Here is a 71,822-nt window from a genome sequence, read left to right as displayed (position 1 = left end):
AGGTTCCGGGGTTTAGGTGTTTTAGTAAGGTCAGAGAAGGGGGCAAAAGAGGGGGAGGTCTGGCGCTGCTAGTCAAGGACAGTATTACGGTGGCAGAAAGGATGCAAGATGGGCGTATGGTAGTACGAGGTAGTATGGGCTGAGGTTAGAAACAGGAAAGGAGAGGTCACACTGCTGGGAGTTTTCTATAGGCCACCTAATAGTTCTAGAGATGTAGAGGAAAGGATGGCGAAGATGATTCTGGAAAAGAGCGAAAGTAACAGGGTAGTTGTTATGGGAGACTTTAACTTTCCTAATGTTGACTGGAAAAGATATAGTTCGAGTACATTGGATGGGTCGTTCTTTGTACAATGTGTGCAGGAGGGTTTTCTGACACAATATGTTGACAGGCCAACAAGAGGTGAGGCCACTTTGAATTTGGTTTTGGGTAATGAACCAGGCCAGGTGTTAGATTTGGAGGTAGGTGAACACTTTGGAGACAGTGACCACAATTCGGTGACCTTTACATTAGTGATGGAAAGGGATAAGTATACCCCGCGGGGCAAGAGTTATAGCTGGGGGAAGGGCAATTATGATGCCATTAGACATGACTTAGGATGTGTAGGTTGGAGAAGTAGGCTGCAAGGGTTGGGCACACTGGATATGTGGAGCTTGTTCAAGGAACAGCTATTGCATGTTCTTGATAAGTACGTACCAGTCAGGCAGGGAGGAAAGGGTAGAGCGAGGGAACCGTGGTTTACCAAAGAAGTGGAATCTCTTGTTAAGAGGAAAAAGGAGGCCTATGTGAAGATGAGGCGTGAAGTTTCAGTTTGGGCGCTTGCTAGTTACAGGGAAGCGAGGAAGGATCTAAAGAGAGAGCTGAGACGAGCAAGGAGGGGACATGAGAAGTCTTTGGCAGGTAGGATCAAGGAAAACCCAAAAGCTTTCTATAGGTATGTCAGGAATAAAAGAATGACTAGGGTAAGAGTAGGGCCAGTCAAGGACAGTGGTGGGAAGTTGTGTGTGGAGGCTGAGGAGATAAGCGAGATACTAAATGAATACTTTTCGTCAGTATTCACTCAAGAAAAAGATAATATTGTGGAGGAGAATACTGAGACCCAGGCTATTAGAATAGATGGCATTGAGGTGCGTAGGGAAGAAGTGTTGGCAATTCTGGACAAGGTGAAAATAGATAAGTCCCCGGGGCCGGATGGGATTTATCCTAGGATTCTCTGGGAAGCCAGGGAAGAGATTGCTGAGCCTTTGGCTTTGATTTTTAGGTCATCATTGGCTACAGGAATAGTGCCAGAGGACTGGAGGATAGCTAATGTGGTCCCTTTGTTCAAGAAGGGGAGTAGAGATAACCCCGGTAACTATAGGCCGGTGAGCCTAACGTCTGTGGTGGGTAAAGTCTTGGAGAGGATTATAAAAGATACGATTTATAATCATCTAGATAGGAATAATATGATTAGGGATAGTCAGCATGGTTTTGTGAAGGGTAGGTCATGCCTCACAAACCTTATGAGTTCTTTGAGAAGGTGACTGAACAGGTGGACGAGGGTAGAGCAGTTGATGTGGTGTATATGGATTTCAGTAAAGCGTTTGATAAGGTTCCCCACGGTCGGCTATTGCAGAAAATACGGAGGCTGGGGATTGAGGGTGATTTAGAGATGTGGATCAGAAATTGGCTAGTTGAAAGAAGACAGAGAGTGGTGGTTGATGGGAAATGTTCAGAATGGAGTTCAGTTACAAGTGGCGTACCACAAGGATCTGTTCTGGGGCCGTTGCTGTTTGTAATTTTTATAAATGATCTAGAGGAGGGCGCAGAAGGATGGGTGAGTAAATTTGCAGACGACACTAAAGTCGGTGGAGTTGTAGACAGTGCAGAAGGATGTTGCAGGTTACAAAGGGACATAGGTAAGCTGCAGAGCTGGGCTGAGAGGTGGCAAATGGAGTTCAATGTGGAGAAGTGTGAGGTGATTCACTTTGGAAAGAATAACAGGAATGAGGAATATTTGGCTAATGGTAAAATTCTTGGTAGTGTGGATGAGCAGAGGGATCTCGGTGTCCATGTACATAGATCCCTGAAAGTTGTCACCCAGGTTGATAGGGTTGTGAAGAAGGCCTATGGTGTGATGGCCTTTATTGGTAGAGGGATTGAGTTCCGGAGCCATGAGGTCATGTTGCAGTTGTACAAAACTCTAGTACGGCCGCATTTGGAGTATTACGTACAGTTCTGGTCGCCTCATTATAGGAAGGACGTGGAAGCTTTGTAACGGGTGCAGAGGAGATTTACCAGGATGTTGCCTGGTATGGAGGGAAAATCTTATGAGGAAAGGCTGATGGACTTGAGGTTGTTTTCGTTAGAGAGAAGAAGGTTAAGAGGTGACTTAATAGAGGCATACAAAATGATCAGAGGGTTAGATAGGGTGGACAGCGAGAGCCTTCTCCCGCGGATGGGGGTGGCTAGCACGAGGGGACATAGCCTTAAATTGAGGGGTAATAGATATAGGACAGAGGTCAGAGGTGGGTTTTTTACGCAAAGAGTGGTGAGGCCGTGGAATGCCCTACCTGCAACAGTAGTGAACTTGCCAACATTGAGGGCATTTAAAAGTTTATTGGATAAGCATATGGATGATAAGGGCATAGTGTAGGTTAGATGGCCTTTAGTTTTTTCCATGTCGGTGCAACATCGAGGGCCGAAGGGCCTGTACTGCGCTGTATCGTTCTATGTTCTATGTTCTAAACTCCATCTGCCATCTCTCCGCCCAAGTCTCCAAATGATCTAAATCCTGCTGTATCCTCTGACAGTTCTCATTGCTATCCGCAATTCCACCAACCTTTGTGTCGTCTGTAAACTTACTAATGAGACTATTACGCTTTTTAATCGTGTTTCTGATGCTGTGATCAGGTTCTCCGAATAACATCGCCATGTCTGAGAAGTATTGTGTGTATTGTTCATTGGACAAATTATCGCTTTTTGTTTCGGAGTTGTGACCGTTCTCTTCATGCTCAATGAACAAATCTTCTTGTGTGGAGGCTGGGACCCTTCGTGGTGCGTGGACCACTCTCTGTTTCTTGGCGTCAGGCCGCAGCATAATCCAGCACTCACGAGTCGGGATGTCATATATGCTGGGCTGAAGATTCCCCAATCCGAAGAACTCATCGTCGGGGTCTTCACGGTACAACACCTCTAGTTGCGGTTCAGATTTGGTACTGGGGTAGCCATCTCCCAAGATGAAATCTTCTTCTGAGTCATAGTCTACAAGGACCATATCATCTTCTACGGTGGTGCTAACTGCTTGTTCAAGGGTGTTGTGAAAGTTATTTTCAACAGCTGGTGTAAGTTCGGGCATTGTTCTGTCTTTTGAGGCAAGAAAATTGGATTTTGCAGCTTTAAATTTCTTTTTGTTCATTTTCATGCATTTCCCTTTTAAGTGGGCATGGTCCTGGTCCTATGATGTCATGATGCTCGTGACATCATACGTAGGACTCGATAGCCCATGCGCACACCGAGTTTCCTGTACTGTGCCCTCTTTTCGCAACTGAGCATGTGCGGCTCCTTTCTCAAGATGGCTGCCGCTCAGAACCTCCATCTTGCTCCGATTCAACCCTGCCTCCGCCTCGTGGTGCGTGTTCACGTCATTTTTACCGATTTTGTTTTCTAAATGATGATTCTGTGTTTGTAGAGACTCAAAGTACTGATTTTGTTTTTGTTCATAAGCAAGGCATTTTTGTATAGCGATTTCTAGAGTTAGATACTTATTTTGTGAAAGTTCTTCCATCAAATCTTTATCAGATAGTCCATAAATTAATTGATGCATTATCACAGTGTCTCTGAAATCAGCATATTCACAGCCTTGTGGTATTAACTTGAGGTTTGTAATAAAATCAGACATGGGCCTCCGTTTCTCTGACAAGAGTTAATGCTTTCCAGCATCTCACCGGACCGACTGTTACAGCGTTCAGCAAATTTTTTGAGTATAATGTCTACTTTGGTGTTGTCCTCACCTTCTACGTAATTAAAGCAATTATTGATTTCTCTAGCTTCATGCCCTCCTGTTGAGAGTAGTAGGGCTATTTTTGTTGCGTCAGAGGCAGTGCTACGCCCACTCCAACAGCTGAATCTAATTCGCGAAGCAGCTAGTTTAAATACCCACAAACTCGACTCTGTAGCTCCGCCCACTCCAAATAGCTGAATTCCCGATTAGGAAGTTAGAGGTCAGTAAAGAAGCAGCAACTAAAGCCAGTAAGGTACGAGACAATAAACTCAATGTGACTAAGGGGAAGAGTAGACAGGGAAGAGATGATTAACGAAAAGGGACACGTGGTCTGAGGTGCATTTGTTTTAATGCGAGAAGTGTAGCAGGTAAGGCAGATGAACTTAGGGCTTGGATTAGTATCTGGGAATATGATGCTATTGGTATTACTGAGACTTGGTTGAGGGAAGGGCAAGATTGGCAACTAAATATCCCAGGGAATAGATGCTTCAGGAGGGATAGAGAGGGAGGTAGAAGGGGTGGAGGAGTTGCATTACTTGTCAAAGATGATATCACAGCTGTGATTAAGGAGGGCACGATGGAGGATTCGAGCACTGAGGCAATATGGGTGGAGCTGAGAAATAGGAAGGGTGCAGTAACATTGTTGGGACTTTACTACAGGCCTCCCAAAAGCGAGCATGAAGTAGAGGTACAAATATGCAGACAGATTACAGAAAAATGTAGGAGCAAAAGGGTGGTTGTGATGGGAGATTTTAACTTCCCCAACATTGAATGGGATTCTTGTAGTGTTGGAGGCGTAGATGGAGCAGAGTTTGTAAGGAGCATCCAGGAGAGTTTTTTTAGAGCAGTATGTAAATAGTCCAACTCGGGAAGGGGCCATACTGGACCTGGTATTGGGGAATGATCCCGGCCAGGTGGTTGATGTTTCAGTCGGTGATTACTTTGGGAATAGCGATCACAATTCCGTAAGTTTTAGAATACTCATGGACAAGGACAGGAGGGGTCCGAAAGGAAGAGTGCTAAATTGGGGAAAAGCAGAGTATAACAAAATTCGGCAGGAGCTAGGAAATGTGGATTGGGAGCAGCTGTTTAAGGGTAAATCCACATTTGAAATGTGAAAGTCTTTTAAGGAAAGGTTGATTAGAGTGCAGGACAGACATGTTCCTGTGAAAATGAAAGATAGAAATGGCAAGATTAGGGAACCATGGATGACGGGTGAAATTGTGAGACTAGCTAAGATGAAAAAGGAAGCATACATAGGATCGAGGCAACTCAAAACTGATGAAGCTTTGGAGGAATATCGGGAAAGTAGGGCAAATCTCAAACGTGCAATAAAGAGGGCTAAAAGGGGTCATGAAATATCTTTGGCTAACAGGGTTAAGGAAAATCCCAAAGCATTTTATTCGTATGTAAGGAGCAAGAGGGTAACTAGAGAAAGGATTGGCCCACTTAAAGACAAAGGAGGAAATTTATGCGTGGACTCAGAGGAAATGGGTCAGATTCTTAATGAGTACTTTGCATCGGTATTCACAAAGGAGAGGGTCAAGATGGATGTTGAGGCTAGGGATGGATGTTTAAATACTCTCGGTCAAGTTGTCATACGGAAGGGGGATGTTTTGGGTATTCTAAAAGACATTAAGGTGGACAAGTCCCCAGGACCCAATGGGATCTATCCCAGGTTGCTGAGGGAAGCGAGGGTCGAAATAGCTGGGGCCTTAACAGATATCTTTGCAGTATCCTTGAGCACCGGTGAGGTCCCGGAGGACTGGAGAATTGCTAATGTTGTCCCTTTGTTTAAGAATGGTAGCAGGGATAATCCAGGGAATTATAGACCTGTGAACTTGACGTCAGTGGTAGGCAAACTGTTGGAGAAGATACTGAGGGATAGGATCTATTCACATCTGGAAGAAAATAGACTTATCAGTGATAGACAGCATGGTTTTGTGCAGGGAAGGTCATGTCTTACAAACCTAATCGAATTCTTTGAGGATGTGACAAAGTTAATTGATGAGGGAAGGGCTGTAGATGTCGTATACATGGACTTTAGTAAGGCGTTTGATAAGGTTTCCCATGGCAGGTTGATGGCAAAAGTGAAGTCGTATGGGGTTCAGGGTGTACTAGCTAGATGGATAAAGAACTGGCTGGGCAACAGGAGACAGAGAGTAGTGATGGAAGGGAGTGTCTCAAAATGGAGAAGGGTGACTAGTGGTGTTCCACAGGGATCCGTGCTCGGACCACTGTTGTTTGTGATCTACATAAATGACCTGGAGGAAGGTATAGGTGGTCTGATTAGCAAGTTTGCAGATGATACTAAGATTGGTGGAGTTGCAGATATCGAGGAGGACTGTCAGAAAATACAACAAAATATAGATAGATTGGAGAGTTGGGCAGAGAAATGGCAGATGGAGTTCAATCCAGGCAAATGCGAGGTGATGCATTTTGGAAGATCAAATTCAAGAGCGGACTATACGGTCAATGGAAGGGTCTTGGGGAAAATTGATGTGCAGAGAGATCTGGGAGTTCAGGTCCATTGTACCCTGAAGGTGGCAATGCAGGTTGATAGAGTGGTCAAGAAGGCATACAGCATGCTTGCCTTCATCGGACGGGGTATTGAGTACAAGAGTCGGCAGGTCATGTTACAGTTGTATAGGACTTTGGTTCGGCCACATTTGGAATACTGCGTGCAGTTCTGGTCGCCACATTACCAGAAGGATGTGGATGCTTTTGAGATGGTGCAGAGGAGGTTCACCAGGATGTTGCCTGGTCTGGAGGGTGCTAGCTATGAAGAAAGGTTGAGTAGATTAGGATTATTTTCGTTGGAAAGACGGAGGTTGAGGGGGGACCTGATTGAGGTCTGCAAAATTATGAGAGGTATGGACAGGGTGGATAGCAACAAGCTTTTCCCAAGTGTGGGGGTGTCAGTTACAAGGGGTCACGATTTCAAAGTGAGAGGGGGAAAGTTTAAGGGAGATGTGCGTGGAAAGCTTTTTATGCAGAGGGTGGTGGGTGCGTGGGACGCTTTACCAGCGGAGGTGGTAGAGGCGGGCACGATAGCATCATTTAAGCAGCATCTAGACAGGTATATGAATGGGCGGGAATAGAGGGAAGTAGACCTTGGAAAATAGGAGACAGGTTTAGATAAAGGACCTGGATCGGCGCAGGCTGGGAGTGCCGAAGGGCCTGTTCCTGTGCTGTAATTTTCTTTGTTCTTTGATAAGACTCGAATCCGCGAAGCAGCTAGTTTAAATACTCACCGCTCAACTCTGTAGCTCCGCCCACTCCAACAGCTGAATTCCCGCCGAATTGACTGCACCCTTCTTATTCCTGATCTCTACCCATATAGCCTCGCTGCCCTCTGAGGTGTCCTCCCGTAGTACAGCTGTGATATTCTCCCTGACCAGTAGCGCAACTCCTCCACCCCTTTTGCAACCCCTCTAGCCCACCTGAAACATCTAAATCATGGAACGTTTAGCTGCCAATCCTGTCCTTCCCTCAACCAGGTCTCTGTAATGACAACAACATCATAGTTCCAAGTACTAATCCAAGCTCTAAGTTCATCTGCCTTACCTGTTTCCTTCTTGCATTAAAACATATGCCCTTCAGGCCACCAGATCCGCTGTTTTCAGCAACATCTCCCTGGCTGCTCTTCCTCAGAGCCATAGTGACCCTATTCCGTAGTTCTCCCTCAATCTTTCCTCCTTCTGACCTATTGCTCCAGTACCCACCCCCCTGCCACACTAGTTTAAACTCTCCCGTGTGACACTAGCAAACCTCACGGCCAGGATATTTATGCCTCTCCAGTTTAGATGCAACCCGTCCTTCTTATACAGGTCACACCTGCCCTGGAAGAGCTCCCAGTGGTCCAGATAACGGAAACCCTCCCTCCTACACCAGCTTTTTATCCACGTGTTTAGCTGCTCTATCTTCCTATTTCTAGCCTCACTGGCACGTGGCACAGGGAGTAATCCCGAGATTACAACCCTACAGGTCCTGTCTTTTAACTTTCTGCCTAGCTCCCTGAACTCCTGCCGCAGGACCTCATGCCCCTTCCTGCCTATGTCGTTAGTACCAATATGTACAACGACCTCTGCCTTTTTGCCCTCCCCCTTCAGGATGCCCGTTACCTGTTCGGAGACATCCTGGACCCTGGCACCAGGGAGGCAACATACCATCCTGGAGTCTCTTTCATGTCCACAGAAGCACCTATCTGTGCCCCTGACTATAGAGTCCCCTATGACTATTGCTCTTCTGCTCTTTGACCCTCCCTGCTGAACATCAGAGCCAGCTGTCGTGCCACTGCTCTGGCTGCTGCTGTTTTCCCCTGATAGGCTATCCCTCCCCCCCCCCCCCAACAGTATCCAAAGCGGTATACCTGTTCTAGAGGGGGACAGCCACAGGGGATTCTTGCACTGACTGCCTACCCCTTCTGGTGGTCACCCACCTCTCTGCCTGCACCTTTGGTGTGACCACGTCTCTATAACTCCTATCTATGACGCTTTCCGCCACCTGCATGCTCCTAAGTGCATCCAAATGCTGCTCCAACCAAACCATGCGGTCTGTGAGGAGCTGCCATTGGTTACACTTGCTGCAGATGTAGTTGAGTGGAACACTGGAAGCATCACAGATCTGCCACATCTCACAGTTGGAGCACTGCACCCCGCTAAGTGACATTTAAGCCCTAATTAATCAATTTAAAATAAACACTTGAATTATTGTTCGATTGAATTACAATTAACTATATGGCCCTGACACTAGATGATTTTTACTGTAAAATTAAATGCTAAATACGGATCACTGCCCTCAGGTTTAGTTATTCCACAATCTTGTTAATCAATTAGATTTGTTTTTGTTTTTGTAAAGAGAGACTAAGTTAGTTAGGATCATATTCATTGGAGTTGAGAAGAGTGAGAGGAGATTGTGATGGTAGGTAGACTATCATCTGCGTATAATATGAGTAGATCATCATCATCTGTACGGAAAGCGGAAGTTTTGGGTATTCTAAAAGACATTCCCAAAGCATTTTATTCGTATGTAAGGAGCAAGAGGGTAACTAGAGAAAGGATTGGCCCACTTAAAGACAAAAGAGGAAATTTATGCGTGGACTCAGAGGAAATGGGTCAGATTCTTAATGAGTACTTTGCATCGGTATTCACAAAGGAGAGGGACATGATGGATGTTGAGGTTAGGGATGGATGTTTAAATACTCTCGGTCAAGTTGTCATACGGAAGGGGGATGTTTTGGGTATTCTAAAAGACATTAAGGTGGACAAGTCCCCAGGACCGGATGGGATCTATCCCAGGTTGCTGAGGGAAGCGAGGGTCGAAATAGCTGGGGCCTTAACAGATATCTTTGCAGCATCCTTGAGCACGGGTGAGGTCCCGGAGGACTGGAGAATTGCTAATGTTGTCCCTTTGTTTAAGAATGGTAGCAGGGATAATCCAGGGAATTATAGACCTGTGAGCTTGACGTCAGTGGTAGGCAAACTGTTGGAGAAGATACTGAGGGATAGGATCTATTCACATCTGGAAGAAAATAGACTTATCAGTGATAGGCAGCATGGTTTTGTGCAAGGAAGGTCATGTCTTACAAACCGAATAGAATTCTTTGAGGAAGTGACAAAGTTAATTGATGAGGGAAGGGCTGTGGATGTCATATACATGGACTTTAGTAAGGCGTTTGATAAGGTTTCCCATGGCAGGTTGATGGCAAATGTGAAGTCGTATGGGGTTCAGGGTGTACTAGCTAGATGGATAAAGAACTGGCTGGGCAACAGGAGACAGAGAGTAGTGGTGGATGGGGGTGTCTCAAAATGGAGAAGGGTGACTAGTGGTGTTCCACAGGGATCCGTGCTGGGACCACTGTTGTTTGTGATCTACATAAATGACCTGGAGGGGGGTATAGGTGGTCTGATTAGCAAGTTTGCAGATGATACTAAGATTGGTGGAGTTGCAGATAGTGAGGAGGACTGTCAGAGAATACAACAAAATATAGATAGATTGGAGAGTTGGGCAGAGAAATGGCAGATGGAGTTCAATCCAGGCAAATGCGAGAAGATCAAATTCAAGAGCGGACTATACGGTCAATGGAAGGGTCTTGGGGAAAATTGATGTGCAGAGAGATCTGGGAGTTCAGGTCCATTGTACCCTGAAGGTGGCAATGCAGGTTGATAGAGTGGTCAAGAAGGCATACAGCATGCTTGCCTTCATCGGACGGGGTATTGAGTACAAGAGTCGGCAGGTCATGTTACAGTTGTATAGGACTTTGGTTCGGCCACATTTGGAATACTGCGTGCAGTTCTGGTCGCCACATTACCAGAAGGATGTGGATGCTTTGGAGAGGGTGCAGAGGAGGTTCACCAGGATGTTGCCTGGTATGGAGGGTGCTAGCTATGAAGAAAGGTTGAGTAGATTAGGATTGTTTTCGTTGGAAAGACGGAGGTTGAGGGGGGGACCTGATTGAGGTATACAAAATTATGAGAGGTATGGACAGGGTGGATAGCAACAAGCTTTTTCCAAGAATTGGGGTGTCAGTCACAAGGGGTCACGATTTCAAGGTGAGAGGGGGAAAGTTTAAGGGAGATGTGCGTGGAAACGTTTTTACGCAGAGGGTGGTGGTTGCCTGGAATGCTTTACCAGCGGAGGTGGTAGAGGCGGGCATGATAGCATCATTTAAGAGGCATCTAGACAGGTATATGAACGGGCGGCAACAGAGGGAAGTAGACCTTGGAAAATAGGAGATAGGTTTAGATAAAGGATCTGGATCGGCGCAGGCTGGGAGGGCCGAAGGGCCTGTTCCTGTGCTGTAATTTTCTTTGTTCTTTGTTCTCTTTGTATATGTTTTTCTGTTGTAGATATAGCATCCGACCAGCAGGTGGTGTGAGTATGCAGGCACGTAACCTGGACACACCGGGTATTCCAACAGAAGGCGTCAGTGAGGAGTTGATATCAGTCAAATATTAGAGTAACTCTGTAGTATCGTAGTGTAAGTTAGTGTTAGACCATTATTTCCAACTCTATTAAACTTAGACATTACAGAGTAGTGTTAGTAATAAATAGATTTGTTGTAAAACAAAGTCTAATGTTCTTTGTTAGCACTACCACATCAAGATCCAAGACCAGCATAATGAAATAATATTACATGGTACCTTGGAGTGGATGTCGAAAGAGAACAGTTAGGGAAAGTTAGATAAGTCGAGAAGACACAAGAGAACAAGTGGAGACTCGGAAAAAATTGGCTGTAAATCGAAATACTACCAGGATCGTCGAAGCGAGATGGAAGCATTGAAGACTCCCAGTCAACTGCTCACAACCAGTAACGTAGATGTGAACTGGCGTGCTTTCAAGCAACAGTTCACTTTTTACATGCAGGCTCTTGGTCTCCCAAGAAGCTTCAGACGAGAGAAAAATTATGCTGCTAGTGACAGTGGCCGGTCCCCAAACAATTGATGTGTACAATACCAGTTCGGGGCATATATATTTACCAACACCACGGCCATAGCACACTGGGCTAAATCGCTGGCTTTTAAAGCAGACCAAGGCAGGCCAGCAGCACGGTTCAATTCCCGTACCAGCCGCGCCGGAATGTGGCGACTTGGGGCTTTTCACAGTAACTTCATTGAAGCCTACTCATGACAATAAGCAATTTTCATTTTTTTCATTTCATTCCCTCCAGTTTCCCCCTAACCATAACATATCTAGCCCCCGAGTTCGCCTCTATATTCCCCACCTTGAATGCCATCCCCTTATTCACCAAAATTGCCACCCCCTTCATTTTAAAGTCTAATCTCAAATGGAACACTCGCCCAACCCATCCTTTCCTTCGCCTAATCTCGTCCCCCACCTTCAGATGTGTCTCCTGTAACATAGCCACGTCCGCATTCAATTGCCTCAAGTGTGCGAACACACAGGCCCTATTGACTGGCCCATTCACTCCCCAAACGTTCCACCTGACCCCACATCTCCTGGCCCGCCCTCAGACAACTACCATCATCAACCCTCCTCCTCCTCCACTTTGAAATCCCCTCCCCGTCAGCTCGTAGTGCAAACAGTTGGAAAAAAGGCTATAAGTAAAAACAAACAAACAATTCCTCCCAAGGTCCGAACACAGACACCCACCCCTCATCCCTTAACAAAGAACTGTAAACCAGCCTCAAGCCAAAAAACAGAAAAAAGAAAAATGATTTTAAAAAACCCCGAACGGCAAAAGGTTTTTCGCAATATAATACATTCACTCCACTTCTCTTCCATCAAAGTTCAAGGTCCTCGCCTCCTCTCAGACCATTCACTTCCGTGAACTTCTCTGCCTCCTCTGCCGAACCGAAAGTACAACTCCTGACCCCCATAGGTCACCCTTAGGTGAGCCGGGTATAGTAGGACAAACTTTACACCCTTCTTGTACAGGGATGACTTGACCTTATGAAAGCTCGCCCTCCTCTTCGCCAGGTCTGCCCCCAGGTCCTGATACACCCGAATCTCGATGCCTTTCCAGTTGCATCGCCTTGTCTGCCTGGCCACCTCATGATACGTTCCTTATCCAGGCATTGATGTTACCGTACCACCATCGCCCTCGGCGGCTCGCCCCCGGAGCTTGCGCATCAGTGCCCTGTGGGTTCGATCCACCTCCAACGACCAGTTAAACGTACCTTCGCCAAGTAGCTTCTCCAGCATCTTCCCAACATATGCACCCGCATCCATTCCTTCAATTCCCTCCGGCAAGCCCACAATCTGGAAGTTCTGCCTGTGGAAACGGTTCTCCAAGTCCTCCACTTTCTCCAGCAGTCGCATCTGCTAGTGTCGCATCAGTCCCATCTCCGCTGCCATCGAGGTGGACTATTCCTCATGCTCCCCCCGCCAGCTCCTCCAACCTCTGGATCACCTGTCCCTGGACTGACAGTCTCATCTCAGTCTCAGCGGTTCCTGGTTAGTATAGTATCCCTGCCTGTCACGCGGGAGACCGCGGTTCAATTCCCCAACGGGGAGATTTAATTTATAGGGGCTGGTTTAGCTCACTGAGCTAAATTGCTGGCTTTTAAAGCAGACCAAGCAGGCCAGCTGCACAGTTCGATTCCCGTATCAGCCTCCCCGGACAGGCGCCGGAATGTGGCGACTAGGGGCTTTTCACAGTAACTTCATTGAAGCCTACTTGTGACAATAAGCGATTTTCATTTCATTTCATCTCCACGTGGTCAACCACTGCCTTGATTGAGTCCACGGCCCGGGCCAGGTTCTCCAGACTTTCCTTTCACTGCTGGGTGAACTTCTCGTTCACCAACTGCCCCATTGACCATTGGGCCATCCGCCATCTCCATGTGTGTTGCCAGGTCCTCACCCGTCTCAGCCAACTGGTTTGTTTTTTCCCGGGCACTTCTGGTCCGCCGCTCCATAAACTGGGGGTTACTCTCTTCTGCTCTCACTCCTACACCTATTTCCTCCAAATTCCTGCTGCAAACTGGGGGAAAGGACATGAAAAGACCACCATGCGACGGAGCTGCCAAATATGCAACCACTCACTCCATGGTCGCCACCGGAAGCTGGCTCTCAGTTTCAATGAACAGAAATAGCTTATTGAGAAGGATCAGCAAATCATAAACCAACTGAACACAAAATGAATTCCCTCCAGCACAGTATTGAGTCTCTAGAGAGAGAGAGAAGCCACATGAAAGGGGATTGCCTTGAATTGGAGAACAAACTTATTCATTCAAAAAAAGCATTTGAAGCAAGTGAAGACAATAACAGAAATGCTGTGTTTAAACTGCAGAAGCTACACACTGAGATAGGTGAATTGCATCAGGAAATCATGCAACTGGACACCCAGAAGGAAGAGTTAAATAGGAGATATGGATACCTGCCTGCAAGAGAAAAAATGGTAATGGATAATCTGAGAGATACCAAAGAACAGCAGCTCAGTGCAAAGAACAGCAAACTCCAGCAACTAGAGGAAAAGCTGAAAGGACAGTCTGACCATGAAGCGGTGAAAAAAGAGCTGAGTATCCTGAAATTGATGGGAGGTGTAGCATCAGAAGGATCTGGATCACATGACACATCCAAAACCTAAGTGGGACTTCTGCTGGAGAAGAACAACTCATTGCAATCTGAAAATGCAACTCTGCGTATCACCAACAGTGACCTCAGTGATTCCGTTCCAACATCAGATCCAGGACAACAGTTCCAGCTCAAAGTCCAGCGTATGCAAGATATAGAAACCGAGACTCAGAAACTGCGGGACACACTGAGGAATACAACACGGAGTTTGCAGAAGACAAGGATCAGTAAGTAACAATAAAAGCACTTAAAGAAACAATCAATGAGTATGAGCAGACCTTGAACAGCAAAGCAGAAATCCTTGCTCTTGGGAAAGAGCAGACATTGCGGAATGACTTCACGGAAAAGGACAGGAAGTTGCAGAAGACTCAAACATTTTTGGCTTCCAAATTTGAGAAGGCCGATCACAAGGTCCAAGTGAATCAACTCAGACTGAGCTGTGTGATTTAATATCAAAGTATGATGCAGAATCAACTGCCAAAGTGGATGAAGTTGAGTTATCAGGACAGATCCGGAATGGGCTGTTCAGAGAGCAGAAGTGGTTCAAAGAGAGACAGAGACCTTACATGAGCAGCTTTTCTCAGCTAGCAAATCCCTGCAGCTGGCCACCCAGATCCAGAAAGCTCCTGGAGTTGAACAAGCTACGTGATGATATAACCACTGTAGTGATGTGTACTTGCAGTAGGGGGATGTATGCCTGTACCTGTAATACAGGTTCCTCCGGTAAGCGCCTGCCGGCTAGCTCCGCCCACAGGGAGCTTGTGTATAAATATGCGTGTGAGTCACTCAGACCTTTAGTCTACAGTTGCAGATGGAGGAATAGCATCGCACAGCAATAAAGCCTCTATTGTACTAGTCTCTCGTCTTTGAGTATAATTGTTCGCGCTACAATTTATTGCTGTGTGATTTTCCGTTCACCATGGACATCAGAATCAAGTCTGACCGTCTGCAGCTGGATCCGCAGTCACCTCAGGCCAGAAAAGACTTTGATCACAGTCTTCGAGGCCTACATCTCTTCAGCAGACCCTCCCCCGACGGAGGCTCAGAAAAAGCAACTCCTGTACTCCAGACTTAGCTCCAGTGTCTTTCCGCTAATTCGAGATGCGACTGACTACACCACAGCTATGGAACTGCTCAAGGAAAACTATGCACAGTCGGCGAACACCCTGTTTGCGAGGCATCAACTCTCTACTCACGTCCAGCAGCCGGGTGAGTCAATTGAGGACTTCTGGAGGGCCCTTATACCTCTGGTACGAGACTGCGACTGCCAGGCCCTCACAGCCACGGAACACCCTGACTTACTCATGTGCGATGCCTTTGTTACAGGCATTGCATCGGACCCCATCCGGCAACGACTGCTGGAAGGGGCCGCCCCCGACCTCGCGGTCGCAAAGACTCTGGCGCTTTCCATGACGGCTGCCTCCCATAGTGCGCGATCTTACTCCACTAGCCGCTCGGCCCACCCGTCCTACCCCTCGTGGACCCCGCAAACGGCCCCCAAGGCCCACCCGTCCTACCCCTTGTGGACCCCACAAACGGCCTCCCCAGCAGCTGCCCCCACGCACTACGCCTGCGCTGCTTGCCGCACCGCGCTCCCTAAGGGTCGCCACTGATACTTCTGCGGTCAGCAGAAGCACCCCCGCCAGCGCTGCCCGGCCCGCACCGCGATCTGCAAAGCTTGTGGCAAGAAAGGCCACTTTGCAGCGGTGTGTCAGTCCCAGACGGTTGCCGCTATCGCGCCCCCGGTCCCCTCGCCTCAGCCGCTCGCTCAACTCACCTCCGTTACGCTCAACCAGTCCCGTCCTCGCAACCTGGCACCCTCTTCGGTGCTGGTCAACGGCCACGTGACCTCCTGCCTCATCAACTCCGGGAGCACCGAGAGCTTTGTCCACCCAGACACGGTAAGGCGCTATTCCCTTGCGGTCCATCCCGCCAACCGGCAGATCTCTCTCGCCTCCGGGTCCCACTCTGTCCCAATCCGGGGTTTCTGCCTGGTTAAACTTACTGTACAGGGCGTGGAATTCGACCGTTTCCGTCTGTACATTCTCCCCAACCTCTGCGCGTCACTCTTACTAGGCCTGGATTTCCAGTGCAATCTCCAGAGCCTCACCCTCAAATTCGGCGGACCCCTACCTCCCCTCACCGTTTGCGGCCTCGCGACCCTCAAGGTCGAGCCTCCCTCACTCTTTGCCAATCTGACCGCAGATTGCAAGCCCATCACCACCAGGAGCAGACGGTACAGCACCCAGGACAAGGCCTTCATCAGGTCCGAAGTCCAGCGGCTGCTTCGGGGCCAGCAACAGCCCTTGGAGAGCCCAGGTGGTAGTGGTTAAGACCGGGGAGAAGCACAGGATGGTCGTGGACTACAGCCAGACCATCAACCGGTACACACAGCTCGACGCGTACCCCCTCCCCCGCATTTCTGATATGGTCAATCAGATTGCACAGTACCGGGTCTTCTCTACTTTTGACCTGAAATCTGCCTACCACCAGCTCCCCATCCGTAAATCGGACCGTCCCTACACTGCCTTCGAGGCAGACGGTCTTCTGTACCAATAGGGGCAGCACGGTACATAGAACATAGAACATAGAACAGTACAGCACAGAACAGGCCCTTCGGCCCTCGATGTTGTGCCGAGCCATGATCACCCTACTCAAACCCACGTATCCACCCTATACCCGAAACCCAACAACCCCCCCCACTTAACCTTACTTTTTAGGACACTACGGGCAATTTAGCATGGCCAATCCACCTAACCCGCACATCTTTGGACTGTGGGAGGAAACCGGAGCACCCGGAGGAAACCCACGCACACACGGGGAGAACGTGCAGACTCCACACAGACAGTGACCCAGCCGGGAATCGAACCTGGGACCCTGGAGCTGTGAAGCATTTATGCTAACCACCATGCTACCATGCTACCATGGTTTCCTCCCACAGTCCAAAGATGTGTGGGTTAGGTGGATTGGCCATGCTAAATTGCCCATAGTGTCCTAAAAAGTAAGGTTAAGTGGGGGGTTGTTGGGTTACGGGTATAGGGTGGATACGTGGGTTTGAGTGGGGTGATCATTGCTCGGCACAACATCGAGGGCCGAAGGGCCTGATCTGTGCTGTACTGTTCTATGTTCTATGTTCTAATTTCTTAGGGTTCTCTTCGGCATCACGAATGAAGTCTCGGTATTTCAACGTGAAATGGACCAAATGGTTGACCGGTACGGACTGCAGGCCAATGTCACCATCTGCGGCCATGACCAGCAGGACCATGATGCCAGCCTTTCTAAATTCCTCCACACCGCATCGCTCCTTAATCTCACGTACAACAAGGAGAAGTGCGTGTTCCGCACAGATCGCTTAGCCATCCTCGGCTACGTAGTCCAAAATGGACTACTGGGGCCCGACCCCGACCGCATGCGTCCCCTCATGGAGCTCCCCCTCCCCCACTGCCCCAAGGCTCTCAAACGCTGCCTTGGGTTCTTTTCTTATTACGCCCAGTGGGTCCCACAATACGCGGACAAGGCCCGCCCACTTATCCAGTCCACACATTTTCCCCTCTCGGCTGAGGCACAACAGGCCTTCGCCCGCATTTGATCTGACATAGCCATGGCCGGGATGCACGCAGTAGTCGAGACACTGCCTTTCCAAATAGAAAACGACGCTTCAGATGTCGCACTTGCCGCCACGCTGAATCAGGCAGGCAGACCCGTGGCATTCTTTTCTCGCACCCTCCACGCCTCCGAAATTCGGCATTCCTCTGTTGAAAAGGAGGCCCAGGCAATCGTTGAAGTGGTGCGGCACTGGAGGCATTACCTGGCCGGCAGGAGATTCACTCTCCTCACTGACCAACGGTCGGTAGCCTTCATGTTCAACAACATGCAGCGGAGCAAGATCAAGAATGACAAAACCTTGCGGTGGAGAATCGAGCTCTCCACCTTCAATTACAGGATTTTGTATCGTCCCGGCAAGCTCAACGAGCCCCCAGACGCCCTCTCCCGAGGTACATGTGCCAGTGCACAAGTGAACCAGCTCCGTGCCTTGCACGAGAGCCTTTGCCATCCGGGGGTCACTCGCTTGTACCATCTAATCAAAGCCCGCAATCTGCCCTACTCCGTCGAGGAAGTACGGACAGTCACCAGAGACTGCCAGGGCTGTGCGGAGTGCAAGCCGCACTTCTACCGGCCAGATCGCGCGCGCCTGGTGAAAGCATCCCGCCCCTTTGAACGCCTCAGCGTGGATTTCAAAGGGCCCCTCCCCTCCACCGACCGCAACACCTACATCCTTAGTGTGGTCGATGAATTTTCTAGGTTCCCCTTCGCCATCCCATGCCCGGATATGACGTCTGCCACCGTCATCAAGGTCCTGGATTCCATTTTCGCCCTGTTTGGTTTCCCCGACTACATCCACAGTGACAGGGGATCCTCATTCATGAGTGATGAGCTGCATCAGTTCCTGCTCAGCAGGGGTATCGCCTCCAGCAGGACGACCAGCTACAACCCCCGGGGAAACGGGCAGGTAGAGAGGGAGAATGGGACGGTATGGAAGGCCGTCCAGCTGGCCCTACGGTCCAGGAACCTCCCAGCCGCTTGCTGGCAGCAGGTCCTCCCTGACGCGCTCCATTCCATTCGGTCACTGCTGTGCACCACAACTAACAACACACCCCGTGAACGTGTTTTTGCCTTCCCTCGGAAGTCTACATCTGGGGTATTGCTCCCGACGTGGCTCACGACTCCGGACCCAGTCCACCTCCGTAGGCATGTCCGGCACCACAAGGCCGAACCACTGGTGGACAAAGTACGCCTTCTCCACGCCAACCCTCAATATGCCTATGTGGAGTTCCCCGACGGCCGCCAGGACACAGTCTCGCTCCGGGACCTGGCTCCCTCAGGTGCCGATCCCATGCCCACACCCCCTTTTCCCCCTGCGCCACCCTCCTTTTCCCCGGCGCCCCCCTATTCGTCCCCACCAGGTCCATCCATCGTCCCCCTGCCCACACTGGGGGACACGGAAGATTTCGGCTCGCTCTCGGAAGATTCCGGCTCGCTCTCGGAAGATTTCGGCTCGCTCTCGGAGTCATCCCGCCAGCCGCCAGCACCAACGCCGCCAGCACCTGCACCAACATTGCCACCACAGCTACGCCGTTCACAGCGGAACATTCAATCGCCGGTTCGGCTCAACCTGTGACCTGCTGACCGGATGGACCCTTGGTTTTCTTTGTTTGGACCCTCTTGTAAATAGCTCATCCTTTGTATTATAGTTACACGTCACCCCCGCCGGACTCATTTTTTTACAGGGGTGAATGTGGTGATATAACCACCGTAGTGACGTGTAAGTACAGTAGGGGGATGTATGCCTGTACCTGTAATACAGGTTCCTCCGGTAAGCCCCTGCCGGCTAGCTCCGCCCACAGGGAGCTTGTGTTTCAATATGCGTGTGAGTCACTCATACTCTAGTCTACAGTTGCAGATGGAGGAATAGCATCGCACAGCAATAAAGCCTCTATTGTACTAGTCTCTCGTCTTTCAGTATAATTGTTAGCGCTACAAGCTATCGAAGTGACAACATGATCAAGTCAGGAAGTCAAACTGGCAGCAAAAGACTGAGATAATACAATTAGTTGAGGACGTACAGAGGTTGCAGGAAAACATAACCAAACTCAGTGAAACCTCAGCAAGTCAGATCTCACAAACATGCTAGTTCACGCTCAAGAAAAATATAGATCAAGGTTCATATAGATACCAAACCTGTCTTCAGAGAGAAAACAGAAAAGAACGAGAGTTTTTCATACTTCAGCAACAGATCTTTCAAGAAGAAGAAGTCAATGGTTCTTCAAAAATAGAGCAAAGAAAACACGAAGACAGCACATATTTCAATACAACAAACACAGGAAAAAGACCAATCCAGGCAACAAAGGCCGTTCAGCAGCAGAATTAGTCGGAAGCCTGATCGATTGAACTGATGAACAGTCACATTTGCATACATGCAGTTTTACATGACTAAAGTAAATGTGGGCTGGTTTAGCTCACTGGGCTAAATCACTGGCTTTTAAAGCAGACCAAGCAGGCCAGCAGCACGGTTCAATTCCTGTACCAGCCTCCCCGAACAGGCGCCGGAATGTGGCGACTAGGGGCTTTTCACAGTAACTTCATTGAAGCCTACTCGTGACAATAAGCAATTTTCATTTCATTTTCATTTCATGTATCTGTTGTTATGGGCCAGGGTTTAGAGAACACCAAAGTATATCATGGAGTTCACTTGACCTCCAACTTTTAATAGATTTTGGTTATGGGGAGTACAAGGGTCCACTCGCCAGGTGTTATGCAACAGAGACCTTAAGTATTTTAAAAACAAACACAATGTTTATTCTATGAATTCAGTCAACACTTTATAAACACACAGTAAACAGATTATTAACTACCAACCCTGATAATCCCCACAGATACAATCCTCTATAGGTAACCCTTAATAACTTTCATAACAACATCCATAAGTCAATACACCTTTTTAACAAAGACAACAGGTTTGAAATTTCTACAGAAAGCAGGTATCACTTTTAAATTATCAAGTGATCTGAACACCTTTTTAACATACAGAGAGAGAGAGAGAGAGAGAGAGACTCCAACATCCTTGTTGTCTGAATACAGCTTTCAACTGAAAACAAAACGAAGACACACAGCAGCTTCCAGCTCAAAAGGAATGTAAAAGACAGAATCACATTCCAGTTCCACCCACACAATAAGATCACTGCAGCCATTTGGTAAAACACACTTTTCTTTAAGGGACTCTCACATGATAATGTGCTCAGTTTGAATGTACATAGAACATAGAACATAGAACATAGAACGATACAGCGCAGTACAGGCCCTTCGGCCCTCGATGTTGCACCGACATGGAGAAAAAAAAAAAAACTAAAGGCCATCTAACCTACACTATGCCCTTATCATCCATATGCTTATCCAATAAATTTTTAAATGCCCTCAATGTTGGCGAGTTCACTACTGTTGCAGGTAGGGCATTCCACGGCCTCACCACTCTTTGCGTAAAAAACCCACCTCTGACCTCTGTCCTATATCTATTACCCCTCAATTTAAGGCTATGTCCCCTTGTGCTAGCCACCTCCATCCGCGGGAGAAGGCTCTCGCTGTCCACCCTATCTAACCCTCTGATCATTTTGTATGCCTCTATTAAGTCACCTCTTAACCTTCTTCTCTCTAACGAAAACAACCTCAAGTCCATCAGCCTTTCCTCATAAGATTTTCCCTCCATACCAGGCAACATCCTGGTAAATCTCCTCTGCACCCGTTCCAAAGCTTCCACGTCCTTCCTATAATGAGGCGACCAGAACTGTACGCAATACTCCAAATGCGGCCGTACCAGAGTTTGGTACAGCTGCATCATGACCTCATGGCTCCGGAACTCAATCCCTCTACCAATAAAGGCCAACACACCATAGGCCTTCTTCACAACCCTATCAACCTGGGTGGCAACTTTCAGGGATCTATGTACATGGACACCGAGATCCCTCTGCTCATCCACACTACCAAGAATTTTACCATTAGTCAAATATTCCGCATTCCTGTTATTCTTTCCAAAGTGAATCACCTCACACTTCTCCACATTAAACTCCATTTGCCACCTCTCAGCCCAGCTCTGCAGCTTATCTATGTCCCTCTGTAACCTGCAACATCCTTCCGCACTGTCTACAACTCCACCGACTTTAGTGTCGTCTGCAAATTTACTCACCCATCCTTCTGCGCCCTCCTCTAGGTCATTTATAAAAATGACAAACAGCAACGGCCCCAGAACAGATCCTTGTGGTACGCCACTCGTAACTGAACTCCATTCTGAACATTTCCCATCAACTACCACTCTCTGTCTTCTTTCAACTAGCCAATTTCTGATCCACATCTCTAAATCACCCTCAATCCCCAGCCTCCGTATTTTCTGCAATAGCCGACCGTGGGGAACCTTATCAAACGCTTTACTGAAATCTATATACACCACATCAACTGCTCTACCCTCGTCTACCTGTTCAGTCACCTTCTCAAAGAACTCGATAAGGTTTGTGAGGCATGACCTACCCTTCACAAAACCATGCTGACTATCCCTAATCATATTATTCCTATCTAGATGATTATAAATCGTATCTTTTATAATCCTCTCCAAGACTTTACCCACCACAGACGTGAGGCTCACCGGCCTATAGTTACCGGGGTTATCTCTACTCCCCTTCTTGAACAAAGGGACCACATTTGCTATCCTCCAGTCCTCTGGCACTATTCCTGTAGCCAATGATGACCTAAAAATCAAAGCCAAAGGCTCAGCAATCTCTTCCCTGGCTTCCCAGAGAATCCTAGGATAAATCCCATCCGGCCCCGGGGACTTATCTATTTTCACCTTGTCCAGAATTGCCAACACTTCTTCCCTACGCACCTCAATGCCATCTATTCTAATAGCCTGGGTCTCAGCATTCTCCTCCTCAATATTATCTTTTTCTTGAGTGAATACTGACGAAAAGTATTCATTTAGTATCTCGCTTATCTCCTCAGCCTCCACACACAACTTCCCACCACTGTCCTTGACTGGCCCTACTCTTACCCTAGTCATTCTTTTATTCCTGACATACCTATAGAAAGCTTTTGGGTTTTCCTTGATCCTACCTGCCAAAGACTTCTCATGTCCCCTCCTTGCTCGTCTCAGCTCTCTCTTTAGATCCTTCCTCGCTTCCTTGTAACTATCAAGCGCCCCAACTGAAACTTCACGCCTCATCTTCACATAGGCCTCCTTCTTCCTCTTAACAAGAGATTCCACTTCTTTGGTAAACCACGGTTCCCTCGCTCGACCCCTTCCTCCCTGCCTGACTGGTACGTACTTATCAAGAACATGCAATAGCTGTTCCTTGAACAAGCTCCACATATCCAGTGTGCCCAACCCTTGCAGCCTACTTCTCCAACCAACACATCCTAAGTCATGTCTAATGGCATCATAATTCCCCTTCCCCCAGCTATAACTCTTGCTCTGCGGGGTATACTTATCCCTTTCCATCACTAACGTAAAGGTCACCGAATTGTGGTCACTGTCTCCAAAGTGTTCACCTACCTCCAGATCTAACACCTGGCCTGGTTCATTACCCAAAACCAAATCCAAAGTGGCCTCACCTCTTGTTGGCCTGTCAACATATTGTGTCAGAAAACCCTCCTGCACACATTGTACAAAGAACGACCCATCCAATGTACTCGAACTATATCTTTTCCAGTCAATATTAGGAAAGTTAAAGTCTCCCATAACAACTACCCTGTTACTTTCGCTCTTTTCCAGAATCATCTTCGCCATCCTTTCCTCTACATCTCTAGAACTATTAGGTGGCCTATAGAAAACTCCTAACAGGGTGACCTCTCCTTTCCTGTTTCTAACCTCAGCCCATACTACCTCGGAAGAAGAGTCCCCATCTTGCATCCTTTCTACCACCGTAATACTGTCCTTGACTAGCAGCGCCACACCTCCCCCTCTTTTGCCCCCTTCTCTGACCTTACTAAAGCACCTAAACCCCGGAACCTGCAACAACCATTCCTGTCCCTGCTCTATCCATGTCTCTGAAATGGCCACAACATCGAAGTCCCAGGTACCAACCCATGCTGCCAGTTCCCCTACCTTATTTCGTATACTCCTGGCATTGAAATAGACACACTTCAAACCACAGACCTGAACACTGCCGCCCTCCTGCGAAGTCAAAACTGTGCTCCTGACCTCTCTACTCTCAATCTCTCGCACCCCAAAACTACAATCCAGGTTCCCATGCCCCTGCTGAATTAGTTTAAACCCCCCCAAAGAGTACTAACAAATCTCCCCCCCAGGATATTGGTGCCCCTCAGGTTCAGATGTAGACCATCCTGTCTATAGAGGTCCCACCTTCCCCAGAAAGAGCCCCAGTTATCCAGAAATCTGAATCCCTCCCGCCTGCACCATCCCTGTAGCCACGTGTTTAATTGCTCTCTCTCCCTATTCCTCATCTCACTATCACGTGGCACGGGCAACAACCCAGAGATAACAACTCTGTTTGTTCTCGCTCTGAGCTTCCATCCTAGCTCCCTAAAGGCCTGCCTGACATCCTTGTCCCCTTTCCTACCTATGTCGTTAGTGCCAATGTGGACTACGACTTGGGGCTGCTCCCCCTCCCCCTTAAGGACCCGGAAAACACGATCCGAGACATCACGTACCCTTGCACCTGGGAGGCAACATACCAAACGTGAGTCTCTCTCGCTCCCACAAAATCTCCTATCTGTGCCCCTGACTATTGAGTCCCCAATTACTAATGTTCTACTCCTTTCCCCCCTTCCCTTCTGAGCAACAGGGACAGACTCCGTGCCAGAGGCCCGTACCCCATGGCTTACCCCTGGTAAGTCGTCCCCCCCACAAGTATCCAAAACGGTATACTTGTTACTCAGGGGAACGACCGCAGGGGGTCCCTGCACTGACTGCTTCTTCCCAGTCCCTCTTACAGTTACCCATCTATCTCCAGTCTTTGGTGTAACTATTTCCCTGAAGCTCCTATCTATGACCCCCTCTGCCTCCCGAATGATCCGAAGTTCATCCAGCTCAAGCTCCAGGTCCCTAACACGGTTTTTGAGGAGCTGGAGTTGGGTGCACTTCCCACAGATGAAATCAGCAGGGACACTGACGGCGTCCCTCACCTCAAACATTCTGCAGGAGGAGCATTGTACTGCCTTCCCTGACATCCCCTCTAGATTAAAAAAAAAACAAGAAAAAGAAAAAGAAAGGAAGAGCTTACCTGATATTACCTCAAACCCTGATCCCGCTGAAAGGTAAGCAAATTTAAAGGCACTCACTCACCTTCACGACAAGCCCCTGCTCCCGCTTCCCAACCACCGTGGGGTGGGGGGGTTGGTTAGAGGAGGAGGTAGGGTGGGAAACACTCACAAAGTGTTTCGGGTTTAACTGTCACTTGCCAACAGCCCCTCCACAAACCACCTTCAACTTAGGCTGACCGCACTGCACGTATGCAAATTTCCCCAGAACAGCTGATCAGTAGCTCTGCTCTGCTGCCCTCTGCTGGTTGCTTGCCTTTACTCAAACTCCTTGGGTCTTCTTCGCAGGTTCACCTTCAACTTAGGCTGACCGCACTGCACGTATGCAAATTTCCCCAGAACAGCTGATCAGTAGCTCTGCTCTGCTGCCCTCTGCTGGTTGCTTGCCTTTACTCAAACTCCTTGGGTCTTCTTCGCAGGTTCACCTTCAACTTAGGCTGACCGCACTGCACGTATGCAAATTTCCCCAGAACAGCTGATCAGTAGCTCTGCTCTGCTGCCCTCTGCTGGTTGCTTGCCTTTACTCAAACTCCTTGGGTCTTCTTCGCAGGTTCACCTTCAACTTAGGCTGACCGCACTGCACGTATGCAAATTTCCCCAGAACAGCTGATCAGTAGCTCTGCTCTGCTGCCCTCTGCTGGTTGCTTGCCTTTACTCAAACTCCTTGGGTCTTCTTCGCAGGTTCACCTTCAACTTAGGCTGACCGCACTGCACGTATGCAAATTTCCCCAGAACAGCTGATCAGTAGCTCTGCTCTGCTGCCCTCTGCTGGTTGCTTGCCTTTACTCAAACTCCTTGGGTCTTCTTCGCAGGTTCACCTTCAACTTAGGCTGACCGCACTGCACGTATGCAAATTTCCCCAGAACAGCTGATCAGTAGCTCTGCTCTGCTGCCCTCTGCTGGTTGCTTGCCTTTACTCAAACTCCTTGGGTCTTCTTCGCAGGTTCACCTTCAACTTAGGCTGACCGCACTGCACGTATGCAAATTTCCCCAGAACAGCTGATCAGTAGCTCTGCTCTGCTGCCCTCTGCTGGTTGCTTGCCTTTACTCAAACTCCTTGGGTCTTCTTCGCAGGTTCACCTTCAACTTAGGCTGACCGCACTGCACGTATGCAAATTTCCCCAGAACAGCTGATCAGTAGCTCTGCTCTGCTGCCCTCTGCTGGTTGCTTGCCTTTACTCAAACTCCTTGGGTCTTCTTCGCAGGTTCACCTTCAACTTAGGCTGACCGCACTGCACGTATGCAAATTTCCCCAGAACAGCTGATCAGTAGCTCTGCTCTGCTGCCCTCTGCTGGTTGCTTGCCTTTACTCAAACTCCTTGGGTCTTCTTCGCAGGTTCACCTTCAACTTAGGCTGACCGCACTGCACGTATGCAAATTTCCCCAGAACAGCTGATCAGTAGCTCTGCTCTGCTGCCCTCTGCTGGTTGCTTGCCTTTACTCAAACTCCTTGGGTCTTCTTCGCAGGTTCACCTTCAACTTAGGCTGACCGCACTGCACGTATGCAAATTTCCCCAGAACAGCTGATCAGTAGCTCTGCTCTGCTGCCCTCTGCTGGTTCACATGATTATGATTCACAATAATTTTGAAAGAAAGGAGGATGTGATGAAGGGTAGACTATCATCTGTATACAATATGAGTAGATCATCATCATCTGTATGTGTATTATAAGTTATATATTTTACAGTTGTAGTTCTAGCCTCCGGCCAGAGGTGGTGCGAGTATGCATGCATGTAACCCGAACGCACCATATGTTCCAGGACAAGTGTTAGTAAGGAGTTGAGAGCAGTCGCATATTAGGGTGGGGTGGGGTGGGGGGGGGGGGGGGGGGTGGGGTGGTGGGGTGTCGGTCAGTGATCTTCTCCTGGCACTTGAGGCCAGTCCTCCTGGTCACACGTGGTGCTCACAGCGCCATCATCATGACCAAGGTCAGCATTGGCTGTCCTGAGATTGACCCTTTGGGACCCTCAGGGGAACCGGACATCCCTCCTGGCCTCCACTGCGTCTAGGAGCCTGGCAAGATTTGCATTCCTGAATCTTGGGGCTGGTCTCCTGGGCGCCATTGTTGCAAGCGGGCTCGGGTTGGCTGAGGAAGAGCTGTCTTTCTCTCTCCCTCCCTCTCTGTCTCACTCTTACTCTAACTATCTTTCTCTCTCCCTCCCTCTCCCTCTGTCACCCTCTCTCTCTCCCTATCTTCCCCTCTCTCTCTCTCCCTCCCCATCTGTCTCTCTCATTCTGTCTCTCTCTCACTCTCATTCTCTCACACTCTCTCACCATCTCACTCTTTCTCTGTCTCTCTTTCTCTGTCTCTCACTCTCTCTCTGTCTATTCCTCTCTCTCTCTGTCTATCCCTCTCTCACTCACTGTGTCCCTGTCTCACTCTCTCTATCACTATCTCCCTCTCCCTCTGCCCCCCCTCTTTCTCCCTCCCGCACTCTCTCTGCCTCCCTCTCTCTCTGCCTTCACTTTTCTGTTTCCCCTCTCTGACTTTCCCTTCTGTTTCTCTCATCCTGCCTCGCTCCCTCTCTCTGCCTCACTTACTCTCCCTCCCTCACTCTCTAGCTCCCTCCCTCTCAATCTGATTCCCTCACTCTCTCTGCCTCCCTCACTCTGTCTCACTCACCCTCTCTCTCACTCCCTCCCTCTCTGCCTCCACTCACTCTCTCTGCCTCCCTCACTCTCTCTGCCTCCCTCACTCTCTCTGCCTCCCTCACTCTGTCTCACTCACCCTCTCTCTCACTCCCTCCCTCTCTGCCTCCACTCACTCTCTCTGCCTCCCTCACTCTCTCTGCTTCCCTCACTCTCTCAGCCTCCCTCACTCTCTCTGTCTCACTCACCCTCTCTCTCACTCCCTCCCTCTCTGCATCCACTCACTCTCTCTGCCTCCCTCACTCAGTCTCACTCACCCTCTCTCTCACTCGCCCCCTCTCTGCATCCACTCACTCTCTCTGCCTCCCTCACTCTGTCTCACTCACCCTCTCTCTCACTCCCTCCCTCTCTGCCTCCACTCACTCTCTCTGCCTCCCTCCCTCTCTGCCTCCCTCACTCTCTCTGCCTCCCTCACTCTGTCTCACTCACCCACTCTCTCACTCCCTCCCTCTCTGCCTCCCACTCACTTTCTCTGCCTCCCTCTCCCTCTGACTCACTCACTCAATCTCTCTCGCTGTAACCCACCCTCTCTGCCTCACTTTCTCTTTCTGGCTCTCTCTTTCTCTCCTTCTCTCTCTACCTCACTCACTCTATGTCTCACTCTGTCTGTCTCTATCTCTCTGCCTGTCCTCTCTCTCCCTATCTCTCTCGCTCTGCTGTCCACCCCCTCTCTGCCACACTCACTCTCTCCATCATATTGCAGGTGTTACACAAAGGAATTGTTTTCCCATTTCTGATTGGTCAGTAATAAGGACACCTTTCTAAAGCCAGGCCTGTCACTTTTGAGCAGCTGATCACGGAAGGGAGACAGACAGAGAGAGAGAACCGGACAGAGATAGAGATTGACAGGGAGCGTGAGAGAGGCAGACACAGGGATAGAGAGAGGGGGACTGAGAAAGAAAGAGAGAGAGAGAAAGCTTGTCTGAGAGAGACCGAGAGCTAGAGAAAGAGAGATAGAGAGAGACAGTGAGATAGACCGAGATAGAATAAAGGAGATAGACACAGAGAGAGAAAGAGAGAGACAGAGTGAGAGACTGAGATAGAGAGTAAAAGAGAGAGACAGAGTGAGAGATAGAGAGAGTGAGACAGAGACAAAGATAGAGAGAGTGAGAGAGAGAGACACACACAGAGAGAGAGACAGAGACAGAGATAGTGAGAGAGATAGAGTGAGAGACAGAGACAGGAAGTGTTGGGCCAGCTGCTGTATTCAGGTCAGTCCCTATATGATTCTTGCCTGAGTTTTGGGGAAATCTGTCCCTCTCTGGGACTGGGGGCTATACTTTGTTTTGTAACTGTTCTGTGAGGCATTTTGGGATATTTGGTTACATTAAAGGGGCTATCAAAATAAAGCTGGTTGTTGGTTCCAATCATTTGACCCCCTTCAACAGTCAAGATTGAAAAGTATCCAGAGAGTGTGAGGGGCAGTGTGTCTGATATGGCAATTCTACTGTGGGAGGGTGCATTACATACCGATCTTTGGTCAGTGATCAAGGGTTGCAGGGGAGCGAGGACTGTGGGATCTTGCTGGGTGTGTGTATCAGTGACTCAGAACTCCATGGGGAGTAATGCCAGAGATTTGGCTGCGAGTGGAGGTCTCAGGTGTCTGATGGTATTTCTATTTTTAACCCCTCAGACTGGGAAATGAGCTTTCTCCTCCTCCTCCTCCTCCTTGGATTGGCTGCCTCCACACCTGTACAGCAGCCCCTGCAGAACTGCCGGGGAAACCCCACCCATCGAGCTGCAAGTAAGTCACAGTCTACAGTCGGGTACTGAGTACCACACACACAGACAGCCAGACACACACCCAGACAGACACCCACACACACTCAAACAGACACCCAGACAGACAGACACCCACACACACTCAAACAGACACCCAGACAGACAGACACCCACACACACTCACACAGACACCCAGCCAGACAGAGAAACACACACACACAGACACCCAGACAGACACCCAGACACACACACAGACACACACACATACAGACACCCAGACAGACACACACATACATATCCAGACACACAGACACACACACACAGACACACACACACACAGACACCCAGACAGACACACACACACAGATACCCAGTCAGACACACACACACAGACACCCAGACACACACACACACACACACACACAGAGGCACCCGCAACTCACTGATGTGTTGGGTAAGCTGGGTCTATGTGGACTGCGTTTGATGCAGTGTAGCGAGAGACAGACTTCCAACACTTGCTGAGGTGCAACACGATTTTACTTAATATCTAAACTATATTACATGTTCAACTGTGGGTTGACACTATGCTGACTTGACTGGAGACCTGATACTAGCCTGACCAGACTTACTGACTACCACATGGTGTTTGCACTGGCTAATGCTCATGAGCTCTGACTGTCTCAGAGGCTGGATCCCAAGAGAGCGGGAAAACTGGTGCCCTCTGGCTTTATAGTGGTCGTGTCCTGTCTCGCGATTGGCTGCTGTGTTCTGTGTGCTTACTGGTCATCCTGTGTGTCAATCACACCTGTCTGTCTGTCTGCACTCCATTATATACATGGATGTATATTATGACATCTCCCCCCTTTCCCCCCTTTTTTTAGTGTTTGTGTTCAGATAATAAATAGTAAGGTGCATGCGTGTATATGTGCGTGACTATATCCAGAATGTGTTAAAATGATCTTATATACATAGGAAGGTGTCGCTAGTACAGATATAGGGCAGATGAAATGGTAGAAACAATATTTACAGAGGTCAAAACGATGAGGTAACAAAATTGTGCAAAAGTTCAGTCTATAAGTTTAGTCTTTGCGGAGGGCAACTAATTCTGGTTGACCGCCTCAATGGTGGATCAGGGGCGCCTGCACTTGGGTAGGCGAGACTGCCGCCAATGCGGTGGTTGCAGAGGTCGGCAGGATTGCTGGTAAATCATAGAACATAGAACATTACAGCGCAGTACAGGCCCTTCGGCCCTCAATGTTGCGCCGACCTGTGAAACCACTCTAAAGCCCATCTATACTATTCCCTTATCATCCATATGTCTATCCAATGACCATTTTAATGACCTTAATGTTGGCGAGTCAACTACTGTTGCAGGCAGGGCATTCCACGCCCTTACTACTCTCTGAGTAAAGAACCTACCTCTGACATCTGTCCTGTATCTATCTCCCCTCAATTCCTCAACTCCGAAACTCAATCCCTCTACCAATAAACGCTAACACACCGTACGCCTTCTGAACAACCCTCTCAACCTGGGTGGCAACTTTCAGGAATCTACGGACATGGAAACCGAGATCTCTCTGCTCATCCACACTACCAAGAATCTTACCATTAGCCCAGTACTCTGTCTTCCTGTTACTCCTTCCAAAATGAATCACATCACACTTTTCTGCATTAAACTCCATTTTCCGCCTCTCAGTCCAGCTCTGCAGCTTATCTTCGTCCCTCTGTAACTTGTAACATCCTTCCGCACTGTCCACAACTCCACCGACTTTAGTGTCATCTTCAATTTTACTCACCCATCCTTCTACGCCCTCCTCCAGGTCATTTATAAAAATGACAAACAGCAGTGGCCCCAAAACAGATCCTTGTGGTACACCACTAGTAACTGGACTCCAGGCTGAACATTTCCCATCAACCACCACCCTTTGTCTTCTTCCAGCTAGCCAATTTCTGATCCAAACTGCTAAATCACCCTGAATCCCATGCCTCCGTATTTTCTGCAATAGCCTACCGTGGGGAACCTTATCAAACGCTTTACTGAAATCCATATACACCACATCAACTGCTTTACCCTCGTCCACCTGTTTGATCACCTTCTCAAAGAACTCAATAAGGTTTGTGAGGCACGACCTACCCTTCACAAAACCGTGTTAACTATCTCTAATCAAATTATTCCTTTCCAGGTGATTATACATCCTATCTCTTATAAACCTTTCCAAGACTTTGCCCACAACAGAAGTAAGGCTCACTGGTCTATAGTTACCGGGGTTGTCTCTACTCCCTTTCTTGAACAGGGGAACAACATTTGCTATCCTCCAGTCTTCTGGCACTATTCCTGTAAACAATGATGAAATAAAGATCAAAGCCAAAGCTCAGCAATCTCCTCCCAAGCTTCCCAGAGAATCCTGGGATAAATCCCATCCGGCCCAGGGGACTTATCTATTTTCACACTTTCCTGAATTGTTAACACCTCCTCCTTATGAACCTCAAGCCCTTCTAGTCTAGTCGCCTGTATCTCAGTATTCTCCTCGACAATATTGCCTTTTTCCTGTGTGAATACTGACAAAAAGTATTCATTTAGCACCTCTCCTATATCCTCGGACTCGACGCACAACTTCCCACTACTGTCCTTGACTGGCCCTACTCTTACTCTAGTCATTCTTTTATTCCTGACATATCTACAGAAAGCTTTAGGGTTATCCTTGATCCTACCTGCCAAAGACATCTCATATCCCCTCCTGGCTCTTCTTAGCTCTCTCTTTAGGTCCTTCCAAGCTAACTTGTAACTCTTGAGCGCCCTAACTGAACCTTCACGGCTCATCTTTACATAAGCCTCCTTCTTCATCGTGATTCCTTCTTCATCTTGACAAGTGTTTAAACTACTTTAGTAAACCACGGTTCCCTCGCTCGACCACTTCCCTCCTGCCTGACAGGTACATACTTATCAAGGATACGCAGTAGGGGCTGGTTTAGCTCACTGGGCTAAATCGTTGGCTTTTAAAGCAGACCAAGCAGGCCAGCAGCATGGTTCGATTTCCGTATCAGCCTCCCCGGACAGGCACCGGAATGTGACGACTAGGGGCTTTTCACAGTAACTTCACTGAAGCCTACTCGTGACAATAAGCGATTTTCATTTCATTTTCATTTTTCAGTAGCTGTTCCTTGAACAAGCTCCACATTTCAATTGTGCCCATCACCTGCAGTTTCCCTCCCCATCTGATGCATCCTAAGTCTTGCCTCATCGCATCAGAATTGCCTTTACCCCAGATGTAACTCTTGCCCTACGGTATATACCTATCCCTTTCTATCACTAAAGTGAGTATAGGGTGGATACGTGGGTTTGAGTAGGGTGATCATGGCTCGGTGCAACATTGAGGGCCGAAGGGCCTGTTCTGTGCTGTACTGTTCTATGTTCTATGCTCTGTATGCCAGCAGCGCCAGGTTGGAGTCGGAGCCTGAGTCTAAAGCCTTGCATAGTAATCTCTTGACGATATGGACCCCTTTTACAGCCTTCCCGTTTGACTGCAGGTAGTGGGGGCTGGAGGTGACGTGACGAACATTGTATAGCCGGGCAAACTCAGACCACTCCTGGCTGTAAAAACAGGGACCGTTGTCACTCATCACCGTGAGCGGTATCCGATGTCTGGCAAACGTTTCTTTGCATGCTTTAATCACCGCCTTCGACGTGAGGTCGGACAGTTTCACCACTTCGGGGTACTTGGAGAAGTAGTCGACCAGGAGGACATGGAACAGATCAACACCGACTTTGGGGTGGTCACTATCTCATGTTGTTGCAGAGTTTCTTTGGGTTGAGCTGGCTGAAATTCTTGACATGTAGGGCAGTTGAGGACCATGTTGGCAACGTCCCGGCTGATGCCCGGCCAGTAGACTGCCTCCCGAGCTCTGCGGCGACATTTCTCAACCCCCAGGTAACCCTCATGGATTTGGCCAAGCACCATAGCTCGCATGCTCTGCGGAATCACGATTCTATTGAGCTTCATAAGGATGTCATCCACCACCGTCAGGTCGTCCTTGACGTTGTAAAACTGGGGACACTGTCCCTTCTGCCATCCATTCGTGAGGTGCTGCATCACCCGCTGGAGCAGAGGATCCCTGGCCGTCTCCTCACGAATTTGAATGACCCTCTCATCAGAGGCCAGAAGGTTGGAGGCACACAGTTGCACCTGCGCATCGATTTGGCATACAAAGTCAGTTTGCTCACACGGTGTGGTGAAAGACCTAGAAAGGGCATCTGCAACAATGAGTTCTTTGCCTGGCGTGTAGACAAGTTCAAAATCGTAGCGGCGTAGCTTGAGAAGGAATCGTTGTAACCGGGGTGTCATGTCATTTAAGTCCTTCTGGATGATGTGGACTAATGGCCTGTGGCCCGTCTCAACCGTGAATTTGGGGAGGCCATACACACAGTCATGAAACTTGTCGATTCCTGTTAGGAGGCCCAGGCATTCCTTCTCAATTTGAGTGTACCATTGCTCAGTGGGCGTCATGGCTCTGGAGGCATACGCAACTGGGGCCCAGGAGGAGGAGTCATCCCGTTGGAGGAGCTCCGCCCCAATACCGTCCTGGCCCGCATCTGTGGATATTTTGGACTCCTTGGTAGGATTGAAAAATGCCAGAACTGGGACTGTGGTGAGTTTTGCCCTCAGCTCACGCCATTATTTCTCATGAGCGGGCAGCCATTGGAATTCCGTCGACTTTCTGACGAGATGGCGGAGGGCTGTGGTGTGGGAAGCCATGTTTGGAATGAACTTCAAGGAAGTTGACCATCCCTAGAAAGCGGAGGACCACCTTCTTGTCCTCTGGGGTCTTCATGGCGTTGATAGCCGAAATCTTGTCAGCATCTGGCCGCACGCCTTGTTGTGAGATGTGGTCACCAAGGAATTTGATTTCTGATTGACCAAACGAGCACTTGGCCCTGTTGAATCGGAGGTCATTGTTATGGGAGAGGTGTTTTCAGAACCCCGAAATGTATCATGGAGTTCAACCAACCTCCCCCTTTAATGTATTGTTGCTTTGAAGCACACGGCTTGTTCCCCAGGTGTGGTATTACAAATATGGACACGTGGGTTTTTAAACACAAAACAATGTTTATTCCATGAACTCAACTTAACCTTTTAAATAAACATTGGATCACTTAACACCCCTTACTTCAAAGATAACCCCGAAAATAATACAACACTAAATAATGCTTCAGTTGTTCCTTTAAACATCCAAGAGACTTAACACCTTTAAACATAAACACATCAGGTTAAAGACATTACTATTATGAGTTTAAATCACCCAAATGATTCAGAGATAGTCTTTCCTGGCAGAGATCACAGCAGATCCAGCTCACTGCAAATACAGACAGACACAAGCTCTTTTCCTCAAAACTGAAAACCAGAAGTGAGCTCTGCTCAGCTCCCCCTACCCTCTGACATCACTTCAGTAATATGAGCTGCTCCATTTCTTAAAGACACATTGCTTAAACATCCATTTCTTAAAGGTACTCTCACATGACACCATGCTCGTAGATTCTGTGGAACACCCACTTGAGGCGATCGATGTGTTCTTGAGGAGTTGTGGACCAGATTATGACATCGTCAACATACACTCGCACCCCCTCGATACCCTCCATCATCTGTTCCATGATGCGGTGAAGTGCCTCTGAGGCAGAGGTGATGCCAAAAGGCACCCGGTTGTAGCAGTAGCGACTGAACGGGGTGCTGAATGTGCACAGCTTGCGACTGGACGCGTCCAGCTGCATTTGCCAGAACCCCTTGGAGACATCCAGCTTCGTAAAGAATTTGGCATGAGCCATCTCGCTGGTTAACTCTTCTCGTTTTGGTATCGGGTAATGTTTCCTCATGATGTTGTGATTTAGATCTTTGGGGTCGATGCAGATTCGAAGCTCCCTGACGGTTTCTTGACGAAGACCATGGAGCTGACCCAGTCCGTGGGTTCTGTGACCTTTGATATGATGCCCTGGTCCTGGACGTCCTGCAACTGCTGCTTGAGGCGATCCTTGAGGGGTGCCGGAACCCGACATGGTGCGTGAACCACAAGGGTGGCGTTTGGTTTAAGCAGGATTTGGCATCGATATGGGAGTGTGCCCATTCCGATGAACATGCTGTGGTATTGCGTGATGATGTCATCAATTACAGCTTGGAAGTTTTCATCAGGTGAGGACGTCGCTGTGAGGATGACATGGTGTGGACTCGCTGAACCAGGTTCAGGAGTTTGCAGGCCCGAGCCGGAAGGATGCTCTGTAATCTCAAATCGCAATGTTACTTTAAATGATTTATTGGAAACTCTTGAGTTGGCATGAGCCACTGGCAGCAATGGCATTGCCTTTGTAGTCAAGGAGCTGGCAGGCCGGTGGAAGAATGCTAGGTCTGATGCGGATGGCGTCGAAATCGGATTTCGAGATGAGGTTTGCCGATGCGCCGGTGTCCAGCTTGAACCGGATGCGAGCCTTTTTGACTGTGAGGACAACACACCACTCGTCGGGATCCACGCTGAGGATCGAGAGGTGCTTCACTATCTTGGAGAGAGGCAGCGCATGCTTCATAATGATGCCCACCCGGTATGGGGATTTGAGGCACTCAGCCTCAGGATCTGTTGGGCTGTCGGAGTCTGGCACGGCCTGCTGTATGGAACGGACGCTTATGTGCCGTGGCTGGGATCGCTGTGTGCTGGGCAGTGGAGCAGATCTGTAAAGGGCTGCGTAGTGGCCAAGCTTGCCACACTGTAGACACCGTCGTGATTTTGCCGGACATTGCCACTTTAAATGGGCGGAGCCACAATTCGGACACGTCATGATGTCAATGGCAGCGCATTCCATGCGCCAACGCGCATGCGCAGTGCGGTTGAACGATGTACGCACCTGCGCAGGCTGATCTAATGCCTTGATGTCCCCTCAGTCGTGGCGCGCATGCGCAGGGGTACGGAAAAAGCGCGTGAAATGGCCACTCTCATCGATCTGTAGGCCCTGCATTTGTGCGATGGCCTGCACCCGTTCTGCCTCGTGGGAGGTTAGCTTTGCCGTTTCTGCCACCCTGATGTGGGAGTACCGATTGTTAGCATGTTCGTGGAGAACGCACGTTTCGATGGCGATGGTGAGGGTGAGCTGCTTGACCTTCAGGAGCTGCTGGCGAAGGGAATCAGAGTGGACCCCGAAAACGATCTGATCCCGGATCATGGAATCAGTTGTGGAGTCATAGTTACATGACTGCGCGAGGATGTGGAGATGGGTCAAAAAGGACTGAAAAGGTTCATCCTTACCCTGAAGCCTCTGCTGGAAAGCGTACCGTTCAAAGCTCTCATTCACCTCAATGTCGCAGTGGCTGTCGAATTTCAGCAGGACTGTTTTAAATTTCATCTTGTCTTCGTCTTCAGCAAATGTAAGGGAGTTGTAGATGTGGATGGCGTGGTCCCCGGCTGTGGAGAGGAATAGTGCGATCTTCCTGGCATCCGATACGGCCTCGAGGTCGGTGGCTTCGAGATAGAGTTGGAACTTCTGTTTGAAGATCTTCCAATTTACACCGAGGTTGCCGGCGATTCGGAGCTGCGGAGGAGGGCGGACATTTTCCATGTCACCGGATGGCTGTTTGCTGGTCAACGCTGATTCACTCAAGGTAGGTCCGTCAATTTTCAGCATCCAAACATGGTACCATGGTGTGTTGTGTAAGCTGGGTCGATGTGGACTGCTGTTGATGCAGTGTAGCGAGAGACAGACTTCCAACACTTGATGAGATGCAACACAATTTTATTTAACATCTAAACTATTATACATGTTCAACTGTGGGTTGACACTATGCTGACTAGACTGGAGACATGATACTAGCCTGACCAGACTTACTGACTACCACATGGTGTTTGCACTGGCTAGTGCTCACGAGCTCTGACTGTCTCAGAGGCTGGGTCCCAAGAGAGCGGGAAAACCGGTTCCCTCTGGCTTTATAGTGGCTGTGTCCTGTCTGGTGATTGGCTGCTGTGCTCTGTGTGCTTACTGGTCATCCTGTGTGTCAATCACTGCCTGTCTGCACTCCATTATATACATAGATGTATATTATGGCACTCACCAGCTCAAAATGTGTCTGATATTTACAAGCCAGTTTGTGTCCTATGTACAACGGGGTTTATACATGCGGTCCCCCATCCCCCTGTTGGAGGCATGTTCCGGTTTTTTCCTTTTAGCCCCTCGCTGGAGGTTTTAATTTTTGTTGTTTGGTGTTGGGAGGGGGGCCTGTATGGCCCTTCCCCTCCTCCCCTTGCCCCCGCACTTCGTTTTGTGCTATCTTTGAGATCACTTCCCTCCCTTCCCCGCTCTGCCCCTGTCTCTTATACCTGTCCTCCCTTGTCTTTCTCTCTCTCCCCCCAAAACCCCCCCCCCCCGGCCATTTCCTAGTCACTATTGGCCTCGAACAGGTCTTGGAACAGGCTGATGAATGGCCTCCACTCTTTCTGGAAGCCCTCGTCCAACCCTCGGATGGTGAACTTGACCTTCTCCAGGTGGAGAAATTCCACCAGGTCTGCCAGCCAGTCTGCAGCTGTGGGTGGTGCTGCTGATCATTAGCCGAGCAGGATTCTCCGGCGGGCAATTAGGGATGTAAAATCCAGGGCATCCGCCCTCTTTCCCATATGAAGATCTGGCTGATCCAGTACCCCGAAGACTGCCACTGTCAGGCACAGCTCCACCCCACAACCTTGGACATCACCTCGAAGGAGGCTGTCCAGAACTGACAAGTCTGGAGCATGTCCAGAACATGTGGGTGTGGTTGGCTGGGCCTCTCGGGCACCGTTCACATTTGGCCTCCACCTCCAGGAAGAACCTGCTCATTCGGGTTCTGGTCAGGCGAGCTCTGTGCATCACTTTGAACTACATTAGGCTGAGCCTTGCGCAGGAGGAGGTGGAGTTGACCCTGCTCAGTGCTTCGCTCCACAGTCTGCAACCCACTTCCGTCCCCAATTCGTCCTCTCATTGGAGTCTGGCTTTGTCCAATGGTAGTCTTGCCCTGTCCAGTAACAGTAAATATATGTTCCCACATTCCCCCCCTCCTTGCTGTCAGTGTTTATTAGTTCCTCCAGTAGTGTGTCTCTCGGGGACCTGGGGTATCTTTCCGTCTCCTTGCGGAGAAAGTGCCTGAGCTCTCTCTTTGTCTCTTCATCATATTGCACGTGTTACACAAAGGAACTGTTTTCTCATTTCTGATTGGTCAGTAATAAGGACACCTTTCTAAAGCCAGGCCTGTCATTTTTGAGTATTTGATCACGGAAGAAATACATGGGCGGTCCAGCCCTACTAAATCTACAGTACTGCCACGGAAGATCCAGGTTCTCTATCAGTTCGTCCAAGGTCGCAAGTCTGTCCCCTATGTAAAGGTTCCTAGCCACTTATGCCTCCCCGTCCTGTCTCCATTTTTTAGAGGGGGCAACGAGCATGGTAGTGGGGAATTTGTGATTACCGCAGATGGGGCCCATCTCGGTTAGACCAAAATGCTGCCTCATTTGGTTCCATGTCTTCAGTGTGGCTAGCACCACTGGGCTGGATGAGTACTTCATCAGGGGAGGATGGGAGCACTGCCGTGGTGTGATGTACCATCAATGAACACGGGATGAGAATGGTGAAACAATCAAGGCTTTATTGCACAAGATGTCTCTTCATCATATTGCTCCAGGGTCCCAGGTTCGATTGCCGGCTGGGTCACTGTCTGTGCGGAGTCTGCACGTCCTCCCCGTGTGTGCGTGGGTTTCCTCCGGGTGCTCCGGTTTCCTCCCACAGTCCAAAGATGTGCGGGTTAGGTCGATTGGCCATGCTAAATTGCCCGTAGTGTCCTAAAAAGTAAGGTTAAGTAGGGGGTTGTTGGGTTATGGGTATAGGGTGGATACGTGGGTTTGAGTAGGGTGATCATGGCTCGGCACAACATCGAGGGCCGAAGGGCCTGTTCTGTGCTGTACTGTTCTATGTCTATGTCTATGTCTATAACTTTTTATGTTGAATTTGATGAAGAGGTGCACTTGAGCCTACCCTTCAAGTATTATTCAACAGTCTTCCGAGAAACTTTAATCAAAATAAGCTTTATTCTAAGACCTTAGTTAATGTTAATATAAACACACAGCAAGAATTTTTATCAATTATAAACATAAAGATACCCACAGCTACAGTAATCTATGTATAACACTAAATAAATTCCCCCTGAACTGTTTCAATTCAAAAACAAAATCCCTTAAACCAAAAAGAAACTCTTTTTAAGGGCGTGGCCAGCACTCTATATTCTCACTTGAATAAGACTGGCTTTCCCTGAGATTCTGACCCCGTCTCACCAGCAGGTTTAAACCCTTCCGGAAAGCAATCTATATCTTAAAAGCCATCACCAAGGTGATTTTTTCTGCAACAGATATTTAAATGCAAATAGTGAGGCTCTCTCACACATAAACACACACACGCACGCTCTCACATATACAGACATACGCACGCTCTCACACATATACACACGCACGCTCTCACACATATACAGACATACACAGACACACGTACGCTCTCACACATATATAGACATACACAGACACATGCCGCTCTCACACATATACACACACGCACGCACTCACACATATACACACACACGCACGCTCTCACACATATACACACACACACGCTCTCACACATATACACACGCACGCTCGCACACATATACACACACACGCACACACTCACACATATACACACACGCACGCTCTCACAAATATACACACACGCACGCTCTCACACATATACACACACGCTCTCACACATATACACACACACACGCTCTCACACATATACACATGCACACGCTCTCACACATATGCACACGCTCTCACACATATACACACACACGGTCTCACACATATACACACACACACCCACACTCTCACACATATACACATGCACACGCTCACACATATACACACACACGCACGCTCTCACACATATACACACACATATACACACACACATGCACACTCACATAACTATCGCAAGAGAACATGTACTAAGGATACTAGTGGGGCTGAAGGCCGATAAGTCCCTTTGACCTGATGTTAAAGGATCATTAAAGGAAAATAGTAGATGCACTGGTAGGAATCTTCCAAGAATCCTAAATTCTTGAACAGTCCCCGAGGATTAGAAATCTACCAATGTAACCCCTTTATTAAACAAAGGGACACAGTAGATGTAATATACTTGGTTTTCCAAGAAGTGTTTGATAAGGTACCACACGAAAGGCTAAGATAAGAGGTCATGGTGATGGAGATAGAGGATTGGCTAACTGATGGAAGACAGAGGTGCAATCCCCCTCTGTTGATTTTGTTCTCAGCACCTGCAAGATTTTGAAACCAAAGAGATGAGTTAGCCTCTTAAAAATACAAGAGTTAGAAAAACAGCTCCTTCTCTGAGTTCATGGATCCCTGTAGAGCAATATAAATAAACAACCTCCCTTTGAAATTGCCTGGACTTGTCAATTATCAAAAGGTTTTTTAAAGGCAATAGTCTGTGAAATTGAATATAAATAATGCAATTAAATAACAATGAAATTGATTGTGAAAAAACACTTCAAAGTTTTCCACCACATTAAAGGCAATACCTTCATCTCACAGATCTTTGAACTGGGAGACATGGTGGGAGACAGTTGAAAGGGTTTCGGGCTACAGATGGGAAGAGCAACCAAGTTTCCCCATCGCAAAAAATACCCCCGGCCTGAGCCCCCTCGTTATCAGCACTAGCCACCCTGGCCCCATCTCCCTTGACACCCTGGAGGCAGTTGTAGAGAGGGAACTTACCCCCATGCAACCCCTCAGAGAGCAAGTTTCCAGGTCCCTGTTTCTCGGTACTTGCACCAATTCACCCCAGCGGGGGAGGGGGCAGCGTCCGAGGAGGTGGGTGAATCGGCCGTCCTGCCAATAAACAACATTCAAATTAAGGATAGTGGCAACTTTGCTTGTTCCTATCGGGTCTGGACGGGAATATCGTCACGGCCGTCGGGAATCTCGCCGGGGCCGGCAGGGCGGGGGACTCGCAACGTGTTTCATGACCGGCGTGAAATCCGTTCTTAGTCCACACCCAATTCACCGGGCCATTGAAATTCTCTCTGCTGGCTAGCTGCTCCAGAGAATTCCCCCCCCCCCCCAACAGTTGGGATAAGACGAACATTTTCAGATTGGTAACCTGTAATTAGTGGAGTGCCACAGGGACCTGTTTTGGAACCACAATTATTTACAATATATATTCATGATTTGGATGAGGGAGGTGAATGTACTATTGCCAAATTTGCGGATGTCACAATAATAGGTAGGAAGGCAAATGGTGAGGATAACACAGAGTCTAAAGATGACTTAGGTGAGTGGGAAGAAACCTGGCAGATAGAATATAATGTTGGAAAATATGAATCTATGCTCTTTGGTGGGAAGAATAAAGGAGCTGAATATTATTTAAATGGAGAAAGACTGCAGATAGCTGCAGCACAAAAGGATCTGGAGGTGCTTGTGTATAAATCACAAAGAGAGCATTGCATGCTCAGCAAATGGAATGTCCGTCTTTATTTCAACGGGGATGAAGTATAAAAATAGGGAAGTCCTGCTATTTAGACCACATCTGGAATACTGTGAACAGTTTTGACCGAAAGAAAGATATACTTACATTTTAGGCAGTTCAGAGAAGGTTCACTCAGGTAATCCCTGGTATGGAGGGATTGTTTTATGAGCAAAGGTTGAACAGGTTGGGACTCGACTCATTGGAATTTAGAAGAATGGGAGGTGGTCTCACTGAAATATACTGGATTCTTCAAGGGCTTGACAGGGTAAGTTGCCGGAGACGATGACACAGGCAGTGATCACACTAATCCCCAAAAAGGGGAAGGACCCGGTGGAATGTGGGTCACATAGACCCATATCACTATTGAACACGGATGTGAAAGTATTGGCTAAGTTGTTGGAAGGGGTGTGTCCCCGGGGTGGTGGTAGAAGATCAAACAGGCTTCGTGAAGGGCAGGCAGCTCACAAGTAATATAAGATGGCTGCTGAATGTGGTGATGAATCCGTCGGGGGCTCTGGTACCGGAGGTGCTGGTGTCCATGGACGCGGAGAAGGCATTTGATCGGGTGGAGTGGAGGTACTTGTTCGAAGTTTTGGGAAGGTTTGGGTTTGGGCCGAGATTTGTGGCATGGGTGCGGTTGCTGTATGTGGCACCAAGAGCGAGGGTGAGGACGAATGATATGAGCTCACAAAGCTTTGACTTACACAGGGGTACGAGGCAGGGGTGCCCGCTGTCGCTGCTGCTGTTTGCGCTGGCCATAGAGCCATTGGCGATGGCTCTCAGGGGGTGAGCAGAGAGGCAGTGGACAGAGGGAGCATCGGGTGTCGCTCTATGCCGATGACCACTTGCTGTATGTTTCGGATCCGTTGGAGAGTATGGGAAGGATTATGGGCCTGTTGGGGAGGTTTGGTGGGTTCTCGGGATACAAGCTGAATGTAGGGAATAGCGAGGTATTCCCGGTGAATGAACTGGCACAGCGGGCTAATTTAGGGGGGGATGCCATTTACGGTAGCGGGGGATAGGTTTAGGTATTTGGGGATTCAGGTAGCGAGGGAATGGACGGGGCTCCATAAGTGGAACTTAACGAAGCTGGTGGATGAGGCCAGGGAGGATCTTAAGAGGTGGGATACACTGCAGTTAACATTGACGGGGAGGGTCCAAGTGGTGAAAATAAATATTCTGCAGCGGTGGTGGGAAGGAGAAGGGGTAAAGTGGGTTAGGATGGAGGAGGAATCTTGTAAGGGGTCTAGTTTGAGGGCTATGGTGACAGCAGCATTGCCAATGGCTCCGAGTAGGTATTCAAGGAGCCCAGTGGTGCAGTCCACGGTGAAGATATGGAATCGGCTAAGGAGGCATTTTAAGGTGGAAGGGATGTCGGTGCTAACGCTGCAGTACGAGAATCATGAATTTGAGCCGGGGGGGGGGGGGGGGGGGGGGGGGGGGGGGCATGGATAGTGAATACAGGAGGTGGAGGGAAGTGGGTCTGTATTTGGAGGAAGGGTTCGCCAGTCTGGAGGAGCCAAGGGAGAGGGTAGAGCTGCCGAGGGGGAGTGAGTTCAGATATCTGCAGGTTAGGGACTTTGCACAAAAGGTCTGGAAAGGTTTCACTAGGTTGCCGGGATACACGCTGCTGGAGCGACTGCTGCTTCCGGATGTGGAAGGGGAGGGAAAAATTAGGGATATATACAAGTGGCTGGGGGAGCAGGGAGGCGAGCGGGTGGTGAAGATCAAGGAGAAATGGGAAGGGGAGTTGGGAGGGGAGATCAATTGGAGAGTATGGAGTGAGGCACTGCGTAGGGTAATTAGGACCTCCTCGTGTGCAAGAATGAGGCTGATACAGTTTAAGGTGGTGCACAGGGTGCATATGACTCGGGCGAGAATGAGTGGGCTCTTTCGGGGGTAGCAGATGAGTGTGAGAGGTGTGGGCGGGGGCCAGAGAATCCACGCACATGATTTGGGGTTGCGAAAAATTGGGAAGATTCTGGGCAGGAGTGTTCGTGGTCTTAGCCAGGATAGTGGAGGACGAGGCAGACCCGGACCCTTTGGTGGCGATATTTGGGCTTTCAGAGAAGCCGGAGCTCATGGAGAGGAGGAAGGCCGATGTTCTGGCCTTCGCCTCTCTGATTGTACGGTGGTGAATTTTGCTGCAGTGGTGGTCGCGTCAATCCTGTCCCTGATTTATATGCAAAACATTAACAAACTTTATTTATAACAAGAGTAAAGCTGAACATATAAAGGAATTAATTGGCACTGAGGACTGCTAGTCTCCCTATTCCCAAAACTCCATCCCGCCTTCCTCCCCCAGAAACACACAAAACAGACACACAGTCAGGGGAGGGGCAGAATTGAAACAACGAAAATTGAAGGAAAAGGTTTGAGATGAATCTTCGCTTCTGCGGTTATGGCCTCTGAAGGCACCGCTCGTCTCCCAATGCGACCCTCTGGGGAATCAGGGATTCAGGTCAGTGCAATTCTGTCCTCTTACTACTGGGTGGAGCTCAGACAGGTGATTCAGATCAGTGCAATTCTGACCTCCAAACACCTGTCTCCGAGATTTTACTGAGACTTTAAACCCGAGAATATTACAGTGTTTTCCGTTTGCCTGATCTTTGTACAGAAATCTCAGCTGTATTATAAAGAGTGTTCTCAGATTAGGTTCTTCCCAGCCATTCATTCAGAGGATTAAGGACTGGTTGAGAAGCTTTTGCAATTTTTCACTCCAGAAGTTTCCCTTCACAGTTCTGACTGCAGTCTGCCTTTTAAATAGGAGTGCCTTAACTAACCTGACTAGGAGTTTTTAAAATCATCTGGCAGAGAGAGTCTTCCAGCTGCTTTCAGGCTGAATCTCGCTTCAGAACAGAGGACAAAACAGAGCTCTCCAAATGGCTCTCCTTTCTTCCAGAAGATTCTGAATAGCTCCACCAATCGCAAGCAACAACAGTTGATAGCTCAGAATTTCAGATTCACCGATTAGCTGCTTGCCAAACCTATCAAACTAACTTCACGGGCTCTGCCACAGAATCAAAAAGTGAAGTCTTGGGCTGATCCATTAAACCAGGATAAAAGCAAATTACTGCGGATGCTGGAATCTGAACCAAAAGGGAAAATGCTGGAAAATCTCAGCAAGTCTGGCAGCATCTGGAGGGAGAGAAAAGAGCTAACGTTTTGAGTCCGATGACATTTTGTCAGGTCTAACCCCGACTTTGTCATCAAACCTGCCGACAAAGGTGGTGCTGTTGTCGTCTGGCACGCTGACCTCTACCTCGCAGAGGCTGAGCGCCAACTCTCCGATACTTCCTCTTCCCTCCCCTTGGACCATGACCGGACCACTGAACATCAAACCATTATCTCCAACACCGTTAGTGACCTCATTTCCTCCGGATGCCTTCCCCCTACGGCTTCATAGTTTCCCAATCCCGGACAGCCCGCTTTTACCAACTTCCCAAAATCCACAAAAAGGACTGTCCGGGTAGGCCCATTGTGTCAGCATGCTCTTGCCCCACCGAATATATTTCCTCTTATCTTGACTCCATCCTCACTCCTCTGGTCCATTCCCTCCCCTCCTACATCCGGGATTCCTCTGATGCACTACGTCATATTAAAAAAAAAAGCTTTGACAAAGAGTCATCGGACTTGAAACATTAGCTCCTTTCTCTCCCTACAGATGCTGCCAGACTTGCTGATATTTTCCAGCATTTTCCCTTTCGTTCCATTAAACCAGGCGTGTTTTATAGAACCACTACATTACAGAAGGGAGCCATTTGGCCCATCGAATCTGCACCAACTCTCTGAAAGAGCGCCCTACCCAGGCTCCCACCCTATCCCTGCAGCCCCATAACTCCACATGACCCTCACATTTGTGGACACTAGTGATAGTGGCACCAATATCCTGGGAGGAAGATTTGCTAGTTCTCTTCGGGAGGGTTTAAACTAATTCAAAAAGGGGGATGGGAACCTAAATTGTAGTCCCAGTGTACAGGATGTTGACAGTAGTGAGGTCAGGGATAGGGTTAAAAGTTCGAAAGAGGGCACCGGCAAGCAAGGCGCTGGTTTGAAGTGTGTGTACTTCAATGCCAGGAGCATCCTGAATAAGGTGGGTGAACTTGCAGCATGGGTTGGTACCTGGGATCTCGGTAGCATTGTGGGTAGCACAATCGCTTCACAGCTCCAGGGTCCCAGGTTCGATTCCGGTTTGGGTCACTGTCTGTGCGGTGTCTGCACATCCTCCCCGTGTGTGCGTGGGTTTCCTCCGGGTGCTCCGGTTTCCTCCCACAGTCCAAAGATGTGCAGGTTAGGTGGATTGGCCATGCTAAATTGCCCTTAGTGTCCAAAATTGCCCTCAGTGTCAAAGGTTGCCCTTAGTGTTCGGTGGGGTTGCTGGGTTGTGGGGATAGGGTGGAGGTGTTAACCTTGGGTGGGGTGCTCTTTCCGGGAGCCGGTGCAGGCTCAGTGGGCCGAGTGGTCTCCTTCTGCACTGTAAATTCTATGAAATCTCGATGTTGTGGCGATTTCGGAGACATGGGTAGAGCAGGGACAGGAATGGTTGTTGCAGGTTCCAGGATTTAGATGTTTCTGTAAGAAACCCTGGGGCAGCAGGGTAGCATGATGGTTAGCATAAATGCTTCACAGCTCCAGGGTCCCATGTTCGATTCCCGGCTGGGTCACTGTCTGTGTGGAGTCTGCACGTCCTCCCCCTGTGTGCGTGGGTTTCTTCCGGGTGCTCCGGTTTCCTCCCACAGTCCAAAGATGTGCGGGTTAGGTGGATTGGCCATGCTAAATTGCCCGTAGTGTCCTAATAAAAGTAAGGTTAAGGGGGGGGGGTTGTTGGGTTACGGGTATAGGGTGGATACGTGGGTTTGAGTAGGGTGATCATGGCTCGGCACAACATTGAGGGCCGAAGGGCCTGTTCTGTGCTGTACTGTTCTATGTTCTATTAACAGAGGAGATGGTAAAAGAGGGGGGGAGGGGGGGAGGGGGGGTGTGACATTGTTAATCAAGGAAAGTATTACGGCGGTAGAAAGGACGTTTGAGGACTCATCTACTGAGGTAGTATGGGCCGAGGTTAGGAACAGGAGAGGAGAGATCACCCTGTTGGGAGTTGTCTATAGGCCTCCGAATAGTTCCAGAGTTGTAGAGGAAAGGATAGCAAAGATGATTCTCGACAGGAGCGAGAGTAACAGGGTAGTTATTATGGGGGACTTTAACTTTCCAAATATTGACTGGAAATACTATAGTTCGAGTACTATAGATGGGTCAGTTTTTGTGCAGTGTGTGCAGGAGGGTTTTCTGACACAGTATGTAGACAGGCCAACAAGGGGCGAGGCCACATTGGATTTGGTACTGGGTAATGAACCCGGCCAGGTGTTAGATTTAGATGTAGGTGAGCACTTTGGTGATAGTGATCACAATTCGGTTATGTTTACTTTAGCAATGGGCAGGGATAGGTATATACCGCAAGGCAAGAATTATAGCTGGGGGAAAGGCAATTATGATGCCATTCAGCAAGATTTATGATGTATAGGATGGGGAAGGAAACTGCAGGGGATGTGTACAATCAAAATGTGGAGCTTTTTCAAGGAACAGCTACTGCGTGTCCTTGATAAGTATGTACCTGTCAGGCAGGGAGGAAGTTGTCGAGCAAGGGAACCGTGGTTTACTAAGGAAGTTGAAGCACTTGTCAAGAGGAAGAAGAAGGCTTATGTTAGGATGAGACATGAAGGCTCAGTTAAGGCACTTGAGAGTTACAAGTTAGCCAGGAAGGACCTAAAGGGAGAGTTAAGAAGAGTGAGGAGAGGACACGAAAAGTCATTGGCGGATAGGATCAAGGAAAACCCTAAGGCTTTCTATAGGTATATCAGGAACAAAAGAATGACTAGAGTAAGATTAGGGCCAATCAAGGATAGTAGTGGAAAGTTGTGTGTGGAATCAGAGGAGATGGGGGAAGCGTTAAATGGATATTTTTCGTCAGTGTTTACACTGGAGAAAGACAATGTTGTCGAGGAGAATACTCACGTTCAGTCGACCAGGCTAGATGGAATTGAGGTTCACAAGGAGGAGGTGTTAGCAATTTTGGAAAATGTAAAAATCGATAAGTCCCCTGGGTCAGATGGGATTTATCCTATGATACTCTGGGAAGCCAGGGAGGAGATTGCAGAGCCTTTGTCCTTGATCTTTATGTCGTCTTTGTCGACAGGAATAGTGCCGGAAGACTGGAGGATAGCAAATGTTGTCCCCTTGTTCAAGAAGGGGAGTAGAGACAACCCTGGTAATTATAGACCTGTGAGCCTTACTTTGGTTGTGGGTAAAATGTTGGAAAAGGTTATAAGAGTTTATAATCATCTTGAAAAGAACAAGTTGATTAGCGAGAGTCGACACGGTTTTGTGAAGGGTAGGTCGTGCCTCACAAACCTTATTGAGTTTTTTGAGAAGGTGGCCAAACAGGTGGATGAGGGTAAAGCGGTTGATGTGGTATATATGGATTTCAGTAAGGCGTTTGATAAGGTTCCCCACGGTAGGCTATTGCAGAAAATAAGGAAGTATGGGATTGAAGGTGATTTAGCGGTTTGGATCAGTAATTGGCTAGCTGAAAGAAGACAGAGGGTGGTGGTTGATGGCAAATGTTCATCCTGGAGTTCAGTTACTAGTGGTGTACCGCAAGAATCTGTTTTGGGGCCACTGCTGTTTGTCATTTTTATAAATGACCTGGAAGAGGGTGTAGAAGGATGGGTTAGTAAATTTGCAGATGACACGAAGGTCGGTGGAGTTGTGGATAGTGCTGAAGGATGTTATAGGATACAGAGGGACATAGATAAGCTGCAGAGCTGGGCTGAGAGGTGGCAGATGGAGTTTAATGCGGAAAAGTGTGAGGTGGTTCACTTTGGAAGGAGTAACAGGAATGCAGAGTACTGGGCTAATGGCAAGATTCTTGGTAGAGTAGATGAACAGAGAGATCTCGGCATCCAGGTACATAAATCCCTGAAAGTTGCCACCCAGGTTAATAGGGCTGTTAAGAAGGCATATGGTGTGCTAGCCTTTATCAGTAGGGGGATTGAGTTTCGGAGCAACAAGGTCATGCTGCAGCTGTACATAACTCTGGTGCGGCCGCTCCTGGAGTACTGTGTGCAGTTCTGGTCACCACATTATAGGAAGGATGTGGAAGCTTTGGGAAGGGTTCAGAGGAGATTTACTAGGATGTTGCCTGGTATGGAGGGAAGGTCTTACGAGGAAAGGCTCAGGGACTTGAGGTTGCTTTCGTTAGAGAGGAGAAGGCTGAGAGGTGACTTAATAGAGACATATAAGATAGTCAGAGGGTTAGATACGGTGGACAGTGAGTGTCTCTTTCCTCGGATGGTGATGACCAACACGATGGGACATAGCTTTAAATTGAGGGGTGGTAGATATAGGACAGATGTCAGAGGCAGTTTCTTTACTCAGAGAGTAGTAGGGGTGTGGAACGCCCTGCCTGCAACAGTAGTAGACTCGCCAACTTTAAGGGCATTTAAGTGGTCACTGGATATACATATGGATGAAAATGGAATAGTGTAGGTCAGATAGGCTTCAGATGGTTTCACAGGTCGGCGCAACATCGAGGGCTGAAGGGCCTGTACTGCGCTGTAATGTTCTATGTTCTATGTTCTAAGGCCAATCGACCTAACCTGCAATTCTCTGAAGTAAAGTCTGCCAAAAGTTTTCCTGATGTCTGTGGTTCGCCTGAAGTTTAAGTAAAAATAAGTGTTGTAGCTGATAGCAAGAAGATGGTAGATCACAGGCAGTCAGCAGGACTGGGGTTAAGAAGAACACAGAGAACAGACAAAGGGTTTACAACATTGTCCTAACAGCACTTTAAGAATGCAGCCCATTCTCTCTCACATATCTTGTTCTCTAACTCATATTTTCTCTCTCTCTCTGCAGAGAGCAGTGATTTGGTGGTCGTTTGTGGTCAGCGTTCTGTTACGTTGAGCATCCTGCTATGTCCAGTCTATTATTCAGGATACAATGAAATGATGTTGGCCATGAACAGTGTGTTTACCGATCCGGATTGTTATGGTGAAGTCCATTGGAATTTGAGCATTCCTGTTCTCCATTTTCACTTCCCCATCACTGATAACATCATTGGAAAGTGTGGCAATGCGTTCCAGGTACAGTGTCACTGCCTGGGGGGCAAGGGGCAGTATGAGGTGTCCCATGGGAGGGGGGGGGCAGTGAGGGGTCTCACTGTTTGGGGGGGAGGAGTCTCAGTTTGGGGGGGAGGAGAGTCAGTTTGGGGGTGAGGAGTCTCAGTTTGGGGGGGAGGAGTCTCAGTTTGGGGGGGTGAGGAGTCTCAGTTTGGCGGGAGGGTAGTCTCAGTTTGGGGGGGAGGAGTCTCAGTTTGGAGGGAGGAGTCTCAGTTTGGGGGAGGAGTCTCAGTTTGGGGGGAGGAGTCTCAGTTTGGAGGAATGAGGAGTCTCAGGTTGGGGGAGGAGTCTCAGTTTGGGGAGGGGTGAGGAGTCTCAGTTTGGGGGGAGGAGTCTCAGATTGGGGGAGGAGTCTCAGTTTGGAGGGATGAGGAGTCTCAGTTTGGGGGGGGAGGAGTCTCAGTTTGGAGGGAGGAGTCTCAGTTTGGGGGAGGAGTCTCAGTTTGGGGGGGAGGAGTCTCAGTTTGGAGGGATGAGGAGTCTCAGGTTGGGGGGAGGAGTCTCAGTTTGGGGAGGGGTGAGGAGTCTCAGTTTGGGGGGAGGAGTCTCAGATTGGGGGAGGAGTTTCAGTTTGGAGGGATGAGGAGTCTCAGTTTGGGGGGGTGGGGTCTCAGTTTGGGGGGAGGAGTCTCAGTTTGGGGGGTGGGGTCTCAGTTTGGGGGGGTGAGGAGTCTCAGTTTGGAGGGGTGAGGAGTCTCAGTTTGGAGGGATGAGGAGTCTCAGTTTGGGGGGTGGGGTCTCAGTTTGGGGGGGTGAGGAGTCTCAGTTTGGAGGGATGAGGAGTCTCAGTTTGGGGGGTGGGGTCTCAGTTTGGGGGGTGGGGTCTCAGTTTGGGGGGTGGGGTCTCAGTTTGGGGGGGTGAGGAGTCTCAGTTTGTGGGGGCGGGGGAGTCTCAGTTTGGGGGGGAGAAGTCTCAGTTTGTGGGGGGAGGGGAGTCTCAGTTTGGGGGGGGTGAGGAGTCTCAGTTTGTGGGGGTGGGGGAGTCTCAGTTTGGGAAGGAGGAGTCTCAGTTTGTGGGGGTGGGGGAGTCTCAGTTTGAGGGGGGTGTCTCAGTTTGGGGGGGAGGGGAGTCTCAGTTTGGGGGGGTGAGGAGTCTCACAGTTTGTGGGGAGTCACAGTTTGGGGGGAGGGGACTCAGTTTTGGGGGGAGGGAAGTCTCAGTTTTGGGGGGTGAGGAGTCTCAGTTTGTGGCGGAGGGGAGTCTCAGTTTGGGGGAGGGGAGTCTCAGTTTGGGGGGAGGGGAGTCTCAGTTTGAGGGGGAGGACTTTCAGTTTGGGGGGGGTGAGGAGTCTCACAGTTTGGGGGGAGTCACAGTTTGGGGGGAGTCACAGTTTGGGGGGTGATGTTTGTGTCTCTTTCCTGCAGGTGCTGGATGAAGACAATGAGGGGATTTTCCAGGAAACCTCTCGCGTACAGACAATGAGCGTTCGTGGAGCAATTCTGTCACAGGAATCCGCGGACAGCATGGTGACCTACACACAGGGGCTCCTTTATCAATATTCGTGTAACTACCCATTACTGTACCTCGTCAACAACACCAAGATTTCTGTGTGAGTACTCAGAGGAGCATTCTCTCAATCCTGAGGTCTATCGGTCCCTCGGATCTCTCAATCTGGAGGGTCTTCTAGTCCTGATTTCATCCCTCAATCCTGGGGATCACTCAATTCAGGTTTCATTCCTGAATCATGGGTGTCTCTCAATCCTAGTTTCATCCACAAGACGGGGTCTCTGTTTCCTTGTTTTATCCCTCAATGCAGGGGGTCTCTCAATCCTAATTTCATCCCTCCATCCTGGGCATCTCTATATCGCGGGATCTCTTAATCATGGTTTCATCCTTCAATCCTGGGTCTACTCAATTTTGAGGATCCTGAACCCCAGCCATCTCTCCCTCCCAGCAAGCTCTGCAAAATCTCAAGAAATCCCAGAATCCTGTGGGGATGTCAAGAGTACGTCCCCGGATTGTCACAGGATTGGCGGATATCACAAGGGTCCTGATTGGGGTCTGGGTGGGAAAGAGGCGTTGTTATTTCTGATTTGGTTTCTTATCTACAGGGATGGTTTGAGTGTGGCAATGAGAGACAACCAAGGAAGATTCATCAGCACATTAGGACTTGAACTTTACTCGGTGAGAAATATAACGTTATCAGAGGATTCACAAACAACCAGCACTTCCATTCTCTTCCCATCCTCGCTCTCCCTATCCAATTCTCACTCTCACCCTGTCCCACTTCCCTATCCCCCAACTAATCCGATACGTTTTTCCCCAACTAACCTGCTCTCCAATTGACTTTAACTTTTCAGTCCTAATTCTCTTGTATTTCTCCCTCATTTCACCATCTCCAAGCCTTCGCAATCTCCGCAATGTCATCCAACATGCACAGAGATCAGAGATTGAGGATAAAGCGGGTCGTGGGATTGAGGAGAAGACGGGTCAGTGGGGCAGCACAGTAGCATAGTGGTTAGCATAATTTCTTCACAGCTCCAGGGTCCTGGCTTGGGACAGTCTCTGTGCGGAGTCTGCACGTTCTCTCCGTGTCTACGTGGGTTCCCTCCGGGTGCTCCGGTTTCCTCCTACAGTCTAAAGATGTGCAGGTTAGGTGAATTGGCCATGCTAAATTGCCCTTAGTGTCCAAAATTTCCCTTAGTGTTGGGCGGGGTTACGGGGTTATGGGGATAGGGTGGAGTTGTGGGCTTGGGTGGAACCTCTTTCAGAGGCTGGTGCAGACTCGATGGGCCGAATGGCCTCCTTCTGCACTGTAAATTCTATGATTCTATGATTGGGGAGAAGGTGGGTCCGTGGGATTGGGGAGAAGGTGGGTCGGTGGGATTAGGGGGAAGGTGGGATTGGGGAAAAGGTGGGTCAGTGGGATTAGGGAAAAGTGGGTCGGTGTGATTGAGGGATTGAGGTGAAGATTGGACAGTGGGATTGGGGAAAAGGTGGGTTGGTGGGATTTCAGAGACGGTGGGTCGATGGGATTGGGGAGAAGGTGGGATTGGGGAGAAGGTGAGATTGGGGAGAAAGTGGGATTGGGGAGAAAGTGGGATTGCGGAGAAGGTGGGATTGGGGAGAAGGTGCATCGGTGGGATTGGGGAGAAGGTGGGACTGGGGAGAAGTTGGATCTGTAGGATTGAGGGGTTGAGGAGAAGATGGGTTGGTGGGATCGAGGGATTAGCCGGAAGATGGGTCGGTGGTATTGGCGCATTAGGGAGAAGGTGGGTCCATGGAATTGAGGGATTAGGGAAAATGTGGGTCAGTGGGATTGGGTGATTAAGGAGAAGGTGGGTCCATGGAATTGAGGGATTAGGGAAAATGTGGGTCAGTGGGATTGGGTGATTAAGGAGAAGGTGGGTCGGTGGGAATGAGGGATTAGGGAGAATGTGGGTCAGTGGGATTGGGTGATTAAGGAGCAGGTGGGTCGGTGGGAATGAGGGATTAGGGAGAATGTGGGTCAGTGGGATTGGGTGATTAAGGAGAAGGTGGGTCGGTGGGAATGAGGGATTAGGGAGAATGTGGGTCAGTGGGTTTGAGGAGAAGGTTGGTCCGTGGGATTGAGGCATACAGTGAGAAGGTGGATGTTTTAGGTTTTATGGTAAATTGGTCATATTATCTCATTCACTCTCTCTCTCTCCTCTGGATTTGATTCCAGCATTCCTACCAAAGTCGCCTGTTGATCCCCCATTATGGAATCCCCCTCAACACCACCATTTTCGTCGCGGTCATGGCCTTTAATCTCAGCAGCAGGTAAGTGACCTGGGTGCAGAGGGGAGAGAGTTTGAAATGGTCAAAAGTAGCAGATTGGGAGAGAAAGGAGGACGATTGTGGGAGTGAGAGGTTGAGGGGGTGGAGAGTAGAAGAGGTAGCGAGGGAAACAGGTGTAGTGAGCTTTGCTGGTGGAGAGTGTGTTTTGTCCAGGGTGAGAATGTGTTTTGTCCAGGGTGAGGTTGTGTTTTAGAACATAGAACATAGAACAGTACAGCACAGAACAGGCCCTTCGGCCCTCGATGTTGTGCCGAGCAATGATCACCCCACTTAAACCCACGTAACCCGTATACCCGTAACCCAACAATCCCCCCATTAACCTTACACTACGGGCAATTTAGCATGGCCAATCCACCTAACCCGCACATCTTTGGACTGTGGGAGGAAACCGGAGCACCGGGAGGAAACCCACGCACACACGGGGAGGACGTGCAGACTCCACACAGACAGTGACCCAGCCGGGAATCGAACCTGGGACCCTGGAGCTGTGAAGCATTGATGCTAACCACCATGCTAGGGTGAGAATGTGTTTTGTCCAGGGTGAGGTTGTGTTTTGTCCAGGGTGAGAATGTGTTTTGTCCAGGGTGAGGTTGTGTTTTGTCCAGGGTGAGAATGTGTTTTGTCCAGGGTGAGGTTGTGTTTTGTCCAGGGTGAGAATGTGTTTTAGCACAAAGAACAAAGAAAATTACAGCACAGGAACAGGCCCTTCGGCCCTCCCAACCTGCGCCGATCAAGATCCTTTATCTAAACCTGTCCCCTATTTTCTAAGATCTACTTCCCTCTGTTGCCGCCCGTTCATATGCCTGTCTGGATGCCTCTTAAATGATGCTATCGTGTCCGCCTCTATCACCTCCGCTGGCAAAGCGTTCCAGGCACCCACCACCCTCTGCGTAAAAGGGTTTGTGAACACAACACAACCTCACCCTGAACAAAACACAACGTCCCTTAAACTTTTGTTCAGGATGAGGTTGTGTTTTGTTCAGGGTGAGGTTGTATTTTGTTCAGGGTGAGGTTATGTTTTGTTCAGGGTGAGGTTGTGTTTTGTTCAGGGTGAGGTTGTGTTTTGTTCAGGGTGAGGTTGTGTTTTGTTCAGGGTGAGGATGTGTTTTGTTCAGGGTGAGGTTGTGTTTTGTTCAGGGTGAGGTTGTGTTTTGTTCAGGGTGAGGTTGTGCTTTGTTCAGGGTGACAACGTGTTTTGCTCAGGGTGAGGTTGTGTTTTGTCCAGGGTGAGGTTGTGTTTTGTCTAGGGTGAGGTTGTGTTTTGTTCTGGGTGAGGTTGTGTTTTGTTCAGGGTGAGGTTGTGTTTTGTTCTGGGTGAGGTTGTGTTTTGTTCTGGGTGAGGCTGTGTTTTGTTCAGGGTGAGGTTGTGTTTTGTTCTGGGTGAGGTTGTGTTTTGTTCAGGGTGAGGTTGTGTTTTGTTCTGGGTGAGGTTGTGTTTTGTTCAGGGTGAGGTTGTGTTTTGTTCAGGGTGAGGTTGTGTTTTGTTCAGGGTGAGGTTGTGTTTTGTTCAGGATGAGGTTGTGTTTTGTCCAGGGTGAGAATGTGTTTTGTTCAGGGTGAGGTTGTGTTTTGTTCAGGGTGAGGTTGTGTTTTGTTCAGGATGAGGTTGTGTTTTGTTCAGGGTGAGGTTGTGTTTTGTCTAGGGTGAGGTTGTGTTTTGTTCTGGGTGAGGTTGTGTTTTGTTCAGGGTGAGGTTGTGTTTTGTTCTGGGTGAGGTTGTGTTTTGTTCTGGGTGAGGCTGTGTTTTGTTTAGGGTGAGGTTGTGTTTTGTTCTGGGTGAGGTTGTGTTTTGTTCAGGGTGAGGTTGTGTTTTGTTCTGGGTGAGGTTGTGTTTTGTTCAGGGTGAGGTTGTGTTTTGTTCAGGGTGAGGTTGTGTTTTGTTCAGGGTGAGGTTGTGTTTTGTTCAGGATGAGGTTGTGTTTTGTCCAGGGTGAGAATGTGTTTTGTTCAGGGTGAGGTTGTGTTTTGTTCAGGGTGAGGTTATGTTTTGTTCAGGGTGAGGTTGTGTTTTGTTCAGGGTGAGGTTGTGTTTTGTTCAGGGTGAGGTTGTGTTTTGTTCAGGGTGAGGATGTGTTTTGTTCAGGGTGAGGTTGTGTTTTGTTCAGGGTGAGGTTGTGTTTTGTTCAGGGTGAGGTTGTGCTTTGTTCAGGGTGACAACGTGTTTTGCTCAGGGTGAGGTTGTGTTTTGTCCAGGGTGAGGTTGTGTTTTGTCTAGGGTGAGGTTGTGTTTTGTTCTGGGTGAGGTTGTGTTTTGTTCAGGGTGAGGTTGTGTTTTGTTCTGGGTGAGGTTGTGTTTTGTTCTGGGTGAGGCTGTGTTTTGTTCAGGGTGAGGTTGTGTTTTGTTCTGGGTGAGGTTGTGTTTTGTTCAGGGTGAGGTTGTGTTTTGTTCTGGGTGAGGTTGTGTTTTGTTCAGGGTGAGGTTGTGTTTTGTTCAGGGTGAGGTTGTGTTTTGTTCAGGGTGAGGTTGTGTTTTGTTCAGGATGAGGTTGTGTTTTGTCCAGGGTGAGAATGTGTTTTGTTCAGGGTGAGGTTGTGTTTTGTTCAGGGTGAGGCTGTGTTTTGTTCAGGATGAGGTTGTGTTTTGTTCAGGGTGAGGTTGTGTTTTGTCTAGGGTGAGGTTGTGTTTTGTTCTGGGTGAGGTTGTGTTTTGTTCAGGGTGAGGTTGTGTTTTGTTCTGGGTGAGGTTGTGTTTTGTTCTGGGTGAGGCTGTGTTTTGTTTAGGGTGAGGTTGTGTTTTGTTCTGGGTGAGGTTGTGTTTTGTTCAGGGTGAGGTTGTGTTTTGTTCTGGGTGAGGTTGTGTTTTGTTCAGGGTGAGGTTGTGTTTTGTTCAGGGTGAGGTTGTGTTTTGTTCAGGATGAGGTTGTGTTTTGTCCAGGGTGAGAATGTGTTTTCTTCAAAGTGAGGTTGTGTTTTGTTCAGGGTGAGGTTGTGTTTTGTTCAGGGTGAGATTAAGTTTTGTTCAGGGTGAGATCATGGGCAGAATTCTCCCAAAGGCGTGATGCCGTCGTGAAACCCAGAGAGGTTCACGATGGCATCGGATGCCTCTCCTGGCCCCCTATTCTCCCACTGTCGGTGGGCACCGATCGTGGGCCTGTCCCCTCCCGAGCACGGTCGTGGTGCTCAGTCCCCTCTAGGCCCCCCACAAGCCCCAAACGTTCACAACGGCAGCGACCAGGTATGGTTGCCGCCGTTGTGAAACGGTCGCGAACGGCAGGCCGCTCGGCCCATCTGTAAAAAACGGCGGCCCACGATTCTCCAAGCGGCGTGTCGCAAACGCGACACGACATTTTGGGGGGGGTGGGAGAATCGCGGGAAGTGCGAGAGCGGACCTCCAGCGATTCTCCCACCCGGCGTGGGAGCGGAGAATTCCGCCCTGTGTTTTGTTCAGGGTGAGGTTGTGTTTTGTTCATAGAACATAGAACATAGAACGATACAGCGCAGTACAGGCCCTTCGGCCCTCGATGTTGCACCGACATGGAAAAAAAAACTAAAGGCCATCTAACCTACACTATGCCCTTATCATCCATATGCTTATCCAATAAACTTTTAAATGCCCTCAATGTTGGCGAGTTCACTACTGTTGCAGGTAGGGCATTCCACGGCCTCACCACTCTTTGCGTAAAAAACCCACCTCTGACCTCTGTCCTATATCTATTACCCCTCAATTTAAGGCTATGTCCCCTCGTGCTAGCCACCCCCATCCGCGGGAGAAGGCTCTCGCTGTCCACCCTATCTAACCCTCTGATCATTTTGTATGCCTCTAGGGTGAGGTTGTGTTTTGTTCTGGGTGAGGTTGTGTTTTGTTCTGGGTGAGGTTGTGTTTTGTTCAGGGTGAGGTTGTGTTTTGTTCTGGGTAAGGTTGTGTTTTGTTCAGGGTGAGGTTGTGTTTTGTTCTGGGTGAGGCTGTGTTTTGTTCTGGGTGAGGTTGTGTTTTGTTCTGGGTGAGGTTGTGTTTTGTTCAGGGTGAGGTTGTGTTTTGTTCAGGGTGAGGTTGTGTTTTGTTCAGGGTGAGGTTGTGTTTTGTTCTGGGTGAGGTTGTGTTTTGTTCTGGGTGAGGTTGTGTTTTGTTCTGGGTGAGGTTGTGTTTTGTTTTGGGTGAGGTTGTGTTTTGTTCTGGTTGAGGCTGTGTTTGCTGTTTCCTGGGACCGCTGCTTTGTTTGAAACATGAAATATCTTCTCTTTCCTTTGACAGATTCCACCTATTTTTGGAACGTTGCTATGCCAGCACATCCAAAATTCTTGGCAACGGCTCCACTTATGATCTCTTTGATGGGTGAGTTTGTATTGTTTCTCCAAGTGGGTGTGATAGTATGTTAATAGAGCAGACAGACAGGCGATGGGCAGAGCTGGTGAGGGAGAGCAAAAGAGTATCAAGATATAAGTGTTAAGAGCATAATGAGCATAGTGAGTGGTGTTAAAATTTCATAAGAAAGGGGAATGAAAAAAGGGAGAGACAGATTCAGATTGAGATGATGAATTGCATTGAGAGAGGGAGGATGTCATGAAGGATTGCTTGCAATGGTGATGGGGTGTGGGAGAAAGAGGAGAGAGATGGGAATTAAGCGGAGCCTCCAGGAATGAAAGCAGTATCAGGAACTAATATGTCGAGGAACCAACTAGAGAGCAGGCAATCCTAGTCTGGATGTTGTGCAATGAAAGTGGATTAATTAGCAACGTTGTGGTGCAAGATCCTTTTGGGAAGAGTGACCATAACATGGTAACATTCTTCATTAAGATAGAGAATGATGCAATTAAGTCTGAGACTAGTGACCTGATCTTAAAGAAAGATAACTTTGATGGTGTGAGACATTGGCTAGGATAAGGTGGCAAAAGATACTCAAGGGGTTGACGGTGGATAGGCAATTACAGACATTTAAAGAACACATGGATGAACTTCAACAATTGTACATCCCTCTCTGGCTCAAGAGTAAGCCGAGTAAGGTGGCTCAACCATGGCTAATGAGGGTAATCAGGGATAGTGTTAAAGCCAAAGAGGAGGCATATAAATTGGCCAGCAAGCCTGAGGACGAGGAGAAATTTTAAATTCAGCAGAGGAAGACAAAGAGTTTAATTCAGAAAGGGAAAATAGAATACTCGAAGAAGCTTGGAGAAAAAGACTGGTGAAGGCAAATGTTAGAATCAGATAAATTCATAAAGGGCAACAAAGAGATGACAGGCCAGCTGAACAAGTACTTTGGATCTATCTTCACTAAAGAGGGCACAAGTAACCTTCTGGAAATACTAGGGGTCAGAGGGTCTCACATGAACGAGGAACTGAAGGAAATACTTATTAGTCAGGAAACTGTATTGGGGAAATTGATGGGATCAAAACCCAATACGTCCCCAGAGCCTGATTGATGCTCTGCATCCGAGAGTACTTAAGGAAGTGTCCTTAGAAATCATGGACACATTGGTGATCAGTTTCCAGCATTCTATAGACTCTGGAAGAGTTCCAATGGATTGGAGGGTAGCTAATGTAATCCTTACTTTTTAAAAAAGCAAGGAGAGAGAAAACAGGGAATTAAAGATCGGTTAGTCTGACATCGGTGCTGGAGAAAATGCTGGAGTCAATTATTAAGGATGAAATAACTGAGCATTTGGAAAGCGGGGACAGGATCAGTCTAAGTCAGCATGGATTCGCTAAAGGAAAATCATGCTTGACAAATCTTCTGGAATTTTTTCAAGATATGACCAGTAGAGTGGACAAGGGTGAACCAGTGGATGTTGTGTATCTGGACTTTCAAAAGGCTTTTGACATGATGCCACACAAGAGATTAGTGAACAAAATTAAAGCTCATGGTATTGGTGGTAATGTATTGACGTAGATAGAGAACTGGTTGGCAGACAGGAAGCAGAGAGTGGGAAGAAACAGGTCCTTTTCAGAGTGCCATAGAGTCATAGATGTTTGCAGCATGGAAACATGCCCTTCAGCCCAGCTTGTCCATGCCGCCCAGTTTCTATCACTAAGCTAGTCCCACTAGCCTGTATTTGGCCCATATCCCGTTATACCCACCCTGCCCATGTAACTGTCTAACTGCTTTTTAAAGGACAAAATTGTACCACTGCCTCTCGCAGCTCATTCCAGATGCTCACTACCCTCTTGTGTAAAGAAATTTCCCCTCTGGTCTCTTTTGTATCTCTCCCCTCTCACCTTAATCCTATGCCCTCTTGTTCTAGACTCCTCTACCTCTGGGAAAAGATGTTGACTATCTACCTTATCTATGCTCCTCATTATTATATAGATCTTTAGAAGATCACCCCTAGGCCTCCTACACTCCAGGGAAAAAAGTCCAAGCCTATCCAACTTCTTCTTCAGGGGCTGGTTTAGCTCACCAGGCTAAATCGCTGGCTTTTAAAGCAGACCAAGCAGGCCAGCAGCACAGTTCGATTCCCGTTCCAGCCTCCCCGGACAGGCGCCGGAATGTGGCGACTAGGGGCTTTTCACAGTAACTTCATTGAAGCCTATTCGTGACAATAAGCGATTTTCATTTCATTGTAACTCAGAGCATCAAGTCCTGGTAGCACCTTTGTAAATCTCTTCTGCACTTCTAGTTTAATAATATCCTTTCTATAATAGGGTGACCAGAAGTGACACACTATTCCATGTGTGGTCTTACCAAAGTCTTGTACAACTTCAACAAGACGTCCCAACTCCTGTATTCAATATTCTGACCAATAAAACCTTGCATGTTGAATATCTTCTTCACCATCCTGTCCACCTGCATCTCCACTTTCAAGGAGCTATGAACCTGTACCCCTAGATGTTTTTGTTCTGTAACTCTCCCAACTCCCTACCATTAACTGAGTAGGCCCTGCCCTGATTTGATCTACCAAAATGCATCACCTCACATTTATCCAAATTAATCTGCCATTCATTGACCCACTGGCCGACTTGGTCAAGATCCTGTTGCAATCTTATATAACCTTCTTCACTGTCCACTATGCCACCAATCTTGGTGTCATCTGCAAATTTACTAACCAAGCCTCCTACATTCTCATCCAAATCATTAATACATATAACAAATAACAGTGGACCCAGCACCGATCCGAGGCACACCGCTGGTCCAGTTTAAAAAACAACCCTCCATAACCACCATTTCGCTTCAGTCTTCAAACCAATTTTGTATCCAATTGGGTACCTCATCCTGGATTCTGTGAGATTTAACCTTTTGCAACAACCTACCATGCAGTACCTTGTCAAAGGCCTTGCTAAAGTCCATGTAGATAACGTCGACTACACTGCCCTCATCTACCTTCTTGGTTACCACTCCAAAAAACTCAGAATTTCCCTCATCAGTCCTTGCCTCTCTAAATGCCTGTAGATCCTGTCTCTCAGAATACCTTTGAACAACTTATCCACTACAGAAGGCTTACCGGTCTGTTACTGGGCTTATCCCTACAGCCCTTCTTAAACAAGAGCACAACATTTACTACCCTCCAATCTTCAGGCACAGATATATTGTGAGATTCGGTTACAAGAAATTAGCACATATCAATCTTTTTTTGCTAGTTTTGTGGGCAGCACGGTAGCACAAGTGGATAGCACTGTGGCTTCACAGCACCAGGGTCCCAGGTTCGATTCCCCGCTGGGTCACTGTCTGTGTGGAGTCTGCACGTTCTTCCAGTGTCTGCGTGGGTTTCCTCCGGGTGCTCCGGTTTCCTCCCACAGTCCAAAGACGTGTAGGTTAGGTGGATTGGACATGATAAATTGCCCTTAGTGACCAAAAAAGTTAGGAGGGGATATTGGGTTATGTGGATATGGTGAAAGTGAGGGCATAAGTGGGTAATTGCAGACTTGATGGGCCGACTGGCCTCCTTCTGCACTGTATGTTCTATGTTATGTATGTTCAATCTTGACTAGCGATTTAGGTTACATCATGCATTGTGTAGGAGAATAATTAACCAATCACATCAAATGTTTGCATACTTAATTAAACAATCCAATCACTACAAAGGCATGTATGTTGTCTTGTGATTATTTATGTCCGTGATCTGATATCAATGTAGCTACCAATGACCTTCCTCCCTGCTGTTTAATGATATCTCTTGGTGTGTGGATGCTGTCAATCACCTTCCTCCCTGCTGTTTAATGGTATCTCTCGATGTATTGTTACGTGAAAGTACCTTTAAGAAATGGGTGTTTAAGAAATGTACCTTTAAGAAATGGAATCAGTGATGTCAGAGTGTGGGTGGAGCTGGTGAAGTGGTAGTAGGAGTAATAGAGAATGTCCAGGAATACAGTTTATCTTGGGTAATGATATCGCTGGATCCCAAGTGGGAGTGATGCCTACTGTGGTTGATAAGCCAGTGGAAAATCAGACAACTGAAGTGTTGAAGGACGAATATCCTGGGATTTTTCCGTATTGTGTAGAACATAGAACGTAGAACATAGAATGATACAGCACAGTACAGGCCCTTCGGCCCTCGATGTTGCACCGACATGGAAAAAAAAACTAAAGGCCATCTAACCTACACTATGCCCTTATCATCCATATGCTTATCCAATAAACTTTTAAATGCAAAGTCACAGGTTAAGACAAGAGGAGAAATCAAAGAGTGAAGATGAAGTTGAAGTTCAATTATTAGAAATGATTTTTGATCAGATGGTTGAAAAAAGAACAAGAACAGGTGGAGGATGAAGCGGATATTTTTAGTTATGTGTGGACTATGGAAAGGTTAATGCAGTTACAAGAATGGACTCTTATCCTAGCCCACGTTTGGAGGATTGCATTGGGAAAGTGGGACAATCAGCATTTATTTCCAAATTGGATTTACTTAAAGGTTACTGGCAGGTACCTTTAGAACATAGAACATAGAACATAGAACGATACAGCGCAGTACAGGCCCTTCGGCCCTCGATGTTGCACCGACATGGAAAAAAAACTAAAGGCCATCTAACTTACACTATGCCCTTATCATCCATATGCTTATCCAATAAACTTTTAAATGCCCTCAATGTTGGCGAGTTCACTACTGTTGCAGGTAGGGCATTCCACGGCCTCACCACTCTTTGCGTAAAAAACCCACCTCTGACCTCTGTCCTATATCTATTACCCCTCAATTTAAGGCTATGTCCCCTCGTGCTAGCCACCTCCATCCGCGGGAGAAGGCTCTCGCTGTCCACCCTATCTAACCCTCTTATCATTTTGTATGCCTCTATTAAGTCACCTCTTAACCTTCTTCTCTCTAACGAAAACAACCTCAAGTCCATCAGCCTTTCCTCATAAGATTTTCCCTCCATACCAGGCAACATCCTGGTAAATCTCCTCTGCACCCGTTCCAAAGCTTCCACGTCCTTCCTGTAATGAGGCGACCAGAACTGTACGCAATACTCCAAATGCGGCCGTACTAGAGTTTTGTACAACTGCAACATGACCTCATGGCTCCGGAACTCAATCCCTCTACCAATAAAGGCCAACACACCATAGGCCTTCTTCACAACCCTATCAACCTGGGTGGCAACTTTCAGGGATCTATGTACATGGACACCGAGATCCCTCTGCTCATCCACACTACCAAGAATTTTACCATTAGCCAAATATTCCGCATTCCTGTTATTCTTTCCAAAGTGAATCACCTCACAATTCTCCACATTAAACTCCATTTGCCACCTCTCAGCCCAGCTCTGCAGGTTATCTATGTCACTCTTTATCAGAAAGGGCGAAGGAGATCTCAGCTTTTGTGACTCCAGATGGTATATACCAATTCAAAGTTATGCCATTTGGCATGAAAAATGCCCCAGCCACATTTCAATGGTTAACTAACAAAGTTGTTTCAGGATTACCCAATTTACATTAAAATACATCGACGATCTGGTAATTTTCGGCCAGACATGGAAAGAACATTTAAAACATCGATCAACTTCAAGAGGCGGGTTTGGTGGTAAACCGAGCCAAAAGTGAATTTGGAAAAGGCCAAATCACTTTCCTTGGCCATACAATCGGACAGGGTCGAATGGTCACATGGGATGTGAAACCAACAGTTATTGAGGAGTTTCCAATACCCTCAAGACGAAGGGAAATAATGTAATTTCTTGGCATGAGTGGATTTGATCGAACATTTGTTCAAACGTTTTGTCGTGTGATTGCTCCACTGACGGACTTGCTCAAGAAGCGTAATAAATTCCAGTGGACAGCAGACTTTCAACAGGCATTTGACTGCTTGAAAGCTGTGATAATCAATGCTCCTGTGTTGGAGAATTGCAAGGGACTCTGTGATCAGATTGAACTAAAGTATCTGAGAAATGGACGGATTATGCAGAGACTTTCTTGTTCAAAGAGACTGTCAATCAAGAAGGATTTCAGTTGGAGGAAGAATGAAAAGCTAAATGGACTATATTATTGTACCTGTTTGCGTGTGTCATTTTTTTTAAACAAAAAATTATATTTACTGTGTGCATTTCTTAAAGGATAATGAAAAGGTGAAAAATGAAACCATCTTGAAGTTGATGGTTTATATATTTTTTCTTGGGGAGAGGTGGGAGTACCTTTAGGACATGGGTGTTTAAGAAATGTACCTTTAAGAAATGGGTGTTTATCAGTGATGTCACAGTGTGGGTGGAGCTGGGCTGTCTCTGCTTTTTTACTTTTGTTTTAGGTTGTTTGCTGCAGGGTGTGTTTAGTTTAGTATGAGCTGGATAGCTGCAGTCACAGCCAGAAGGTGTACGAGTCTCTCTCTCTCTGTTATCTAAAGACTGTAAATCGATCCTTTTGTGATTTAAAACTAATAACTGCTCTCAGTAGTGACTTAAACCTGATGTGCCTCTGTTTAAATTTTTTTAAAGTCTTCTAGATGTTAAAAGGACAGCTTAAGGATTATTTAGTGTTCTATTCTTTGGGGGTTGTATTTGAATTGATGGTTGCTAAGATGTTCACTTTACGGTTTAAAAAGTTAACTTGAGTTCATAGAATAAACGTTGTTTTGATTTTAAAAATACTTTTCCATTTCTGCTGTACCACACCTGTGGAGTGGGCCGTGTGTTCCCCATACCACAATCTATTAAAAGTTCTGGGTCAGGTGAACTCCATGATACACTTTGGGGTTCTCTAAACCCTGGCCCATAACAGTATGGATGGTCTGTCAATCACCTTCCTTCCTGCTGTTTAATGGTATCTCTCGGTGTGTGGATGCTGTCAATCACCTTCCTCCCTGCTGTTTAATGGTATCTCTCGGTGTGTGGGTGCTGTCAATCACCTTCCTCCCTGCTGTTTAATGGTATCTCTCGATGTGTGGATACTGTCAATCACCTTCCTCCCTGCTGTTTAATGGTATCTCTCGATGTGTGGATACTGTCAATCACCTTCCTCCCTGCTGTTTAATGGTATCTCTCGATGTGTAGATGCTATCCCTTTTTTTTCAAGCAGACACACTGGATTCAGAGAAAATGGTCTGACATTGTTATATAGTGCTCGAGTTTTAACACCTGAGGAGAGTCTGCCTGGAATCAGGCCCCCACAGACACATTGTGTCCTTGTAGTATAGTTTCCAATTGGCAGCTTGTTTCCCATATTCAGAACTGAAGGTTTGAACTCTGCCAGTAAATAATGGAACTAGAGTTTTTCAAACTGTTTGCAGTATAATATCTAATATCTAAAGATGCCAAATTGCCCCCTTCAGGAATAGAATTTGGCCCTGGGCATGGGATATGGGGATGGGATACAGAGAAAGGTAGGGAGCTAGCGGGTAGAGAAGCAGAGGGAGGTAGAGAGAGGTTGAGAAAGTGAGAGATAGAGAGAGGGAGATAGAGTGATAGAGAGAAGGAGATATCAGACGTTAAATTCTGTTACTCAATAAACCTTTCAATACCTCTGGATGACTTTGAGCCTTCTTCATCAAGGTGCAGAAAGCCCCTGCAGCAATTGGATTGAGTAACGCATGTTACACACAGTAGTGCTACCAACACACTACAGTAAGGTAACAAAAGATGGTACCAGGCTGGCTTTAAATGAATAATACTCGCTAGATCAGGTTAGAGAAAAGAAAGTAAAAGAACAGAAATTAAAGTACCGACCGCTCGACTGTGGAAGACTTTGCAGCATTTGGATCCTCGATAACCAATCGACCCGCTGGAACATGCGTAAGCTCCACGGCAGCTGAAAACTACATAGTAACTGGACAATGTTTGAAGAAGTTCCAAATATACATGGCAGCCTCTTAAACACAGCCTCTGACGAGAGAAAGGTTGTGCTGCTACTGGCATGGCAAGCCAGCAAGCTGTAGACATAACTCTTTCACTTACGTTGAAAATGAAGGCCAAACTAAATTTCAAGTGATACTCGCAAAATTTGAAAAACACTGTAAAACACAGTCTAATGAAATTCTGGAATGATTTAACCTACGCAAAGGTTCCAGAGAAACGGCGAGAAAATCTCTAATTTTATCACAGATCTCAGATTAATAGCACAAGGCTGTAACTATGCTGATTTAACAGATTCCATCATCAGAGATCAATTGACCTATGGACTCTCCAATGAACACTTCAGGGAATCATTTATGCACCAAAATGATCACACTCTTAAAAACCACCACAGCAAAGTGCACAGCGTAAGAACAAAAGTACCTTGAATTTCTTCAGGAAAAAAAACGGAGAAATTCCTCCACGAGGTGGAAGAAGTCAAAATGGTGTCCTCTCCTCACAGGCATCTTCTTCTGGCCGCCAACTCCAATTCAAATATGTACGTGCATGCGCACAGTCAAGAGAGACGCGACCCGGCGAGATCCCGTTCTGCGCATGCACAAGAAGCTGCGCATGCGCACTAGGCAAAATACTAAACTCAGCCAGAGGAGCGAATCGCTTCCTTTGCATGATGTCACAAACGTCATGACATGCTACCGCTGTGGCAACACCCACTTAAAAGGGAAATGTCCTGCACAAGGGAAAAAATGTTTAAAGTACTACAAATGAATAATTTTGCCTCCCAGTGTAAGTCAACAGCAAAATATCACTCTCCAACACAGAAACATGCAAACTTCAAGGTTCGCATAGTGGATACAATGGAAATCCAAACACCCAAAGAAAATTTTTCCGACCAGGAATTTTTCCACTCCTGGGAGAACACATACTTTTTCGGAATAATAGATTCGGCAGAGGAACTTCAAGCGCCGACCACGAATCCTCAATACGTTAATGCCATTAACCCCTTATGTACATAACCATGTAAAGATCACGCCAAAAGGGAAGGAGATATCTGGCAAAATCTAATGGCCTCGCCACGCCCGACTCAGGATACGATGGACACCTGGCTCATCACTTCGCGCAAGATCTAATGGGATCTCGCGAGACATTGTGATCTGGATCCCGCCCACAATGGGCACAGATTCCCATTCATTAGAAACATGGAAATTAGGAGCAGAAGGCGGCCATTTGGCCTGTCGAGCCTGCTCTGTCATTCATTATGATCATAGCTGGTCATCCAACTCAACAGATTGATTTGATCCCCTTCGCCCCAAGTGCTATATCTAACTGCTTCTTGAAACCATACGGGGCATGAACTACCAGCTGCATTGGGCTCAAGCGAGAGCGCAGTGCGGCTGGTAGATTGCGGGAAAGGCCTTCACGCCTTGCCGGATATACCCAAGTACCTTGAGGTGTCGCAATCAGAATAGTGCCCAAAAGGGGATTTAAATCTATTGAGGCAAGCTTACCCGGGATCTACCGGCCTCCAGGGATCTACCAGCCTCCCCATTGAGGCTGTAGCTGGGCGCCATTCAACACAAACATGGACCAGATGGAACGGCACCAGTGGGCTCTCCCAAGTCATCGGAGGTACCTGGATGGCCAGGGCGGCTTGGTGCAGGGCGGCTTCCTGGCCCTACCCCTGGAATGCAAGCACCTTGGCACTGCCTATCTGCCACCTTAGAAATCAGACACTGCCATGATGCCCAGGTGGCACTTCCAAGCTGGCAGGAGCAGTTCAAGGGTGCCCAGATGGCACTGCCAAGGGTCAGGGCTCAAAGGGGGCAGACCCATAAAAAAGGAGGGTGGAAGGGGTTTTGACGGGTGGGCGGGGGAGTGCATGGCAGGTACATTGGGGCATCTGGGATGCTGGGAGGCGGGGGGGGGGGTGATGATGGGGCTCCTGGATGGGGGATGCCTGTAAGGGGGCATCGTGGGGACTGAAGAGGGGGGCCCAGGGACCCATAGCAGGGTATCCTCACTTGAGGGGGTGTGGGGTTGTGCCTATGTATGTGGGGGGTGACATTGCCTATGGGTGTGGGTTGCACAAGCTCACTTAGAGATCGGGGACCCTTTCTAAATGGCAGCCCGATTTCGGACTCCAGCTCCCCAGTGCAGAAAGAAATTTGAAGGGCAGGATTTGCCGACTGCCCCGCCGGGTGTTTTCGGCGAGTGAGGTAGCCCGCCAGCACGATCTACCGACTCCACGGTTGTCAAAGGGATTTCCCATTGGCAGCGCACCTCGTCGCCAGGAAACCCGTGCCGAGGCATGGAAACGGAATTTCCCGCCGCCGTGAACAGCCAATAAATCCCTCCCCAAGCGTGGGCTAAACTCGTGAGAAACTTCCCAGGGTCCAACAGAGTGACTTGTGTTGTTTGATAGCGGTAGGGAACTCCCTTGATCAACCGCCACAAATGAATTTGGACATTTTTCCATTAATTCCGCCCATAATGTTTTGGCCTCAACTACTTCCTGTGGTGACAAATTCCACAAGCTGACCACACTCTGGGCAAAGAAATTTCTCCTCATCTCTGTCTTGAATGGTTTACCCTGTATCCTCAAACTGCGACCCCTGGTTCTGGACACCCCCACCATTGGGAACATCCTTCCTGCATCTACCCTGTTGGAATTTTATAGGTTTCTATGAGATCCCCCTCATTCTTCTGAACTCCAGCATAAGATCATAAGACAAAGGAGCGGAATTAGGCCACTCGACCATCGAGTCTGCTCCACCATTCAATCATGGCTGATATTTTTCTCATTTCCATTCTCCTGCCTTCTCCCCATAACCCCTGATCCCCTTATTGATCAAGAACCCATCTATCTCTGTTTTAAGGGGATCTGTTGGGCAGCACGGTAGCATTGTGGATAGCGCAATTGCATCACAGCTCCAGAGTCCCAGGTTCGATTCTGGCTTGGGTCACTGTCTGTGCGGAGTCTGCACATCCTCCCAGTGTGTGCATGGGTTTCCTCCGGGTGCTCCGGTTTCCCCCCACAGTCCAAAGATGTGCGGGTTAGGTGGATTGGCCATGCTAAATTGCCCTTAGTGCCCAAAATTGCCCTTAGTGTTGGGTGGAGTTACTGGGTTATGGGGATGGGGGTAGGGTGGAGGTGTTGACCTTGGGTAGGGTGCTCTTTCCAGGAGCCGGTGCAGACTCGATGGGCCGAATGGCCTCCTTCTGCACTGTAAATTCTATGATTATCTATAAAGACACTCAGTGATTTGACCTCCACAGCCTTCCTGCAGCAAAGAGTTCCACAGATTTCCCCACCCTCTGGCTGAAGAAATTCCTCCTCATCTCTGTCTTAAAGGAGAATCCCTTTAGTCTTAAATTGTGTCCTCTGCTTCTAGTTTTTCCTGCAAGTGGAAACATCCTCTCCACGTCCACTCTATCCAGGCCTCGCAGTATCCTGTAAGTTTCAATAAGATCCCCCCCCCCCATCCTTCTAAACTGCAACGCGTACAGACCCAGAGTCCTCAACCGCTCCTCATATGAGAAGTTCTTCATTCTAGGGATCATTCCTGTGAACCTCCTCTGGACCCTTTCCAAGGCCAACACATCCTTCCTTAAATATGGGGCCTATAACCGCTCACAATACTCCCAGGAATTAGTCTGGTAAACCTTCTCTGCACTCTCCCGAGCAAAAATATCCTTCCTCGGATAAGGAGACCAAAACTGCACACAAAGCTCCAGGTGTGGCCTCGTGAAGGTCCTGTATAATTGCAACAAGGCATCCCTGTTCCTGTACTCGAATCCTCTCACTATGAAAAGGGCTTAGGAGAGCTAGGAGGGGGCATGAGAAGTCCTTGGCGGGTCGGATCAAGGAAAACACCAAGGCTTTTTACTCTTATGTGAGAAATAAAAGAATGACCAGGTTGAGGGTAGGGCCGGTCATGGACAGTAGTGGGAACTTGTGCATGGAGTCAGAAGAAATAGGATGAATGAATGTGTTCACCAAGGAGAGGGGCCATGTTTTTGAGGATGTGTGGGGATTGGCTGGTCTGCACAGTGACACGGCTGTGAGCTGTGTGGGGATTGGCTGGTCTGCACGGTGGCACGGCTGTGAGCTGTGTGGGGATTGGCTGGTCTGCACAGTGACACGGCTGTGAGCTGTGTGGGGATTGGCTGGTCTGCACGGTGACACGGCTGTGAGCTGTGTGGGGATTGGCTGGTCTGCACAGTGGCACGGCTGTGAGCTGTGTGGGGATTGGCTGGTCTGCACAGTGACACGGCTGCGAGCTGTGTGGGGATTGGCTGGTCTGCACAGTGACACGGCTGTGAGCTGTGTGGGGATTGGCTGGTCTGCACAGTGACACGGCTGTGAGCTGTGTGGGGATTGGCTGGTCTGCACAGTGACACGGCTGCGAGCTGTGTGGGGATTGGCTGGTCTGCACAGTGACACGGCTGTGAGCTGTGTGGGGATTGGCTGGTCTGCACAGTGACACGGCTGTGAGCTGTGTGGGGATTGGCTGGTCTGCACAGTGACACGGCTGTGAGCTGTGTGGGGATTGGCTGGTCTACACAGTGACACGGCTGTGAGCTGTGTGGGGATTGGCTGGTCTGCACAGTGACACGGCTGTGAGCTGTGTGAGGATTGGCTGGTCTGCACAGTGACACGGCTGCGAGCTGTGTGGGGATTGCTCTGCAGGATCGGTTTAAGTGATGCTCCCCCTTGTTGGCGGGGAGCTGACGGGCGCGGTCCTGACGAATCAGCCAGCGGGATCATCATCTGCGGTGTGAAGCCCATGGGGCCTCGTTAAGGAGACCAATAATCATCTGATACCAAATTGAACATCGTAATGCTCACGGCAGTTCCTGCTCTCTACCACACTTAGAAATGTTTCCATTAAATTGTGCCCATACAGGGAGGGTGATGGAGTTAGAGAGAGATGGAAGGGTGATAGAGAGAGGGGGGAGGGTGACAGAGAGGGGAGAGGGTGACAGAGAGAGGGGAGGGTGACAGAGAGAGGGGGAGGTGACAGAGATGGGGGAGGGTGATAGAGAAAGGGGAGGGTGACAGAGAGAGGGGAGGGTGACAGAGAGAGGGGGAGGGTGACAGAGAGAGGGGAAGGTGATAGAGAGGGGGGAGGGTGACAGAGAGGGGGGAGGGTGACAGAGAGGGGGGAAGGGTGACAGAGAGAGGGGAAGGTGACAGAGAGGGGGGAGGGTGACAGAGAGAGGGGAAGGGTGACAGAGAGGGGGGAGGGTGACAGAGAGAGGGGAAGGGTGACAGAGAGAGGGGAAGGTGATAGAGAGGGGGAGGGTGACAGAGAGAGGGAAGGTGACAGAGAGAGGGGGAGGGCGACAGAGAGAGGGGAAGGTGATAGAGAGGGGGGGAGGGTGACAGAGAGGGGGAGGGTGACAGAGAGGGGTGAAGGATGACAGAGAGAGGGGAAGGTGACAGAGAGGGGGGAGGGTGACAGAGAGGGGGGAGGGTGATAGAGAAAGGGGAGGGTGACAAAGGGAGAGGGGTGACAGAGAGGGGAAGGGTGACAGAGAGGGGGGAGGGTGACAGAGAGGGGGAGGGTGATAGAGAAAGGGGAGGGTGACAGAGGGTGGAGGGTGACAGAGAGGGAGGAGGGTGACAGAGAGAGGGGGGAGGGTGACAGAGAGAGGGGGGAGGGTGACAGAGAGAGGGGGGAGGGTGACAGAGAGGGGGGAGGGTGACAGAGAGGGGGGAGGGTGATAGAGAAAGGGGAGGGTGACAGAGGGTGGAGGGTGACAGAGAGGGAGGAGGGTGACAGAGAGAGGGGGGAGGGTGACAGAGAGGGGGGAAGGTGACAGAGAGAGGGGGGAGGGTGACAGAGAGGGGGGCGGGTGACAAAGAAGTGGGAGGGTGGTGTGGTGATATGATCTGCATACCTGTCTGCCATTGGGCCAGAACGTCGGCTTACCATTGGCCCTGGTCGGTCATGTGCCTCTTGACCGA

General features: G+C 48.5%; 1 protein-coding gene across 1 annotated transcript; it reads left to right on the top strand.

Moving 5' to 3' along the window:
• Positions 1-28,575: 28,575 nt before the first annotated feature.
• Positions 28,576-66,867, top strand: LOC119970917 (zona pellucida-like domain-containing protein 1). Its single transcript, XM_038806026.1, has 9 exons — positions 28,576-28,702; positions 29,125-29,235; positions 49,693-49,919; positions 51,321-51,505; positions 52,008-52,080; positions 53,603-53,697; positions 57,908-57,988; positions 66,060-66,258; positions 66,637-66,867. Exons 2-9 carry the CDS (start codon positions 29,133-29,135, stop codon positions 66,865-66,867), a joined length of 1,194 nt encoding a protein of 397 aa, XP_038661954.1. The 5' UTR covers positions 28,576-28,702; positions 29,125-29,132.
• The last annotated feature ends 4,955 nt before the right edge of the window (positions 66,868-71,822 follow it).

The sequence above is a fragment of the Scyliorhinus canicula genome, chromosome 9 (genome assembly GCF_902713615.1).
Source record: "Scyliorhinus canicula chromosome 9, sScyCan1.1, whole genome shotgun sequence".
NCBI lineage: Eukaryota > Metazoa > Chordata > Chondrichthyes > Carcharhiniformes > Scyliorhinidae > Scyliorhinus > Scyliorhinus canicula.
This window is presented reverse-complemented; position numbering and strand designations above follow the sequence as displayed.

What these genes read in the sequence shown, in the direction of transcription:
- LOC119970917 (XM_038806026.1), top strand. Translation starts at nt 29,133, where the DNA reads ATGAGCTTTCTCCTCCTCCTCCTCCTCCTTGGATTGGCTGCCTCCACA. An exon ending in TAGGACTTGAACTTTACTCG is followed by an intron (nt 52,081 to 53,602) that starts GTGAGAAATATA and finishes ATTTGATTCCAG; the next exon opens with CATTCCTACCAAAGTCGCCT. An exon ending in GCCTTTAATCTCAGCAGCAG is followed by an intron (nt 53,698 to 57,907) that starts GTAAGTGACCTG and finishes TTCCTTTGACAG; the next exon opens with ATTCCACCTATTTTTGGAAC.